Here is a 58,925-nt window from a genome sequence, read left to right as displayed (position 1 = left end):
TTTTTTTTTTTTTTTTTTGGTGGGGGAGGCATTCGATGGTAGCAACCAAATTTTTTCGTAGAGAATATTCAAGACATTACCCTCGAGTTTATGTGGTCCACGTCTACCTTGCACTACATAACAAGTTGAACTAAGGAAACAAGAGTGGACGAGCTGCGGGAATTCAGTGTGGTCAAAAGCTCCATAGCTCCCTCCATTAATGGTGTCATCCTTGCTTGTGGTGCACCTCTTACCACTGCTCTCTGGATTTTAAAGCCACTTGGAGATGAGGACAACCTATAACACCAACGGATGCGACTCATGATTGATAGAAAACATATGCGTAACACATTGCATGGAGAACAGATAAGCATGCAATACAAATTCTACGAATACATAATGGCCATGGTTGAAGCGGAACAATCTCTATGTTGCAACACGAACACTTTAAGTTTCTTTAGTTATTCACTTAATAGGGCACTGATAACTATTTATAGAGGTGAGGGTACGGACAAACCTTGCAAAGAAATTAAAAGTTTACTTTCCATTAAGGAACCAAAACCTTAGGTCTGCATACAGTAATGTAAATTTCATACCACTAAGGTGTGCTAATAGAATTCAATAAATTCAAAGAGATCATTTATCAATATTGGATCCTTTCTACTTACTCCATCTGTAGTTAACACTACTAAATCGGTTTTAGAAATAAAGCCTTGGACTATGTTAGCCCACCTAATTGAAAATCTTACAATCTCCCACTTAGGTAGCATATGTCACAAGTTTTAGATTTTAAAATTTTATTTAAGTTAACACTACTAAATCGGTTTTAGAAATAAAGCCTTGGACTATGTTAGCCCACCTAATTGAAAATCTTACAATCTCCCACTTAGGTAGCATATGTCACAAGTTTTAGATTTTAAAATTTTATTTAAAACGACTCTCTAATTTAGACAAACTAAATGTAGCCACAAACAAGAAAAAGGTGTTGAATGAATTGCACTTTAAACCAAATGCCTAGGTCCAAATGAATATTATAAACATCAAACCGTGCAAATCATCACATTTAAAGTGATATGAGACCAAACACATCAAAATGCTCATAACCTAACTGACTAGGGCTGAGTAGTATGAAAATGTGGTTTGGAAATTGCATGCGATAGTGATCATCATGTTTATTTCTAAATTGGTCAAGGACTAAAAACCGGTTGAGCCCTATGAGAAAAATACCGAATGTCTCATTAATCACTAGCGTCTTCTAAACGCTTAAGCTTCATCCAAGGAAGCTCATTGGGATTGGGTCTGAATGTCCCAACACACTAGCACCATACATCAAACTAAACGAGGTTTTACTAATGACTGGATGTGTGTGTAATGACTGGAAACCAGATACCGAATGAGGCAAATACACCACATATAGCCTCAATTTTTTTATAGGAAGCACATATACAAATGGCCATAAATAAATGAATATATATTCTCGAGAACAATAAAAATGCATCACAAACATAAAACAAAATTGAAAATCATATGCAAATAGACATATGAGTAAGACTCCCACTAATAAAATACATCAAAAGAATTAACATGTCTCATATTAGTGATATACTCTAAAACGTTATCCTCACACTATCAAGGGAAACCGATCAAAGTGAAGGATAACACCTGGATTCTCACCACTTTACCACCACATGAACTGCCCATTGGTTGTAAGTAGGTCTACAAAGTCAAGTTTCATTCCAATGGCACTGTCAAGCACTATAAGGCTAGCCTTGTGACAAACCGATTTACTCAAATTAAAGGATTGGATTACAACAAAACTTTTGCCCTAGTGGCAAAACTCACCACAGTTCAATGTTTATTGGCGATTGCTTCCATCAAATGTTGGCATCTCCATCAATTAGATGTGAATAATGCCTTTTTACATGAGGATCTCCATGAAGAAGTCTATATGACTCTTCCCCTTGGCTATTGTAAATAATGTGATAACCGGGTTTGCCATCTCCATAAGTCCCTCTATGATTTAAAACATGTCAGTCGCAATTGGCTTGCTATACTTTCCACTGCCTTGGGCCACACTGGGTACATTCAATCCCACGTTGATCACTCGCTGTTCTCCAAACACGCATCATCTGGCTCTGCCTTTGTGCTTGTCTATGTAGATGATTTATTGTTTACTAGTAATGATAACTCTGATTAAAACAACATTTGCATAACACATTCCACATCAAAGATCTTGCCCTCTTTAGTACTTTCTTGGCATGGAGGTACTCGCTCTACCAGAGGAATCTTTTTTATTTTAACACAAATACATATTGGATATATTGGCTAACATGGGTATGATGGTGAACCTCCAAAACTGTGAAGCCCAAAACGTTATCCTCACACTATCAAGTGAAACCGATCAAATGAAGACTCATTTGTGGTGACAAGAGCACATCGTTCATCATATGATTTCCTTGACTGCAAACCATCCAAAATAGTTAATAGCGATTTCACAACCTCAGTAACTAGCCCACTAAGTGGAAACGTGCCTCCACCAAAGTTGTGGTTGTATCCTTCTATATGTTTTTACAAGGAAGAGGAGCGAAGAGTTGTGCTAGGGTACGTTGTCTTGTGTTTCGTTGCTTGTGTTTAGACTAATTCTGAATGACTATTACAAGCATCGATTTAGTTATCAGTATCAATATCATTATCGGTATTGATATACGATACTAATCTCTGGATCCATTAATTTTGCTCTTACTTTTCGCAAAAAAATTAATTTTGTTAATGATTTTACCCTTTTTCGTATACTAAGAATTGATTCGGATTGATCAGGTACCGATATTGATCTCATCCAATACTAATATTATACAATAGATATGGCTGATCCAATACCGATACTTAGAACCATCTAACGCACACGGGAAGTGTTTCCCACGCTGACATGATAGAAAACCTCCTCACACTTCTCCTATCCTTTTTTTACTCTATTTTACTCCCTATGCTGTGTGGGTCATCATATCATGTGGAATGTCAAAATCAAAAGGTATCCCAATGGTATTTTGTGGAAAATAGTAAAACTCTATAAAGAGTTATAAACCCTAAGATGATGTGGTGAATCAGTTCTGTAAAGAAAAACTTTCTCAAAAAAAAAAAAAAAGGACGCCACTAATCGTGGATTTTAGTTTAGACATAAGAATCACTACCAACATGAGGTCATGTTGCGCTTTATGGTCAAAAGTGAAAGCTTTTGTTGCTTTTCCTTTTCGATGGGAATTGAATGCCAAGCTTAGGATTAAATCTTCACCTTTTAACCGTGCTTTAACTATTATTTACAAATTATCTTACCAGGAAAGCAGGTAGAGATAAAAGAAGCATGACTTGTAGTTTGAGTTGGGAAAGTTTAATCTCAAAGGTTCTAGTCTCATCACTAAAACAAGAAAGTACTTTTTTTAACCACCTTTAATCATCTAATAGAATTGTTATCAAGAAAAAAGATTGTCACGATGTCAACATGTAGATTTTTATACACGTTTTTCTCACATTCCACTCATGAACCCCACTCTTTTTCTCATAAAATCTCCTTTACCTCTATAATTTAATTTTCCACACCTATGGCAAACCAAATGGCCACAAGATGAAGAATCTATTTATACACTTTAGATTCTTAGAATATTTCTTAGGGATCATTAACTTCTACCTCTTAGTGCAAAAGGTCCAAAATACCCTTTCTACGTTAAATCAAAAGGTTAGATCCTATGGTTAAGAGGTTCTCTCTTCATGTAGATGGGGGAAAACTCCATTCTATAAACTTTCTTTTGGCATTCATATAGTTAATGGAGGTGTCATTTTCATACAACTCTTGACCAAAGGGACTACCTAAACCTAATTTTCACCTAGTCAATGTTTATTAAAAGACTCAAAGGTATTCATCCAAAAAAAAAAAACTCAAAGGAAGAGAGAGAGTATATTAATGAGGGGTTAATGAGTGTCATGATCGAATTAGTGAACTACAATATCATTATCTCAAATCCCTTATTTATGAGCCCATCACTTGACCCATTAGTATAAATGATAGAGGATTCCAAACCGATACTGTTGGCCCAATTTCAATACATAATAAACATTTATATGAATAAAATTTTTATAATAAATTGTGAAATTTTATAAAAATTACAATAATCTCTAATTATTGTATATTATTAAGGAAAAGTAGTCCTTTGAACGATTTCTGTTAGGTTTGTTATTTTCTCAAACAACATATTATTTCTTAAACCACCTGAGCCGATCACTTTCTGAAAGCAGTTCAAAGCTTCTTTCACCATTGCGCTCTCTCTCATCGATCAAAGCCAAACCATGGTGTAACCTGAAATTTCGAATCAAAGATTTTACCGGAAAACCTCTTTTCTTGAATATTTTCTTCTTCAACATGATTTTTATAATATGCCCTCCTCCATTGGACACTTTTCTATCTATTTCTTCTCTTTCTTGCCTCTGTTTTTTATTTCTCTGTTTCTCTGCTATGTGATTGATCTTCCAAGCCTTCATGTCAGACACTTAAGAGGAAGGAATTGAATAGTTCTTGGGTTTCAACTTTCCCACGAATCGTCTTCCTCATTTTCCTGAATTACCACAGAAATTGAGGTAGATATAGTAGATGGTTCTTGGGTTTCAACTTTCAAGTGATGTGGTGATTCAGGAAAATGAAGAATATGATTCGTTTCTCTGTGGAAGGAAAACAGAGATGGAAGATGAGGTTGCTGTTATACTTGATTTCTGAAGATTCCCATTTCAATGCTAGTTGGTTATCATGTATTGGATTGTATGAACCAAATTGTAGATTATGATGGCCATGGTGGATCTTATCAGGTAATTTGTTTAACCCTTTGTTTCTCCATCTTTATTGAATCATACATTTTTATCCATTGGATTTGTTGATTGTGAAAGAATGTAATAATTGACAATTGCAATCGAAAATAAATTTGACTGCTTTCAGAAGTTGACTAGGATGGGGAAGAGTTCACAGCAGGGAATGGGTTATTGGTATTGGATCGGTGGTATCGGCCGGATTGTATCCGTACTGGCTGAGGCCGCCGATACCAGCAGATCTGGATCGGTATCCAATTCCAAGAACTAAATCCCTGGTTCACGAAGGTGGTGTTCATGGCCAGGATGAGTCCTCTTGAGGCTACTACTGATCGGTGAGCACAGACAAGAATATTTAAGTTTCTGGGTAATGAGCTGCTGTTTCTAATCTTCTCTCTGCCCTATTTATTCCTCATTTTGCCAAATTTAAAATGTTTTACCCTCATTAACTATTGGTGTGGGGCCGATTCTTCCGCTGAAAGGGAAGAAACCAGAGTGTGAATCAGGTTCTCCAACGATCTGATACGCACAGATGTAATCCACACGCACAGATGTAATCCACTCGAGGTTGTGTGGATCAGTCTTGAATCAGTCCTGATTCTCATACGAGGATCTGATCCGCTCAAAAAAAAAAAAAAAGAACAGTGTGATCCAAGTATGATCCTTTTTTATTTTTTGGATGTTAGCGTTACGCGTACAATCAACTTTTGGTAAACTAAAGAGTATGCATCAATCACAGGTCTAGATACAAGAGAACAAAAGGGTCATGTTTCCCAAAGGGAGAAGGAGAGGGACATGAGCTGGGCGCTATGGTGACGTGCCCAGCCATTTCCCCCTCTTTGTCCCCCCCCCCTCCTTCTTCACAGGCTGCCTTTTCTTGAGTTGGGATGCACCATGACTATCGTTGGATTGCCTAATTGACCTATGGACCCTTGATAGCAAAAAAATAAATAAAAATAAATAAAATAAAACAGTGGGACTTTAGTCATTATAGATTGTAGGCCCTAACTCATGTAGTCCTAACTTGAGATTCCAATGGGATCATGGTTCAAAGTATCAGTATCAACATTGTATATGTTGATACATATTGGTATCACATTGATATCATCAATATATATCGATACGATACCAATACATATTGACAATATGGGTGAAAATTAGTAAGCCAATGTGTATAGCTATCATATCGGTATTTACAATGAGCAATATAGGCACTAATAGTGATACCTAAAACTAAGGGTGTTAATTGATCTACCTTAATCACTCTCTACCAATTTAAGCTCATACATTGTTTTCGCAAGTTTTTAGTAATTTGTATATTAGAGCATGGAAACATTGCTATTATGTGGGTCAATTACCATTTCATAATTAGATTCAAAGTAAACAAGCTAAAAGGGATTAAATGGACCAATAATGCTATAAATGGTTGGTCACAATATTCATTCTTGGGTGACCATCAAGCTACTGCCTTGCACCAAGAACATCCGATTACTTAAACCCATCATATTTAATAATACTATGATCATGCTTTAATTTAATCGATCGATTCAAATCAAACCTAATCAACTTTTTTGATACCCCTACTTAAACCGGTAGGTTATTCATTATTCGTCTTCTACTTCCTGATTTTACAAGCAAAACCTTTCTATCCCAAATTATTACCTCCACTGTCTAGAGTGGCTTTCACTGATTAGGAGGAGTTATAATTAAAAATAATGATTACCGTTCCTGATTACTGGTAAAATTAGTAATTATATTACCACTTAACTTTAACTGTTCATCAACTTTGTTTTGTACTTTATGGACATCATTATTCATTACCAAACACCATTAAGGCTAAGTTAGAATTGCATATTTGTTGTTGCCCTTGTTTAACACTTCCATAAAATGCTTAAAGGCAACTATAGTGGCAGTCACTACACACATATCTTGTCATGTATTGGCACTTGTCTTGATTCAAATGGACAAGATTGAATGGATCTCACTAAAATAGATTGTCAGCACTGAAATCAGAAACATAACAAATCTTCTAACACGTGGGTGTGATCTTTGTACATGAGCATGTTTAGAAAAGTAGTATCTCTTGAGAAGTATTTGGGCTCTTTTTATTTGTCATGCAATGACCTAATTGATCTTCAAAATTTTGTGCTAAGTTAGTCCTAATTAATCAGGGAATACACCACAAATAAACAAATAAATAAATAATAATAATAAATAATCTTAATTAGGGATTTTAATTCCAAAAATCCATAATTAGCCCTCAAATTTTAAAACTCAGTGATCAAGTCCCAAAACCCCTAAAATCTTTTGTTCTGGAACGATGGGAATCGAATAAGTTTAGCTTTAAAATTTGATAGATGGTTTTTCTTTAAACAAAACCCGATAGATAAGTAATCACATTGTTTCATTATTTGCTTTGGGGGTGGTTTCTTTTCTCCCACAATAAAGAAATATTCCTTCATTATGAACATTAATGGAATTAAGGTGGATTCCATAACGAGGAAAGAGATATTTTGAAGGCTCAACCAATAAGGAATAATAATAACCCTAGAATTTTGGATGACCCCTTTTCCAAGGAAAAAGAACTTTTTCTAATAATTTAACATTTTAGAAAAAAAAGAATGAAAAATTTCATAAAACTCTACACTAGATGACTTAAAAGCTAAATGCTTTAAAATGGGATAATCAATCTAATATCTATATCATAAAAAAAATCTAATATCTAATAGGGTGAGCCCTTGGTGCTGGCTCTTATTCTTGATTCTCTCTAAACAAGTTAATATTCCCTATTATTTATTAGTATTCTTTTTAACATTGATTATATATATATATATATATATTATTTGTAGAATGTGGAGACCCATGTCCCTAGAAGCTGGATCATAATTGTACTCATGAAAGTCCCTAGAATATATATATATATATATATATATATATATATTCCCTTGTATCACATGCCTCTCTTAGGACACAAGTTGGTGAACTCCTTCCCCTCATTGTTTCAATAATGTATGTCATATGCATATGCCCATTATAGGAATTCTCTTACAATCTTCTATTTTTAAAAGAAGTTAAAAAAGAAAAGAAAGAGATGAAATGTCTCCTACGGTTACTAACTAGAAACCAAACAGATTATGGTCGTCTTTCCTTGATACTTATCACCAAAAACAAACAAATGATTTAAAGGTCCCCTAATAGATGCTAGATTTCATGTCTCTCCAGAATGATTAAATGATGTGGCTTTATCACAACATCTGGTATCTAGATCTTTTGTCCTTGTCATTAAAAACAATTAAACTAACAAGTATGGTGTAACTAGGGGTATAGTTGGTCGGCCTTTGTTAGTTCTAGTTGGCATAATCGATCTCATCAAATTATGGTCCAGCACCATTATCAATCTTTTGTATAACTGTATCTATGGACATGTTTCTATTTGATCATTTGGTTACTGATCCATAATCAAGCTCATGTTATACAGAAGTCAAATAAAAAAAAATGAATTTTCAAAAAAACTAGTGTTATTATAGGGATGACACATCCGTGAGCACCTCTCCCTCCCTATTTCTCTCATTGAAACAAAAAAGTCAATTCTTATGAAGAAAATAGATAGAGAAAGCATGTGGTGCTAGCATACCCTTTGCTTATACGCAAGAAACATTAATCTTTTATTATATTACTTAAATTTATTTTTAAGACAATTCCACTAATTATTTTGGATAAAATATTGAATAAAATAGGTTTTTTAAGCAAGTGGACCACGAATGTTTTGCGATAGTTCTAAATTCTAATTGTCACTAAGAAGTCGCTTCATATAGTATGGCCTAGATAGAGAAATGCTTAGCCACTCCAAGGAAATTTTATTTTGTGTTATGCGCATAGGAGATTTAATGATGATTATGACTTTTCTTAAGATGCTAACCTCTTGAATCATGCTATGAAATTGGTGCACCGCATCTCCTTGTGCTAAACATGCATTAGATCAGTACTTCTCATTTGTGAGTTAGTAGCTGGCACCAATAGGAACATGGGATGAGATATCATAAAAGAGGGCATGGGTTGTATCAATGGAGAAGAGAGAGATACAGACACAATGAGCTAGTTTGCGGTGTGCTAACATTTTCTCATAGGGAGGTGGATAGGTACACCATCCATGAGCAATAGTTAGCTGACAACATCAATGAAGACATGGACGAAACATCATACAAAAGAGGTAGGTAGTCATTTCTTTTCAAAAGGGCAAGAGAGAGATAGATATAGTGGACCCTAACTTACAATGTGCCTAAACTTTTCTCATACATCTTAAATGGCTCATAGCGGTTAATCAAAATAATAATAATAATAATAATCTCATACATCTTAAATGGCTCATAATGGTTAATAAAAAAAAAAAATAATAATAATAATAATAATAAATGGTAACAATTTGGTTCCTTACTGGACTTTCAATTAGGAAAACTAACTCATGAGAAGGAAAAAGATCCTCTCCAAGGATTGGGCGGTGAAAAGTCATCCACAACTGGGATAATTTGGGGGCTGTGAAATTGATTAGGAACTCACCCATTTCTTCGGGTACATGCCCAAGTCCTCCCACGCCCCCAGCCATGGCATGGTTCCTTGGGCTCTCAACTCCATGGAAAGGAGCAAGATCCGTCTTAGAACCGCGCCATCCCTATAAATAATCGATCCCAAAATTAGCTTGTATAACCTGTATCAGGTTTTAGCGAGTTGATTCCAGAATGGTTTCTGGTTCTGGAAATTGACACTTTTACCCTGGTCAATGCCATATCTTTGACTAATCATTTCAGGAGTTTCACAAAAACGAAGTCTACGTATCTAACGGTTGAGTTTATTTTGCCCCCCTCACCAGTCCTACATCTGCGTCACTCACGGGCGAACCGAGCGATGAAGGGGTGGGGGCAGGTAGAGAGTAGGTTGGTGTTCCCAACTAAATCTTGGCTCTTCAATCTATACCGTTCTTAATTTTAAGGGTATTTTTGTAATTTCGAGATACTTTTCCCAAAAGCAAAGAAAGATCACAACCAACCACTTTCCTCAATTTCTGAAAAGTATCGATACGACCCGCTGCTTCACTCAATTTGACCCATCACATCACCCGGCTCCAAACGTCCCAAGATGAGATGGACCCATCAAAATTTAAAAGAATTTTATTTTTAGTGAAAAAAGGATTGTTCCGCTGCATTTGTACAGATACTTTATACTTTTCTCGTAGAAAAAATATTTACATCCACCATCATTCTCTCTCTTATTCTGACTATAGATTTCATGTGGATTCTGTCATAATGAGGGCAAAATAGTCTATTTCTTTTAAAAAAAACATATGAGGAATAAAATGTATGATACAACTAGCATCATTCAAATATTCAGATCCTCCCCTATGTGGGAGAGAGTCTAGCACACACTTCACAACTTGGATCTCTTGGATATGTGTTCATATGTTAGGGTACGTGTTCTGGTGCTACCACACACCTGCATTGGAGAGGATGTAATGTGAGTCCATTAGGCAATCCATGTTAGTATTGATATCGTCCCAGACTAATCCTTACCCCAAGATTTTAATCCATGATCATACATCCTCTAACAAAATGAGTCATGGGCTTACACTACCATTCTCTTGTAGGTTCTACGTGAGTGATATCCTTTGTAGTGCGATATCCCATGTTCCTAACCCTTTGATCTGCATTACATGACATATCACGCAATAGAGGATTCCCATGCCGACACTATTCAATGCTCCCAACAGTGGTGTGGCACAGATTCCTCCACCACTCGAGCATTGTAGAAATCCCTCTCCCAGGAAAAGAGAAAAAATTTGTCCTTTTTCAGGGATTTTGTTTTTCAGGCGATTTCATGCTTTTTTATTTTTTTCCGTCTTTTGACTAACTCGTACTTACTACTTACATTACACGGACGCAACCTTGAAGTTAAATCCGATTCGCTTCAGCGTTGAGAGAATTTCTCCCCTCCGTCTCCGCCCCCTGTTTACTGCGCCGGTTTTTCGTCGACGGGGACCTCCGGATCCTCACCGGAATTCCCGTCCGAAAACCGTTCTTCTCTGACCTGCTAAAACTTCTCAAACTTTTCGAAGAATCTCTCATCCTCATCTTCACTCCATTAAGCAATCTTGACTTCAAAGTCTAATCAGTTTTATTTCAGTCCATTTTCAACTGCTGTAGCTATTCTCAACGCAGTGAATCGAACAAGGAAAACGCTTCTGGTAGACTTCGGAATTGGCTTTTTTTAAGGGCTCTTGGGCGTGGGATTTTGGTTTCAGTCTTTAGCAGCTTGGCAGATCTGAAAAGCTGTGTAGCTCTAGGGCTTACAGCTAGTTCCCGTTGGCCGTCCTCTGGTCTTTTTTTTTTTTTACCCCATTTCTTTTAGGTGAGACGAGAGGGATTTCTTTAGCTAAATATTGATGGTAGTTCACAGACGATACTGTCATCTATGATGACTGCAACTCTTCTACGATCGATGCGGGTGGTGATTCCAGAAGTCTCTCACATGGAATGGCAGATCCTGTCAGCTATGGGAATGCCGAACGTGACGTCGAGCAGGTTAGTTTTGTTACAAAAATTTCTGAATTTTGGGATAAAAATCGGATTTCTTTTTAAAGTTAAGTAATTGTTTTCATTTTCAATATCTCTTTTGTTGATCCCAGTTTCTTACATGCATGATGTGAAATACTAAAATTTTGTCAAACTTAAATGAACCAATTTGTGATTACAAGAGGGAAGACATAAATCAGAGACATTGACTCCTTGTTGGCCTTCCGATATGTCCTTGACTTGAAGGAGAAAATGATTTACAACTTACAATAACTGTAGCTCGAGGCATTAAAATTTGTTAGTAACCGGGTTTCTGGCTCCGTGGTGCCTGTACAAAGGAAAAAGGACCTGCGATAATGAATTATCCTCTTTATTCGGTGTGAGTCGTGACAATAAAGCTAGATGTGAGCGCCAGGCCCAAAATCAGATTGTGTTACTGAGGAAATTGTGGAAATTTATAGTCCTTTATTTTTTTGGGGCGGGGCGGGGAGAGTTCCGAGCTAAAATGTTTGCAAGAACGTCACCTACATTGGCAAGCCCATTAAGTTGTTAACAACTAAAGAATAGTTCGTCTCGGTTGCATGGTCGATGCAAACAATGCTGTTCTTCAAATGATTAGGGAATATCCTTGGGATCTTCTTTGCTTCTCTTGGCCCAACTAGTTATCATGTCTGGAAGTTAATTCTCTACATCATGACGATTCTTGTTGAAGATGCGTTCTATTGTCTTGTTGACATTTGATCTGAGACATTGTCGTCTTCTGTGGCTTTTTCTGATTTGTGTTCCCGTGGCTTAACTTACTGATAATAGAGCTCGTATTGTGTTTCTGGTTCATTATGTGTATAATGTGCTTATGAAGAGAGCTTAATCATGGAATGTGTGTTTCACTCTCACTCTCTCTCTGAAGAACTTTGAATGAGCTCAGGTTTTGTGATGATCAAAACCTGAGTTTCTTGACCTAGCAGAAGTGTGTGAATAGGAGGCATTCTTAAAAATATGGGAGAAGGTTAAGAAAATATTTAGATGAAGCCGTAATGTAGAGGACAGGCTGTCTATGGAATTTCAAATGTGGTGTCAAATATTGCATCTATGTAACTAATTTTTCTGGCATGAAATATTCATTACGCAATAATCAGATCCCTGATCCCCTCTGGTTACAAAATATGCGATGTGGAAGCCCGAAGGTTTTGTGACTGCTAAAAAATTCAGTGAATGAAACAGGATGTTACATATACAGGAAACCTATCCTGGATAATTCCAGTCTTCGATATTATGCGGTTATAATTGAAATGTTAAATATTTTACTGGTTTGGTGCTGAATTCCTAATGGTTCTCTCCACCCCAGCAACTTTTTCCTGTTCCAGAATCTTGAAGGATGAATAGAGGGGTGGAGCATACCTATCAGTCATTCTCCTCCTTATCCTCTCCAATGGGCATCTGCCATGGATTGGGAGCTGAGCCCCAAATTGTGAGGCTTATTACTTGCATAAAAACCATAAATCTGTTAAAGCATAAAAACATCATGTTTCACATTTAAACCCTTGTAGCTTAAAAACATTTATATTAATCCCCACCACATTACTCAAGTTTTCTTTTATCTCCTTATATGTTATGTTTCTTCCATTTGTAACGTACTAACGTCATATAAAATGTCAACTTTTTATATCTTCAGTATATGTTCTCTAGACTGGTGCAGGTAGGTTTACAAATCTAGGTGGGCAATCCAACCACTGGATAGATAGAGCTCCATTTTGATTGATTATATGTCAAATTTTGTGGCCAACTTTGGATGCATGGCCCATAATCTGCTGGATTTTCTCCCAATATTTTCAGCCATTAATTCTATGTTGTCAATTCTGACCATGGGATACATAGAGTACTGTGTGGATCAGCCATCTGTCAATTCTTGAAGCCAAATTCAAATCATATAGTTCTATTGAGCTTAAACTTACCAGATTATGTGGACAACTTGTCCGCAACGAAAGAACAACTAAGCTCCCTAATGGCAAATAATAGTAAATGAAAGCGTCAATCAAGAGATCCCTCTCTAGACCGCCGGTGCCAGTCTAGACAAACTATGCCCCTTTAATATTGTATAAATGATTAAAACATCTAACACAGAAGGATAATAATGATAGTAATAATAATAAAAAAAATAAGTAATTAAATAAACTATATGTTGTAGTAATAAGATGTCATGAGACCAGTTTAAGATATGACACTTGCTTGAAGAGAGAGGTAAGGCATCATAAAAGGGGATCCATTGCTCCAACCCCTTCATCTTAGCTTGTGTCTCCATACCCATACTCATTTTTGGGCACATATCACAATGTCCCAAGTTTGATGTTAGGTGCATACAACTCCTTGAGAGGTTCCATACCTGATCCCGATGCCTGAACTGATGCAGGAGCAGGACAACCCCATTTAGGAATCCAGAGGGAGATGAACGGAGTCCAAATTGCAAATTTGCATTTTATTTCAGTAGTTTATTTATTTACTTATTTGGATTATCTTGTAATCTTTTACTTAGGAGCAGGACAAATCCATTTTCATTCCATCTATAGTTTTAGAATTTGATTTATTTTTTGTTTCAGTTTTAGAGTTTAGTTAGGAGTCTTTTATTATTTTCCTTAAATACATGGTCTTAACCGAAAGTTTCATATTTGAGAATGGAATATTGAGTTTTGGTTTGAGTAGCCATGTGGCTTGCGCGATCCTCTCTCTCTCTCTCCTTCCTTACTTGTGATCTCTCTTTCTCTTTCTCATCCTTTCTTCTCTACTTCCTTTCTTGTTTTCATTTCCTGCATCTGGCAATAGAACAGCCACAGAAATTAGGTTCGACTCCCTCTCCTGTTCTTTCTCTCTGGATTTTGGGTGTGAAATATGTCTCTTTGAGGGACTCTATACCTGCAATATTAGGCCTTAAGATCCCTTGAATGGTGAGAACCAAGCCTGCAACTTGCTTGTTCTGTTTGGCGCCACAGATGGTTGCAGGGTTGTCAAACAATCCCCTCTGGTTGTTGGTTCGACTTGATATTGAAGTAGGTACAAGGGATTCTTTCTACCATACCTCAATTGAGAGTTACAAGGCCATCTAAGGCCATACCCGAAAGCTCCAGTTGAGTCTTTCCTTCTTGTTGGGGCTGGTTCGAGGGCTGGAGGTAGAAGACAACCTCTCGGTTATTCTTCCATCTTTCTTATTAACTCTATTTGCCTAAACTATCCCTCTGTCTCTCTTTTATTCCTGCTTATCACCTATTTTAATTTCATTCCAACTCTATCCTCTTCCTTTAATTCCTAATCCCCCATGTGTCCTGCTATCTCTTATTACTATCAGCCATTTAAGGATCTGTTTAATTACATCCCTGCCACTCCCCCTTGATAACTTTAGATTATTACAGGGTTGCCATCGTTTCCTTGTAACCTGGGTATTTGGTATCTGGGTGGGCCTATACCGGTCCCAATAGGGTATTTTGACCCAGGTTTTGCACCACAGACCCTTATAGTATAGTTTATATGAGCAGAAGGTGAGGAAGTCAGGTCATTCATGAGCGATGTGAAGGCATAATGATTTATGCATGAAAAGGGACACCACATATAAGGGATGCATCGCAGACCTGTTATACTTATGGAAGTAATGACTGGTATTGGCAAGAGGTTGAATGATCATTCTTCAGCATGGCCTTGGCAATTTTGAAAGAGGGGCGAAGTGGGTAAGGTTGCATGACCATATGGTTAAGAAACGGTTGTTGAGCTTCAAAGATTTTTTTTTTTTTTGGGTTTCAGTTTTTTGTGTAACACTTAACTGTTGATGTTGTGCATTTCTAGATAAAATTTATTGCTGATTAAACATATATCTAGGATGCACAATAAAAAAAATTGTGTTGGTATTTGTTCCACTTTAACTTAGAGTACATAGATTTGGTATCTATCATCTATGTAGTCTTATGTTGCATTGCCTTTTTCTTGCCAAAGTGCCATATGCCTTGAATTATGGTTTGAAGTATGCCTTGAACTATGGTTTGAATGAATTATTATACCTCTTGCAGGCATTAATTGCTCTGAAGAAAGGTGCTCAACTGCTTAAGTATGGTCGAAAAGGGAAGCCTAAGTTTTGCCCATTCAGACTTTCTAATGTATGTCATTATTGATCTGTTATTTGGGAATTTTCCCCGTGTAATTGTATTATCTTGAACCGTCTTTAAGTTTCGTTTAAACATATTCGTTTATTTATTTATTTTTTTGAAATTTTCACTTTTATCATTTTTATGACATTATTTAATGAACTAGATTCCAAAGTGTTTATGTATATAGTGAGTCCTATTATGTGGACCTTTTACTATTTATTGATTATTGTTCTCACACCTGAAATTCACAGGATGAGTCATCCTTGATCTGGCTTTCTAGTGGTGGAGAAAGAACATTGAAGTTGGCTTCTGTCTCAAAAATAATTCCTGGACAAAGAACTGTGAGATTTTCTCTTTTTCTGATTTGAATTCTTTAGCGTGACATTTATTTTATAATGTGCTGTTAGGTACACTAGTGTATCTTATTCTAATGCTAGCACTTACATCTTGGCAATTAAATTTGTACCTTTTCTGTTGTGATGTATCAGTCTGTCTTCCAGAGGTATTTGCGCCCTGACAAGGATTACTTGTCCTTTTCTCTTATCTACAACAATGGAAAACGATCACTTGATCTGGTTAGTATGAGTACTAAAATTATGCTTAAAACTATTTGATTGGTGTCTCCTTAGCTTCTTTTTACCTGTTTTTGTTCTGTTATTTTTCAGATTTGCAAGGATAAAGCTGAGGTAGACTTGTGGATTACTGGCCTTAAGGCATTGATTTCTTCTGGTCAATGTGGACGTTCAAAAATTGATGGATGGAGTGATGAAGGACTTTACTTTGACGTAATTATACTTGTCTTCTGCTGCCCCCCTCTCTCTCTCTCCTCAAAGTAGATGTTATTGAAGTGAAATATCTCTTGCAAACGTAAAATATTGTTTGGTTTTCACATTCTGATTATCATGCCATAGCTTTTAAGATTTTTGCATGCCAGTTTTTGACCAACTGATTTTAAGAAGCCTCAGTGATGCTTGACTTGTTCTCTTATGCTGTAAATAGAACAGTGTTTTTCATTTGTCCATGTGGTTTTCTTCACTCTTTTCCATTTCTAGTAGCAATGGAGTAGAATTTTTTACTAAAAGCCAAAGTACTACTACGACATGTGTCTAGAGCCCATGACAAAAGAAGCAAAAGAAGGCCAAAAGAAGATTATAACAGGAAAGAGGTCCTACAAGACAGCGCTTGCCTTTTGTTAGTGACACCTAGCGTCTGCAGGAACTTTGGCCCAATCTTCATATTTACTGGAATTTGATGTGCAAGACCATCTTTAGTAGAGAAATAACCGGCCCACAACTAGCTGTTTTAACAGCCTTTTAAACAACCCCATGACTAGCCCTGTTGAGTTCTGTAAGTCAGCCTGTTTAGGGGTTTAAGCCCATATGTGCTACAATCAGGCCCATCTATTAGGTCACAACTTAAGCCCATGCTGTAGCCATCGACCAGCAGCAACTAATGGATATATTTGACAGATTTGTGTGCTTCATATGGACAGATGGCATGGGAGAGATAGAGGCTTTCTGTATCTTTAGCTTCTATTTTCATTAGTTTCAATTCCCTTGTAATGTTACCTAGTCAATAGCTAGGCTAAGTAGGAGTTTCTATTTGCATGTGCTTTCTATTTTCATTGTCTAGTTTATTATTAAACTTGCTTGGCAGCTAAGCTACTCCCCCAACATAGGGACTTTCTATTCTTGTAATGGCGTTGGCTCATTATAAATAAAGATGAAGGGCTACAAGGCCCACCGTTTTGGCTATTGAAAAAATAGTGCGTTCTCAATGGAGATGCATGGCTACTGTGTTGAAGCAGGAGCAATCCTAGGTTGGTGGTGGTGAAGCTTTCCACAGGCCTTGGTGGTGAAGCCAGGTCATATCCTCCCTTTTTCCTCTTTTTCTTCTTTTCTTCTATTCTGTCAGTCCATTCCAACAGGGTAAACCGTGGCTATTCTTTTTAGGTTTTCTCACTTTTATTTGCAGTTTCATGAACTGTGCTGTTACATCTATATTGACATAACAGTTTCTGTGGGTTTTCTGGATTTTCAATCACCCACGGTTTCTGCCAGTCCACTTTCTTTTGCTTTTTTGACTTCCCTCTTGTCAGTTCACGATTTAGAGTGATAGTTGATATTCCATCTATCTAGTTCTACTGTTATAGCCAATCGAGTGTCACTGCCAGTTTCTGTTTGCAGGTCTGTTCTCACTGATTCTGTCAAGTTACTAATTCTTCCAGCAGGGAGTTAGCATGCTGGATTGGTCCATTCTCTTGTTATGATGTCTTCCCAGTTTCTACTTTGTGTGTCATTGATTTGATGACCATCTGACGTGTGGATGTGGAGTTATGACAGTTCACCTTCTACTTTCTAATTTCTGTTACACTTCATTACAACAGATCCAACCCTTGGATCAGTTTGTCCTTTGGAGGGTTTTACAGTCACAATGAGGACTATTAGATCCAAATATCAGTCACATCCGACAGTTGATTTTTTTTTTTTTTTTAACTCTTTCTAATTCTGCCATATTGTGTACTGTTAGGATTGATGTGTTTCTGTCCGGTGGGCATAGTGCTCTAGTAACCTTGTCGTATCTACCCTAGAACACATCAGATGCTCACCTTGCTGTTACAGATTAGCATTGATTATATGTGATTGTAGCATAAAGAAAAAGGGAAGATACAAAAGGAGGCTGTTATACAAAAAGGATCCTGGCAGATTCCCCAATAATTGTACTTTGCATTCCTATGAACCAAGCCTCGGCCAAGTTATCTGCCAGAGAACTGGGTAATCTTGATTTCTTTCAAAATGAGTTACACATATTGGATCCCAATTGTCAAACCAAAGAAGAGTGAAATAAATCTCCAGGCTCCTGTTTCTGATGAAACCCAGCCCATCACAGTGGTTAAATCTCCCTCAACACCAATTGTAGATGTGGAGATCATTGGGCTTCTTGAGGCAATGATGGAATTTCTTCAATTCAGCCAAGGCTGAAATTCCCTTGCCATTGCCATTGATTTTCACTTTTAGATAGGAACTGGGAGGACTCAGAAATTTTGTCGAGTGAGAAGTCAAACTGAAGCTCGAAAAGGTGTATATTGTCTGAACCCTATGATGTCATAATCTTGTGAACAGTCCTATTAGAAAACCTAATAGAAAAGGTGGTTGGACTCTCAGGAACTTTTGGGCAAGATGAATACTGCCATGGACCGAGGTTTTGCCTGAATACGACACCCTGCTTGGTTAATTATTCTTGACAGAATTCGATACATTATCTCAGACAGAGAGGGATGCAAATGAGAAATGCATAGACATGTAAAGGTGGTATTTTTTAGGTAGGTAGTGTTTCTTCCTGGTGTTATTTAATATTTTCTTTAAATACTAATAGCAATTTCTGTTGCTTATTCTTAGGAAGGAGTTGGGAGTAAAATGGGAAGAACAGAAAACTTTTGTTATTAGTAAGAGGGTATAAATTTGAGCAGTGTAAAGGATTCATAAATATTTTTTATGATAAAAATGTAGGGATCACCTTAGACTTTTCAGAGACTCTGGATGTGGGTCTTTTATTGGTCAATATGGGTGAGTTAGTGTACTTTGTTATGGCATTAGATTTAGATATTTCATAAATAGGGGAAAAATCAGAGTCTGAAGTGCTTTTGTATTGCAGGTCCTAATGCCCAACTAGGTAAAGGAGGGTTGGTTGGCAGATGGCTTCATAAAAAGCAATTGAAAAACCTTGTACGCATTAGAGGAGTCATAGTTGTAGATTAAAAATGATGAGAAATGATATGGAGGGGTTGGGATTAACAACAAATACGACTTTAAATAGGCTAAATGGCAAAGCAAGGTTCATGTAACAACCCCTATTTAGTTGGATGAGACTCGGTTTTGTCGACTTGATTTAAGGTATTCAGATAAGGTTATGGAATTTTCACCTTAGGGCTTTTGTATTTGCAATTCTCTAAATGGGTGTGCCCATTGGATGGGGATTTGTGATTTTTTCTTAGATGTAAAGGGCTTTTAGTGAAAGGAATTTATGGTTCTGTTAGGATATGACATTTAAAAGGATCACAAATGCTAGAATGCTGCATTCTTTCTTTTTTTGTGAGTTTTTTTGGGGTTGGGGTTGGGGTTGGGGTTGGGGTTGGGGTGGGGGAGGGGAGCTGCATTCTTCAGAGTTTTCAAATGTAAAATGACAAAGACGGGCTTCCATGCTTTCAGAATGTGAGCAGTCTTTGCATGAATCCCTGGAGGCACTGATGCAATACCAGTGCAGAAGGAACTTCACACTGATGCAAGTTACTTTTTGGTGTAGAGTCTTTTTGATAAGAACTTCTGGCTTGCAGATAAGGAAGACTGCACCCACTTCCTGAAAGAGTATTGTTAATGGGACCATGGTGGATATTCAAAATGCAAAACAAATCCCATGTGCTACGCCGTGCTAGGGTTTATAATAATATCTTCTGATCCCAAGACTTGTAGATCTCTCTCTCTCTCTCTCTCTCTCTCTCAAATAGACACACAGACACTTGCAGATGAATAGACTAGCATGTGGACTGCATGTCACTCTTAGGAAGAAAACGTCTCCATGAGACTGTTCCTGAGGAGAATAATTGTAAATCTTCCCATTTCTCATGGTCCCTGAGTCATTGGTGGAAGCAGAACAAAATTTTAGAGATTTACGGTAACAATCTGTTTTTTAGCGAAGCCTAGATCCAAGGAAAGGAGTTCCACTGTCTTGAAATTCAAGAAACAGGCTGGTCAGAACCCAATGTCACCTAGACCAATCAATTAAAGTTCTGTGATCAGTATAAAAGACTGTCAATCTATAGAGTTTTCACTACCAAAATCAATACAAAATCATACTTTTTAAATTTCTGCTGCTGTTCCTGTATTAAGACGTGTGCGCAAGGTTCACAAACATGTGCAAGCACAGATGACACATACAGACCTGGGAGGTACTGTATCTTGGTTTCTTATAAAAAAAGGGCGTAGCTGGTGCATGAGGCTCACATGTGTGAGGACGCAGCCTTACCCCAAGAATGTTGAGAGGCTGTTTTGATCGCTTGAACACCAGGTCACAAAATTCGTACCTTACCATTGGACCAAGCGCACCCCTATCTTGGTTTCTTATGTTTGCCTCAAATACTAAAAAGTAGATTGAGAGCTTCGATATTCTGAGTTATGGAATATATTGCGTGGAAGTCACATCAAAAGAGCCAGATCTTTAGCTCTACTCTTTTGGAGGATGTGGTCTATCAATAGGTTGGCTGATGAGATCATAGTTGTCAAGGCGTCGCCTAGGCGACAGTCGCCTTATTGCACTGCATACCGCCTTGTGTTTTGGCACTTATTTATGCCAAATATCATTTAAGTAAATGCTTACTTAAGATATTATTCATAAATAAGCAAATACCCTCTATTTGAATCCAATAAAAATAGTTTAAAAATCAAATTCCAAAAGGATAAAAAGTCAACCCCCCAGTCCAAGAAGAAAAATTGGATTTTGGTTATAGGGGCGATTTTCAACTTTTAAATGCTGGAGTTTTTCTCAATTATGAAAATTTTATAAATTCTATCATGTTAAAACATTGCTAAAAACCAAAAGTCCGGTAAAATAATTTTTTGTTTTGATATCCATAAAATTATTTTCATTCAGGCGATTTTAACAGCATTCGCGCACTTAAAAATAAGTTTGACTGGAGCATAACTTTGTCATTACAACTTAGATTTAAGTAATCTTAGACTTGTTGGATTGCTGGTTTTATATTATAACTGATACAAAAAGTCTCATGTAAAAATAATATCATTTGACCAGTCAAACTTGTTATAGAACCAGAGCATTTTTATAAATTTTGATTTTTTATAACTTAATGTGACTTAATGTTAATTTTTTATGATTTAATATGGCTAAATGTTGATTTTTAATGACTTGATGTTGCTTAATCTTGATTTTTTATGATACAAGGTATATATAGCTTACTAAATAATGTTAGAAAATAGGAAAAATAAAAAATAACAATTGGTCGCCTTGTTCGCGTCAAGGCGTGCGCCTTCTCGCCTAAGCGCTTAGGCAACCCTCCACTGCCTTGGTTCGCCTTGGCGCTGTGACAACTATGGATGAGATACCCAAAGGCCATGCTGATTATACATCATATTTGCCCATTATGTAGTCCTCGTTTCATTTTCTTGTCTGCCACCATTTGTGTTGCAGTGGAAGGCTGGTGCCTTTTCCACTTTTTCTGTATTTTTATTACTAGCAGTCTCTGTATAGGTCAGATTTGTGGTGATAAATCGTTTTTTGTGGCCTTGTTTTGCTATCAAGTTTCTTTTTATTTAATAATTTATTGAAATTGTGTGGCATATGCATGATGGATTTTATTTGAATAAGAATATGAAGAAGAAAGAGAAATTGTCTTTCATTAGGAGGTTGAAGTCCTTTTTTTTTACCTATGGAAAAAATTCTGGTCAGAATAAGGGCAAATCATCTTTCATCAGAAAGGTTGAATCCCCCTATAATTGCCTATAAAAAAAGCTTGTATGTTCTATGCACTAATGCTTTGTATATTGTCTATTTCTAGTATCTATCTTTTTACATGTCATGCTGATGCGTGGCTTCGTGTTTCAGGATGGCAGGGATTTGACATCTAATAGTCCAAGTGACAGTTCTGTTAGTTTCACACGAGATATTAGCTCCCCGGAAGCTTCTGTCAGTTGCCAGGCAAATTCTTCGGCCAAGAGTTATCCCACGCCAGAAAGTTCTGCGCATTCTGAAAGGTCACATGTATCATTGGACCGCACAAATATGCAAGTAAAAGGATCTGGTTCAGATGCTTTCCGGGTTAGTGTTTCAAGCGCCCCTAGTACTTCTAGTCATGGTTCTGCACAGGATGACTGCGATGCTTTAGGCGATGTGTACATATGGGGTGAGGTTATATGTGATAACTTTGTAAAGGTTGGTGCAGATAAAAATGTTTTTCCTTTGAGCACAAGAAATGATGTGCTTCTCCCCAAGCCTTTAGAGTCTAATGTAGTTTTAGATGTTCATCATATCGCCTGTGGGGTTAGGCATGCCTCACTCGTTACTAGACAAGGAGAGGTTTTTACATGGGGTGAAGAATCTGGTGGCCGGCTAGGCCATGGAGTTGGGAAAGATGTTATTCAACCTCGTTTGGTGGAATCTTTAACAGTCTGCAGTGTCGATTTTGTTGCCTGTGGAGAATTCCATACTTGTGCTGTTACCATGGCTGGTGAACTTTATACTTGGGGAGATGGTACCCATAATGCTGGGCTTCTTGGTCATGGTACCGATTTGAGTCACTGGATACCAAAGAGAGTTGCAGGTCCTCTGGACGGACTCCAGGTTGCTTCAGTTACCTGTGGTCCTTGGCATACAGCCTTGATAACATCAATGGGTCAGCTGTTCACATTTGGTGATGGAACCTTTGGTGTCTTGGGCCATGGCAACAGAGAAAGTGTTTCATATCCAAGAGAAGTAGAATCTCTGATGGGATTGAAGACAATTGCAGTCGCTTGTGGTGTTTGGCATACTGCTGCCGTGGTGGAAGTTATTGTGACGCAATCTAGTGCTAGCTTTTCATCGGGTAAATTGTTTACATGGGGCGATGGGGACAAAAATCGTCTTGGTCATGGGGACAAGGAGCCACGTTTGAAACCCACCTGTGTGCCTTCTCTTATTGATTACAATTTTCACAAACTTGCTTGTGGCCATAGCCTAACGGTTGGATTGACTACATCAGGGCATGTTTTTACCATGGGAAGTACAGTTTATGGCCAGCTTGGGAATCCCTATGCTGATGCGAAACTGCCTTGCCCGGTAGAAGATAAGCTTGCAGGTGAATCTGTTGAAGAGGTTGCTTGTGGTGCATACCATGTTGCAGTGCTAACATCAAGGAATGAGGTCTACACATGGGGAAAGGGTGCTAATGGGAGATTGGGCCATGGGGACATTGAAGACCGGAAAACACCGACATTGGTAGAAGCTTTAAAGGATAGACATGTTAAATATATTGCATGTGGTTCAACTTTCACCGCAGCAATATGTCTTCACAAATGGGTGTGTGGGGCTGAGCAGTCTCAATGCTCGGCATGCAGACAGGCATTCGGTTTTACCCGAAAGAGGCACAATTGCTATAACTGTGGGCTTGTACACTGCCATGCTTGTAGCTCTAGAAAAGCTTTTAGAGCAGCTCTGGCGCCTAATCCTGGCAAGCTTTATCGTGTGTGTGATTCCTGTTATGCTAAACTGAACAAAATGTCAGAAGCTAGTAATAATTATAACAGGAGAAATGTGGTACCCCGACTTTCGGGTGAAAACAAAGACAGGTTAGACAAGGTTGATTTAAGATTATCCAACTCCACTGGTAATCTGGATTTGATTAAGCAGCTTGATAGCAAAGCAGCCAAACAGGGAAAAAAGGCGGACACATTCTCTCTTGGTCGATCTTCCCAAGCGGCTTCTATGTTAAACCTAAAAGATTTAGCTTTATTAAGTGCAGTTGACATACGCTGCACAGTGCCCAAACCAGTTCTTACATCTGTAGGTCAGTCTGGAATGAGCTCGAGGGCGGTGTCACCATTCTCAAGAAAATCCAGCCCACCACGTTCTGTGACACCTGTTCCTACAACTGCAGGCCTTTCTTTCTCTAAAAGCATCACAGATAGTCTGAAGAAAACAAATGAACTCCTGAACCAAGAAGTACAGAAGCTGCGGACCCAGGTACATTCTCCAGTTCTTTTCTTTTAATTGAATATTACTAATAGATCCTCTGCTTGTTTACCTTTAGTTAGTTGTCATCGGCATACTGAACTTATCATTTGTTTCATTGACCTGGTTTAGGTCGATAGCCTGAAACAACGTTGTGAACTTCAAGAATTTGAGCTGAAGAAATCAGCAAAGAAAGCTCAAGACGCCCTTGCGGTGGCCGCAGAAGAATCTGCTAAGTCTAAAGCAGCAAAAGAAGTTATAAAATCCTTGACTGCTCAGGTAATTTTCCTATTTGGACATGCTCTTTCTTTTTGTTGACTTGAACAGGATTCTTTGGCGACCAGTTTCTAGACATTGTTTTGTACTGGGTGCATGTATTTTCTGGGTTTGTTTAATATTGGACCTTTTAGTTTACTTTCTACATGCCATGTTGAGGTTGATAGTTTAGCAGTTACATTGGCTGATCTGAAGGGTGGGATTTATGATGACATGAGTAGATGACACATCACTAATCTCTTCATTTATTCCTTAAGATCCATGAAGTAGATGGTTACAGTCTAGTTATGAACATTTGTTTTCTTCAATTTCAAGAATATTTAGGTTACTTTCCTTGACCATGGGATTGGATTGCCTTGAACAACTTGATTGCCCAGTTCCGTTTTGTTTGTGATACTTCTAATGTAGTCTTCTCTCACTGTTGACTGAAAAAGTAATTGTTGATAGTGTAAATTCGCAATGTTTGCCATGTTTTTGTTGATAACCTCTTAAAATGATGTCCAGCTCAAGGATATGGCCGAGCGACTGCCTCCTGGTGCCTTTGAGACTGAAAACCTGAGGCCAGTTTATGTACCTAATGGCTTGGAGACAAATGGGATTTATCACCCTGAAACATTTGGAGGATTTCAATCTAGATCTGACGCAACCACTGGTGCTGAATTGGCTAGTACTCCCAATGGAATTGACTCTGCCACTGTTAATGGCAATCCAGGGCAGACCTACTTAGCTAGAAATTTTCCTGGAGCAAATGAAGCTAATGCCTACGTACAAAACCAGGGTATTCTTGCCTCCAACACAATCAATATCCATGCAGACATGGGACTTCGAAATGGTAATGCCGAGACATATGCCAATATCAGTAGGCCTGAGGCTCCTGGTGGCAAGGAATCCGAGTCTTTCCAGAATGGTGAGAGTGGTATGAAATCATCGAGTCCTGCCCCAGGCAACGATCATCAAGTTGAGGCTGAATGGATTGAACAATATGAACCTGGTGTATATATAACTCTTGTGGCCCTTCGGGATGGAACTCGTGATCTCAAGCGAGTTCGCTTTAGGTACTCTCTCTCTCTCTCGCGCCTATTCCTTGCTTTTATGACTTTTTTGTCACCCTTATTTTAAACTGAAAATGCATCTGCAGCCGGAGAAGATTTGGAGAACACCAAGCTGAGACTTGGTGGTCAGAGAACCGTGATAAGGTGTATGAGAAGTATAATGTTAGGGGCTCAGACAGGTCGTCAGGAGTTTCCAGTCAGTCATCTCGTAGACCTGAGGAACCCATGTCACCATCTTCTCAACCTTAGCAGCAAGAAAAGAACTTTGCCTTTAAGACATTTTGGATCCAAAAATGTGATTGTTTTGAAGGCTATGGTGGTAGTCCCTGTTCAACTGGAAGGGATGCCTCTTTTTTCATTTCCTCTTAAATTATATTTCTTTGTTCATTTTTATTTTCTGGGTATCAGCCCCTTACCCTACCTGTTGTATTCTAATGTATATAAAAAGTATCATCAATTTGTGAGATAATATGGGCAGTAGAAAGAAAAGTTTTTCATTTATATCTCAATTGCTAATGTCCTCAAAGACAACCAAAATCTAATGTTTACTGTTCTTGGAAACCCTGGAGTTTCAAGTCCTAACCTGTGTCAGTTCTTTCAAGGACTCCTAAATGTCATTGCTTGGGATTTTCTGGTTTCTATTGCCTGGACCTTCCAAGCATTGCTTTCACTATATATTTAGGGAAAAAGAATTCTGTTCAGTAGCGTGGCCTACCCAGTACTCACATGTCTCTCTCTCTCCTCACCATGTGGAAAGACATTTCTCACTCTTGTTTCTTGACGGTTTGTAACCCTCTCCGATCCCCTCTTGCAGTTCCCTTCCGATTCTTGCTTGCACCCCTGAAATGCAGATGTTGGGGAGGTTGGGTTTGCATCGATGGGATTGATGCTGGAGGCGAAGGCTGATTACAAGATTGGCGGTGGACGACATTGGAGGCCTTGAAGGTTGAGATCTCGATTCTGAGGGGACTGATTCAGCCTTGGTGCAGGTGGCGAACCTGGAGTAAAGTCCAGGCTTGGTGAATTGAACGAGAATGGAGGAAACCCGCCCTTGCTTCCAGCAAAATCCGTCACTAGTTGATTTGGAACTCGGATATTCTTTCTCCATTTACTTTGTAAAGCGAAGTATTACGACAGTGGGTTTCTGTTAGACCCTTTATTAACGTGGAGTGCAAGGTGCAGAACTGCTCTCGAGCTGCCATTGATGTGAAAGTGAAACCCACATCATTGGTGTCGCTTTTGATTTCTTCTCCACTCTGGACTTTTCATCCATCTCTTGCATGTGTTCGGGAGCGTGGCCCTTACATCAGTGTGGGAATCAATGGGCCCTTACATCAGTGTGGGAATCAATGGGAAGGACAGGCATTTCTACCTATCATAGGGGGTGGGGTGGTCATTTTGCCCTCCCCCTGTTTTTGGGCACAACCAGCACCCTGACAGTCATTTTCTCCTAATTAATAAGACACATAGTTAACCATGAAGGCTCTATTTGGTTGTAATGGGAATTTAAAGGAAAGGAAAAGAAAGGGAAGGGAAGGAAAATTTTTATATTTTAGAAAGAAATGTTTATAAATATTACCCTATATTGTATAAACTACTTAATTTTTTTAAACATATTTACTAATGATATATTTTACATGTAATTTTTATTTTACATATTATAGCAAAGAGTTTTGGATGCAAAGTAAAGTGAAACTTTATAAGCAAATATGGAATGATTTGAAATTAATATTAAAGTCATATGGGTAATGATTATATATATTTCTTTTTTAAGTATAAAAATTTCTCTTCCCTTCCTTTTAATTCCCCTTACAACCAAACATAGGTGAAATGTGAAGATTCTAATGTCCCAAAGATCCACAATAGTGTGGAATCTAAAGCATCAAATGTCGCCCATGCACGTTAAATGAGCATGACCATAAAAGATAAAGCAAAAAGATTTTTTTCATCAATGGTCAAGGGTTCACCGACAAATCCATCTATCCAAATGCAATGACGTCTTTCCACAGGAGAGAGAGAGAGAGAGAGAGAGAGAGAGAGAGAGAGAGAGAGAGACCACACTCCTTGAGTCTTGAGCAAAGTTCTTTTTCCTAAAGTATAATGTGAGACGAAAATCATAATCTAGTGTCGTAGAGATTTTTTCTCATAAATAAATTTCATGTACCAAATGCAAAGGAAAATTATACTCTAGTGTTGTAAGGAAGTTTTTCATAAATAAACTCCCTTCACCCATTGCAGAGGAAAATTATATTCTGGCACTGTGTGGAAGTTTTTTTCTTAAATAAATTTCCTTCACCCACTTCATTGTGGATATTAATGGGTTGTGATAAGGATCATAAACGAGGATAGGAACATTTTTTAACTTTCATCCTATAAGAGGAGTATTAACATCAGGTTGTGGGTTTTCCTTCACCTACGTTGGAGGGGAGTAGGTGGAGGAAAACTTTATCTAGAAATAAATGTGATTTTTTTTTATTCTCTCATTTGAGAAATAAACCACAAAGAAGGAAGATAGTAACAGGAAAGATTTTTACATATCAGAAAAAAAAAAAAAAGAAGGGGGATTTTTCACCCAAAAAAGAAAAAATGAGTGATTTACGCCTTTAATGACTTCTAAGCGCGGGAAGCAGATGATCCGGTCCGGCCTTGAAAACCCAAACCGGTAAAGAATGACCGTGACTTGGCTTTCATATCCTGAGCCAAACCGGAGTCCGCACGATCTATTGTATTATTACTATCCACTAGACCAAGGAGAGAGAGAGAGAGATAGGTATAAATACTAACCATAAACGAACTTTTACGTCTCACCTGCCATATAAATTCCAGCGGAGAGAGGAGAGAAACGGAGAGAAGAGGTTGTCTGCTTTGCTGTAACGCGAAGGAGGTTGCGGTTGATTCATTGGACATCTGTACGAGTCTCCGTTTTTTCTGAACTCATTACTGAGGGGGTTAGGGTTCGTCTTCTCTGTTTCTCTCTTTTCGCTGCTCTTCGATTCCGGAGCTCGGCAGGGCAACCAAAGAACAGCTTTTTTGTTTTTTTAACAGCTCTTACTCCCTTTTTATTCTTTGCTCTTAAGCTTTCAATACTTGTCTCAGTAGGTATGGCTGTGATTTGGGATTCGATTCTGTTTGGGTTTGTTACATTCTTAGTAGATTTTGTTCGATTGATTTAACGTGGGAATACTTGCTTCAATGTTTCAATATTTTGTGCGAGTTAGGATTTTCGGTTATGATTCTGTTTTGGGATTATTATTCTTTGAGTTCGTTTTATGTGTTTTGTGAATCGTCGTTTTCTTAACCTGCTTAATACCTGGACCTGACTGTTTATTGCAATGAATTTCCTCTTGTTGCGTTTCCCTTACTTTCGATTTGTCATGGAACCTGTTTTCGTCTGGTAACGCTGAGACTCACTGCTAGAGTTTCGATTTTGTTCAGCGTTTAAGCTGTGATTTGTCTATTGAGCGATTCAGTTCGTTGGCTGCATTCTCTGAATTTGATTCATATGGAAGCTGCAGAAGAGAGTTCGGGTCTTCCAGAGCCTCCTGACCCTGACGTTGTTGAAGCAGATCCAACTTGTCGATATATTCGGGTAGAATTACTGAATCTTTTGTCATTGTTGTTGTCTTTTTCTTTTTTTTTTCTGGATTCCCATTTGTATATTAATAGTGTGTTCGCCATTCATTTATTCTATGTTCCAACAGTATAGAGATGTACTGGGGAAAGGTGCTTTCAAGACGGTGTATCCTTTCCTTCTTGCAAGGGAATTATGTGCCTTTACCTCCTCCCTTCCTACTTTTTTACATGCTTTCCTTAATATGTTATGATAATAGCTACAAGGCATTTGATGAGGTTGATGGAATTGAAGTAGCTTGGAACCAAGTACGGATTGAAGATGTGTTACAGAAACCAGAAGACATAGGAAGGCTTTACTCTGAAGTCCATCTACTGAAATCTTTGAAGCATAACAACATAATGAAGTTCTACAATTCATGGATTGATGATCACAACAGGACTGTCAACATAATCACTGAACTGTTCACCTCGGGTAGCTTGAGGCAGTAAGCTTATTTTCTAATCTTTTCCTTTTCCTTTTGTTTTAATGTGAGATTCGTATTGTGGGTCCTAATGTAGTCCTTTTGCTTAGATACCGGAGGAAACATAAGAAGGTTGACATAAAGGCCGTGAAGGGCTGGGCGAGGCAGATTTTGATGGGTTTGAACTATCTCCACTGTCACGATCCTCCAATAATACATAGGGACCTGAAGTGTGATAACATCTTTATCAATGGCAACCATGGGGAGGTAAAGATTGGGGACCTGGGTTTGGCAACTTTCCTGCAGAAGCCAAATGCACATAGTGTGCATGGTATATTTTTGTCTTTTTCCTCACTAGCCTGTTTATTCCCCCACTCCCTCTCCTGCTAACAATGGAATTATTTGTATTTTTAATCTTAGGCAAATAAATTTGTCTGAATAAACTGTTGTTTTTGGTGCATTGCCAATATTGGTCTCAGCTGTTTTACATTTGTTGATGGTTCTGGTAGGGCAAATAGATAATTCATTTCTCAACTCTATCATCACCTATAGAGTAATCGCTGTCTTGTAACAATACAAGGCAATAGAACCTCTAGATAGTGGCCTTATGATATTTATTTTCAAATGTATAATATATTTTTTGTAATGTTGGTATTTTCATAAAAATGATGTTTCAGGTTTTTAGAAATTGTAAATGTTACCCACTATTATGTCAACTGTTACTTTTGCTATGTAAACCTTTGTGAGATATGTGATTTATTTTATGTCCTATTTTTTAAGAAAATTGAATTAATCTGTGAAAGTTGGGTTCATAGGTACTCCTGAGTTTATGGCACCTGAGCTATACGAGGAAAATTACAATGAATTAGTTGATATTTACTCCTTTGGGATGTGCGTGCTAGAAATGGTAACATTTGAATATCCTTACAGTGAATGTAAAAACTCGGCTCAGATCTATAAGAAGGTTACATCTGTAAGTTTCTCAATAATAGATCTTATTTTACTTTGCTTATTTTGTTTTATAAAACCAGAATCTGGTGAACAGTTTTATGAATGTTCTTACAGGGAATAAAGCCTGCTGCCCTCTCTAAGGTGAAAGATCGAGAAGTGAAACAGTTCATAGAAAAGTGTTTGGTTCCGGCAGATCAAAGATTATCAGCAAAGGAACTTTTAAAGGACCATTTTCTCCAAGTAAGGGATGTCCCTTTGCCGCTTCCTGATATCGTTACACCCAAAGTAGGAGCCTCTGGAGATCGCCGTGTGCTCTCGGAAGAGCCTTCTAATACACTGCAAATGCCTCTTTCCATGGAGGTTGATGCTGATGATGGGTGTGAGCCTCCTGTTATCACATTTATTGACAATTCTTTTGCTGGTGGATCCAATGTTTTATGTTTGGAGATTCAGAGGGCAGATAGGGGCATTGCCGTTAGATTGAATGGGGAAAGGAATGATGAGAAGTCTGTAACACTAACATTTGAAATTGCTTATCAGGATGGTAACTATATTTCTGCTTTTGCTCGTGTTTACTCAGTTTTCTGTAATTTGATCTTTGGTAGATGCTAATTTTTTTTCTCTATTCCTTAAATGCAGGTTGTGTCAAGTATGTTTGTTTCCCGTTTTATCTCGATGGGGATACGGCTCTTTCAGTTGCTAGAGAAATGGTTGAGCAACGGGAACTAGCTGATCAGTATGTCAAGTTCATTGCTGAATCGATTGATTTGATGCTGATGAACTTGGTACCCAAATGGAGACCTTGTGTTCCCATTGATCATCTAGTTGGTCTGAATGGAAACCAAATGACTGAAGGCCATATCCCATTACCTAAACAGGGAGAAAGTTCTGCTCTGTCATTCCAGAATGCTTTTGACTCTGGGGGCATTTCAAGCCTTACAGCTCGCCTTGATTCTACTTCTGTCAAAAGACTAATTCAGCCTATGAGTGAAGCTCTCATGAAACTTGAGGCCACCTCACATTCTGATTTTCAACTTCAGAATACGGCCACAGCTGAAGATCAGAGTTCCGGGATGTCATTCATTTCAGCAGTCTGTACTGAAGGAAGTGATAAGAAATGCTTGGCCACATGGATGTCTGTGGAATCAAGATTTACAGATCATAATGAATATGATGTGAAAAGAGAAGCTGCAGAATCTTCGTATGGGGTTGAAAGGAGTGGATGCCTTGATGACAGAGATGTGGGTATCCAAAAAAGCATCAATGATGTGCATACGTCTAGTTATCCGAGCAATGCTTCATCCTTGGTTTCGGGTGAAAAAAATGCTGATGAGTTGAGATTGGAACTGGAGATGATTGAATTGCGGTTCCAGAAGGAAATTAATGAAATTTGCAAGAGAAAATATGAAGCCATCATGGAGGCAAAGAGAAGGTTTGTACAGTAAGACAGCCTCAGTTCACCAGTTACTTGAATATTTGTTTCCTTGTTCTTTCCTTCCAAATGTATAAAGTTGTTCATGGAAGAGAACTATGGTTGTCGATTCATATTTGTTCTAGTGTGATATAACTCTTGGTCTCTTTGGAAGATTATAGCGAGTAGGATAAGTAACCAACTTTGTAACCATAAGAAGCACAAACAAATAATAATTCTAGGGAGGTAATAGGTTTTTCTACATGAAACCTTTCAGCTCAGTCCTTTTTTTTTTCCTATTTTTTTTTTTGCATTACTTTCATTCACTGTAACATTGCCTTTTTCCCTGGGATACCAATTTTTAGGATTAATGCAAGACGATGACATACATTCGAAGGTAATGTGAACTTGGAGAGAGAGAGATTAAAACTGAAAATCCTTAGGAACTAGAAACCATTAAGCGATGTGGATTGGGATTTATGGGTATTTTCATCATTTAGTAGGAAAACTTAATATTAAATGAAAAGATATCAGCTCCCTAATTTTTTTTTTTCTAATGTTTTGATACATATGATAAAGATTTTATGAAAATGAATAAGAATTTAAAAAATGTGATAAATACAATGTCAAAATGACTAGTTGTGCAAGAAATCAGGAGGTAAGATAAGGAGCTCCTCATCAGTAGATGGAAGAGAAGCAATGTAATCCAGTCTCTCTTCTTTGTTCATTCCTCCCCCGTCCTTTTGATTTCCCTTATGGTTAGGCATTGGTCTGATATTATTTTGGTTAGGTGCCACTTTGATCTTTCGCCTTTGATACCAGTTATTGGGATTTGGGCGGAACTGATCCTCGAAAACTAGTCCAGAAAGGGTGCTCAAGTCCTTAGAACCCTTTTCATCAAATTATTCAAATATGATGTGGGTCGTTGCTTTGTGAGGTTTGCATGAAGTTCTCTCCTGTAGCCTTGTACGATCTTTCTACGAGTCACAAATAATAAATCGCGTCGTGTTTCTTTAACTCTCGAGGTAATTTTCTTCAAATTCTTCTGCAATATTATACACCCAAATTGGCATACACCAACACACTCTTACCTGGATCACTAGGCAGGATTGGAAGGCATATGGAGCACATTAAGTTATTAAAGTTCTCATTTATCAAGAATGATTGATCACATTGGTTCTTCTTGAGTACTAGCACACTGGAAGGTTCACTCCACCAGATTTTGTTAGCCCCTTGGGAGGGAACATAGTCATCAGACTCAGCACTCGTCACCATGTACAAAATGCGAGCTAAAGTAAAAGCTTAGATTTCCATTTTAATTCTTAATAACACCTGGACTTGTCAAAACACCAGACCTACTGTAGAGTTATTTAGTCAATTCATCCATCTTGTAATGATATTCTTCTTTGTATTCTATACAATGTATCATCGAACAAAATCATTTGTGAGATAAAAGAAAGTTCTTATATCTAATGCAAAAAAAAACTACTTTGACACAAAATGTGTACAGTTGTTACAATGACCAGACCTCAACTTCTCTTCCCATGAGAAATTGTAATCACAGTCAGGTGATGGTCTTGCGAGAGAATGAGTGGAATGGCTGGTGTTGCTGCATTTTGGATTTCCACTCCACAATCGCTGTGTGAAGAGTAAAGTCTTGTATGAGGTTCTTGTTGGGTAGAGGCAGATTAGTCAGTGGTGAATTATCATTATCTTTGAGCCACACTTCTATAGCTCTGCGATCATACGTGTATCCATCTGAGGCAATACAGGGTTCATTCATTACCTCCTGTGCAAAAACAGTCTTCAACGTAAGACTCCAACCAATAAATTCAGCTGAATAAAAACATGGAGAATAAACTATGAAGCATTCATAGTATCCCCTCAACTGAATTTGACTTGGAACAAAAAATATGAAGGTAAGTATCGACAGAAAGGATGGAATGTGCTTGTCATTCATAAAGAAACAAAAGAAAACTTCATGGAATTAACAGAAGATGGCAGAAACATACTTGGAGTATTGGGCAAATGAAGCATTGTGGAGGGAATGAAGGAGCACAAGGCATTGAATCTCTAGCTCTTTCAGCAATCCCTTTCAATTTCTCCAAAACTGGAAGGATTCGAGCTTTCAAATCAGGCCTGTCATGATGTTGTAATTCAGTGCAGCTCAATCCCAGTGCAGCTAATTCCTGAGTTTCTTCAACCGGCCAGTTCCCAGCCTCTGAATCCAAGATGCCCATGAAGCCACCGTTTTCTGGTACTTTTTCCAGAAATCTGGCAAGTGCTATGGCAGGTTTTGCAGTCAGCAACTGCATGATCACTATACCAAATGCATAAACATCAGACTTGGGTGAGATCATTCCCGTCCTTTGATACTCGGGGTCTATGTAGCAGAGTGATCCAACAGGGCTTGTTCCCTTGAAAACAGTAGCATTGTCCGCAGAAAGCAATGTGGAAAGGCCTACATCACCTATCTTGCTCACATAGTTGTGGTCAAGCAAGATGTTTGCTGGTTTCAGATTACGATGAATGATCGGTTTTGGTTTTGCATTGTGTAAGAAAAGCAAAGCAGACGCTATTTCCCAGGCTATCCGATATCGCTCAAACCATGGGATTGGGGGCGTATTATCCTTCCGAAGCAACCTGTCATCCAGACTGCCTTTCTCCATGTGCTCATAAACTAGGCAACCACGTTCAGGAAACGCACCAAGAAGAAGAAGCAAATGGGGATGGCGGATTTTGCTCAAGATCTCAAGCTGAAGCAAAAACAGTAGGTAGCTAACTAATTATGATAGAAGAGTGTTCCTCTAAATTTTAAAAAATGTAGCTTGCTGCAGAAATATGTTGAAGGCAACAACGATAATTTGAAAGAACATGGAAAATCATTACCTCCTGATGGAATTTCTGGGTCCAGTGGCTCTCCTTGAAGTGAAGTACTTTCACTGCTGTTGTGGTGTGATGCAACTTGCACTTGTAAACAGACCCAGATGCCCCTCTTCCAATCAGAAGATCATTAGAAAAGGAAGATGTTGCTGACACTATGTCTTCCCATGTGAACATGTTGCATAGCTCATCAGAATGCAGGATTGTAGCCTTGTCAAGCTTTCTTTTCTTTATAGCATCAGATTTGGCTTCAGCTTGAACTGATTCTCTCATGTTCTGAGCTTCTTTCTGCTTCACAGCTTCATATTCCTCCTCTTTCTCCGGTCTCACTAATTCTCTGGTGTTCTCCTCCTCGAAGGTTTTTTTATTGGGTTTAATTGTTTGTTCCATCCAGTGTTTACTTGGATTATTTTTCTGATACAAAAACATGAAGAAAATGAGAATATGTGGGCATTTCACATTTTTCAGAAGAAAGATGCTATATACTAATGGGACTTCAGTGTTATGACCTATTAACCTACCATGAATCCTTGTGAAATAAGGACTAAGGTTGTGTTCCTTCACATGGGTAGAGGTAGAATAATTCTTTGGGTCATGAAGAACCTAAATAAGTTCGGTTCTTGGTTTGCAGAGTTGAGTAAGACCCAAGCATAATGTGTCAAGACCCACTCAACCAAACACCTCCTTAAGTCAAAATCAATTAATTGGTTCTATTTCACTGTCTGATACAAAAGTTTCTCAATGGGTTGGTTTTTTTTTCATTGTCTAAAACAAAGTTTAAAGCCTAGATATCAATACTGTTTTGTTTTTGGTTTTGGAATATTCAGCCTGTCGTTAGACCAAGATGCGACGTTTGTGAACTCAACTCATGAACTCTGCCTAGTTTCCTACTCCTAATTTCATTAACTTTATGAAACCAAGGTTTAGAGTTTGAATGTACAAAATATCAGTCTAATATAATGGAAATGGTCAAAATTTTAATTTTATTCATCAACTGAAATGGCCATTGGAATGAAAATTACATGACCAAAATGACATTTACTGGTAAGGTTGAATGTCAAAACATCCCTGCTGTGAGTTGGTTCACAGTGGAAACCTCAAACTTACTTTCTGATCAGTAGCATCAATTGTCTCCCTCTGAGATTTTGCATAAAGTGTGTCGAGAAGCCTGCGGTCTACTCCCAGCCCTTCTAACTCTTGTATAATAGCATCCTGCATACACATAATGATCCAACTGAAACACTGTCACAAGAGCACATTACAACAGAGAGCGGGATACTAGGAAACCGGAAAGGAATTTTAGTTTTCATAAAATGACGTTGATGGTACTTAGAATCTTTATAAGTAGAAGCAATGGCTTTAAGGATAAACCTGTGTGGCCCTTTCTTGAAAATGGACATGCTTTTATAGTAAATCTAAGATACAACTTTTTAGATATAACTCCAAAGAGGTGATAAAAGAGTAAAATGGCATTATTTTTAGAAACTTCCCATTGCCTTTGAGGGCCCTTTTGCTAAGTGCATCAAGAGAGTGACTAGTAAAACATGCCTGATGTGGTTAATGGGCCAGGTGTATTAGGACTAAGAATTGGCACTTTATATATGCAACAGATCACAACGTTTTGTAGCCTTTGATGGTGTCATTCATGTCTATCACCTTCAGCTCAATGGTCAAGACCCAATTTTATAGCTACCCAAATGTCAAGAAAAAAGTTCACTCAGCAATTCTGGTGAGCCTTTCTTCTTAACAAGATCATCTCCTTGGTGAGTTGGTGAGTGGGGAAAACAATAGTGCCCATTTTCCCTATCATTTTCAAATTTAACAGCAAAAGAAATAAGAATTTACCTCACAGTCTGAAGAAGACGATTCTGGAGCTTCTAGCATGGTGATTTGCTTAAATATCTTTGACGCATTATCTGTTGTAACTTCTACGGTGAAGCCTTTACTGGAAAATTCTCTTGATCCCATATTTTTAAAGGTGGATGCTTTAGCAGGTATCATTGATTGAGTGGTACTCAGTACAGTGCCAAAGGTCCCCTTATCAAATACCTTTGATCTTTTCTTTTCTGACAGATTACTAAACATCCTTGATCCAGTATCAATTGCTATATCAAAGCTGTTTCCTTTATCAAATCTTCTTGATCCAGCAGTGTCCAATATAGTATCAGAGGTGTATCTTCTATGAAATGGCTTCGAACCATTTTCTTCTAAGGTGGATGCTTTGCCAAATTCCCTTGATCCATTATCTGTCGCAGCTTTCAAGGTGGGTCTTTCATCAGACATGCTTGTTCTGTTATTTTCTGAATCTTCGATGATGGACCCTTTATCTGATATCCTTGTAAGATCATTTCTTGCAGTTCCTAAGGGGAACCCCTTATCGGATAACCTTGATGCATTACCATTACAGGTGGACACTTTACTAGTTATCTTCGATCCAAAGATGAACCATTTATCAAATTGCCTCGATACAGCAGCATCTGCTACGGGGCTGAAGGTGAATTCTTCTTCAGATAGCCCTGATCGGTTATCTTTTAAAGTGGATGCTTTGCCAAATACACTTGATCCATTGTCTGTTGCAGTTTGTAACCATCCAAATAATTTCAGGTTTTCACAAAAAGAAATAATAAATAAATAATAATTTGAATTTTTTTAAGAGGGTGGCTCAAACATTAATAGGTGGAGGAAAGGACTACCTGGTTGCTCAATGCAAGGAGCTGGAGAACTGGAGCGCCTGCTGTTAGGATCAACTGCATCATTTTCTCTTTCACCTTTGGTACTTGGACTCAATTCTGGATTTGATGGGCGCATGGAAGTCAAATTTCCTTTCGATACAACATAGACAGCACAAAAGACTGCAGCGCCTTCCAAGATTCTTGAGGATATACTATTACTCTTAACTTTCCTGTAATTTTTTTTTCATTTGTTCATAAATGCATTCATGGTGAAAGAAATGATGAAAGGGAAAGGGCAAAAACATTGAGAGAGAAAAAAAAATGTTACAAAAAAGGGAAACTTCTTCTGAATTCGTGGTTTTCTTCAGAAAATAATGCCATTTAAACGGTTTCAATGGCTCTAATTGAAAAACCAAAAGAGGGGATTCAAGAACATAACAGTTTACACAGTTTATCATTTTGAGCAAACCCATATGAAAGTTATTAAGAACATGAATCATGCACTAATTTACTATGCCAGATATAAATGTAATTGGTTCACCTGAGCTCAAGCAGTGATTTTTAGTCAAACCCATTTTCAAAAATTTCGAATTCTAACCTGGTAAACATGGTACGAGGTGAAGCTCCAATGACAAGCTTGGTAATTTTGGAGTAAGAGATCTCTTTCATTATTGCATCTGCTATATCATCTCCTTCAATCACTGTAACATCTACTTCCACCTGCACGCACCAGCAAAGCTAAGTAACTTCTTTTTAAATATTATCTTTCCTCCTCAGAATTTAGTAGAACCAGAGAGAGAGAGAGACCTTTCTTCGGGTACAGAGTCTCTTGAAGGGAAATAGCATTGCAGCCGTTTGCCTATCTTTCTTGTGTTTAGCTACCATATCTTCTTGCAATTGTGCAGCAGGAAAGCATCGAACTAGAAAGACATTTTATATAAGAAGTCATTTAATCTGTCAACTTCTTGTAGAACTAGACAAGGAATTGAGGACTAGCTCAGGAAGCGATTTTGGTTTGGGGACAACAATTGTCATTTTTCTTCGCACAATGCCCTTCTAAAGTCTAAACACACTTAGTGGGCAACATAGCGGGGCATTTGTGAAAGCAAAATTGACAAATATTGTCACAAAATTTTTTGTGAAGCCTTCACATACGAGGAGTTGATCTGGACTCAGACCTCACAACCCACATTGGGCCAAGCCTGATCCCAGTTACGCCGCACCTACTGTCATTTGGAGTGCGTAGAAGGGTATTTTTAGGGGGAAAAAAAAAAAAAGAGAGTTTTTGAGTAATATAAAGCAAAGACTAAGCTAGGCCATGCGAGGCCCTTATAAGTCTTCGCATTTGGGCTTTTATGTGAAAACAGTTCTGGTCTAATTTTGAAACATTGAACCCTGTAATACAGTTTGTTTTTGTTTTGTGTTAATTTTTATTTTTTTTTAGCAAGTTTATGTTATATTGAGAATTGAGATCATGTTTGGGAAGAAGGGATCGATTGAACGCAGTGAAAAAGGGAGTATACCCATAATCTTATCATCTGGGTCATTTGATTTGTTGTTTGGTGCACGAACATGTAATAGCTTGAATAGAACCTTCACATCCGAAATGAAGCTCTCCAATGCCCATTTAACGACCATTACACTGTTTTTACTTCCAGTAATGGCCACAGCAACACTAAACATCGGTGGAGTTGGCTCTGCAAGTTCTTTCTCTGTTTCAAAAGTTCCCTTCCTGTCCATTGCTCTTCTAGTTCTCTGCTAAATGAAAAAATAGAAAAAAGATTAATCAATGAGCACAAAGCTACAAGCCAATATCCTCAAAACTTGATTTCATAAGAAATGGATCTTCATTCCAAGTTTAGGAGTGTCTTCTCCCATTGAATAATGACCCAGAAAATTAAAACAGGGGAACTTCCAATCGCAAAACTCCAAGAGAAGTGATACAGCTTTCAGATACAAAAAATAAAAAATTGAAGAAGACCATTAGCTTTCTTCTCTTGAAACTGAAAAACCCAGAAAAGGAAAAATTTGAAGATCAAATGATGCAAAGGAAAATCAAGAAGAAGAGTAAGGAGAAGACCATTTGCTTTCTTCTCTTGAAACTGAAAAACCCAGAATAGGAAAAAACTGAAGGTCAACTGACAGTAGAAAATCAAGAAGAAGAGTAAGGAGAAGACCATTTTCTTTCTTCTCTTGGAATTGAAAAACCCAGAATAGTATAAAACTGAAGCAGAAATGGCAGGAAGAAATCAAGAAGAAGAGTAAGGAAAAGACCATTTGCTTTCTTCTATTGGAACTGAAAAACCCAGAAAAAGAGGGGGGGGCCGGGGGGGGGGGGGAATTGAAGCCCAAGTGACAGTAGATAATCAAAACATCTAAATTTCTTACAGTAATCATAATAGAAAAGAGTGTTGAAGGATTGACAAACCATACCATCTATCTTTGAGAGTTCAAATTTTGGTTTATCTCATGACCGCATAACATCAAGAACCATCAACTCTCTCCCACCAGAAGCTACAGATCACAGAAAGGCATGAAATGTCACAACTTTCTGTCTTTTTAAGCTTATAAGCAGCTGGGTTGGTTTAGCAGAAGCAAAGGAAGCTGGAATTGAAGTAAAAAACAAAGATGAAACCAAGCGGTGAGGAATTCAATCATTGATGTTATCCTAATTTCTAACTTAAATCAGTCTTATATATCAATCACCTTCACAAACTCTTGCCCCCTTCAGGCCATGCTACTGTTGACTTGTTTTCCATATAATAATAGTTTGAAATATTGGTTGTTTCCCAAAATCCAATAATTAATTCCAATAGTGGGGGACTATTACTCTTAATCATTGTAATAATTTAATTAGATTAGTCTAAACTGTTTGGATGCCATTAATGGAACTTTGTTTTTCTCTCAAACTGGGAATATCTGTGCTTACACAGTGCCCACATTTCATTGGCTAATTGTCTCTATCTCAACCTATTTAGAATCTTTAATTTGAGATTTGAAGTCTAATCATCGCCAACTAACACGTCTTCCTCAAGATTTCTCCCGGATAATTCTCTGGTTTTTATATTTAATCCGATATTATAATATAATCAGGTAGAATCTTCGATGCCAAGTATATCTTCCATGGCAAGAGTACTACCCAGTACGTAGTCTATGTCTGGGGAGACTAGCAATAGAGAGGTCCCCCGTCCCCCACTTCACTTCCCTGCTCTACTAGTTGAACATAAATTTACTTCATATGTGAAATAAAAAAAAATTATGAAAAATATGTAATTAGTTATTTAAATTTTAAATGTAGATATCACAAAGATTTAAAGAAAAAAAAATCTAAAGGAATTGATATGATGAATCAAAAATAGAATCCAATATTCTAATACCAAAAAAAAAAAAAAAAAAAAAGAAAGAAGAGAGAATTTAAGATTGCGATAAAAGAAGAGATATCGTGGATTTTCTTATGATTTTATGCACATTCCAAACAAGAAAAAACAGTTTAGATTTAATTTTTAAAAATATATAAAGAAAAATTTCAACTTTAAATTAAAAAATAAATAGCATAAAATGCAGGAATATAATGCATTTATAGTCCAATTTTTTCGATCTGGCATGCCAATGAGGCAAATCCGAAGTGTCAAATGAGAAGAGGAGACCATGTATTACTCATCTATAAAATTTTGGGTCAAATTTCTAAATTTCTATTGTATGAATTATATTATATTTTCGGCAATCCATATTGCCCAAAGTTGTATGTTTTTCCTCCTTTTTTTGCTACTTTATTTCAACACATAGAATATTTATTGGACTTAAACGTATCATATTAATAGGCAGGGTGGAGCTTACTTGTTAGTAAAATTTGGGTTCTCTGAACTTTCTATTTTGCAAAAATGTCACCTATATCATGAGTTCAGCTTTTAAATTTTATAACAATACGTAAAAGGAAAATTGATGATGAGACAATCAAGACATCAGATAGATAGCGGGACATCTAGATTGATTATTGGCGAATTTCAAACTTGAATGTAAATCAATACCCTCAAATGTATGTTCATGTCCTTTTTTTTAGCCACCCATGTGAGTATAGACACCCTCCTGTAGTCCTCACGTAAATCTAGATTTTCGATTTTCCACTAATACAACTCTATTCCAATTGAAGCCTGACAAGTAAATTGGGGGAACTTTATGTTATATACTTATCCACAAAATGTGAATCCCATCCTTTATGCCATCTGGCAATTTTTTTTGATCTACTAGATAAACTTTACACCAACAAAATTGCTAAATGATATGAAAATCAAGATAAAATATAGAAATAAACTCATTTCATGTTTTTAAGGGAGAGAGATTATAAATCGTGGGATTCGTTGTAGGACTGTTAGAATGTAGGAATGAGATAAACTTTCCAATTACTTTGTTAAAATTAAAAAAATTTCCAAATAGTTTTCCCAGATAGATAATAATTTATTAAAATTATTACAAAGGAATTTTAAAATGAGAAACCAATGAAAATTTAACATTTGGGGAAGGGTTCTCTAACCTACAGCATTTCCCCTACATCCTCTCAGAACATAATTTTTATTATATTTTTAAGATAGAAAAAATAATAAAGAACTCTTATGTGAGGCGGTGTTGGGAATGCTCAAGCCTCAAGGGCACTTTCTCCTTAACAGTTAGAATATTTTAAGTTTTAAAAAATTGATAAGCAAGTTTACATGGATATGAGAGAGAGAGAGATGCCATTATATATTTATCCCCTTTTTGTCTGATTTCGAAAAAAGAAACAATATTAAACACAATCATTGCGGTGATTTGGTATTTTTTTACTTCTCCTTTTTCTTAGTAATCAACTAGGCAAATATATTTGTATCTTAATATATCTAAGTATTGCTCTCCAAAAACTATACCAGTGGGGAAAACTGATATAAAAAAATATTAAAAAAAAAAAGGTCAAAGTCATTACCAATGAAATGTGAGATAAATTATCTAGCATGTTAGTGAGCGGTGAAGTATTGCGAACATCAAACAACTGAGAGCATATGAGCATGTACCTCAAGGGACTCCAGTCACTTGATGCTCATAGCATCGGTGTAGCTGTTACAGAAGATTTTCATGACATTTTAAAGACATCTTAATATTTGACCCAAGTGAAAAACTTTGTAAATTATGACGAGTTATGAGTTATGGTTATATTTAGGCTTAGTCTAGCAAAGTTATCACGCAACCATTTATATATAAACTCAATTGATCTCAGCTCACTTAAGTCTTTTTTTAGCTATTGAGTGAGGTTAGCTACAGGAATCTCATTTTGCCATTCAAATCTATTTAAACTCATGTTCATTGTGATCATCCAAACCTTCTTGGTGTATACTTAATGGTATTTTTAAAATTGCATCACCTTTTTTTATTTCTTATGTTAAATTTTTTAGTTTTTTCGATTCGCTCAGCTCAACATCTTCATCTTAGTTATACTTCTTTTGCATCCAACAGTCAACTCTCTACAATTATATTAATCTTCTAACTATTCTTTCAAGTTTTAGTGGAATTTAGATACCACACAACATGCCAAAAAAACACCTCTCTATTTGACTAACTAATCTCTTATTCTATGAGATATATATATATATATATATTTTTGCAATTTCTCCTCATTACGAATTTGGTATGAGTCGTAAACTCGAACGTCCCAAGTTCGACTCCCACTAGGCACACCTTAGGCCTCACACACGGGGGTGTTTAGTGCTCTTCACTGCTTTCAGTGAAAGTTGAATGATTCTCATTCAACCCCGATATGACCCAATCCATGCGATTGTGAGGTCAGTATGGGCCCGTAGGACTAGTTAGGCCAAAGACCTTGATGCCTATCATTAGCAAATTAAAAACCTCAATCTGAGGGAATTTCCTTATCATTTACCCTAATTACTTCATTTGCACCTTTATTTTTACTAGAATTGCATCTTCCCACTTAAATCAAACTTTTGGCCCACAGCTTATTCATCCATTATTCTAAGTTGGAACTTTCGTTTTGGTTACCAAAACATGATTGTCACAAGATAGCATATAGTATGGAACTTCATCCTTTATATGTGTAATTAATTCTCATTGTCAATGGAAAAAAAAATGGATTTAAAAGTAATCCAACAATTGTTTTCCCCAACACAATTGTATTTTTAGTATTAGTAATATAATCGGGAGACATTTATCTGGTTTGATTTAATCTTTTATCAATGAATGAATTCTGATTTAGATATTGAGTACAAAAGATGATATGAATTGCAAGTAAGTTGGAACTAGATTTCTAGAAACTCAGGATCACCATAGCAGAGTAGATTATTTCGTTTATCATTTATATATGCATTGATGTCAAACTTTCTTGCTTTGTCTTTTTAGAAAGTTCTCTTGTACGAGTGATATGGATATTCTTTGTTGTAGTTTCAGCAGATCGTAATCCACGGAGAACTCTTCCATGGGCTTTCATCAATTCAATCGGCCATGACAGCCATCAAGGAGGAATCCCTAAGACTCCAATTACCATTTAGAATCCACATGTTCGTGGATGGATTCCATAGAGGAACGATTAGATGAGCTTAGGGTTCTCGAAGTTCTGCTTCATGTTTGTGTGTTTGGGAATGAGGTAAATAGGTTAGTCGGGCTTGGTCGATGTTGGGGGTGTCAGGTTTGGGTCGAGTGGGGTTAAGTGGATAAAGATAAGTGAACTTCTTCTCCTCCGTTGGATTTGTTTCCTCCACGTGTTGCATAGATAGTCCCCTATGAGCACACTATGGGCGATGGCCTCTATGGAGAGGATCCGAACTTTAGCAATATGTCAATATTATTAAATCTCATTGATACCTAACCTGTTAACATTCATTTCTTATTGTATATAACTATATCTTAGACATTACAAACTGATTTAACTAACAAAGAAACCTTTTAAAAAACTCTAGTCCCCTTGTTTATTGTAACAGTATGAGAGATGCAATGGAAATCAAAGTACTAACTCATGAGCAAATAAATTAAATTATATAAATAAAAAATCAGTGTTTTTTTTCTCCTTCTCTGCATTTTTTTTATATAGTTATTTTAAACAAAGATTATGGTCACATACATCAACTTTATTTTTTACTTTTTATTCAACGATCACGGGCCTTTATTTTTTTTCATAAAAACTAGACAGAAAGAGATGATTAGGAAGAGCTTCTTTTAAAAAAAAATTAAAAATAAAAAGGAAATGGCAACAATGAGTTTTTCTTCACAAATTAATGAAATTTTTTAGAGAAAAATCAACATTTAAAATCTACAATAACTAATAGATTATGTATATCCTATTATGGGTCTATTACAATACATGTTGGCCTAACCAAATAGTTGATGCCTATGCAACACGTATTAATTTTTCTTTGAAGATAGATTTATATTTGGGTGGATGAAGTTTAGACAATTAGCGTGCTTCATTCAATAACCCTAAGTAGTGCTAATAATTAATAAATGAGAAAATGGTTTATGTGGGGGAGTGTGGCTGTGCCCACACATGGGGGAGTGAAATGACTACCCCTCCTCCCATGAAATGCAAAATGACATCTTGTTGATGTTTTTTCATGTGCTTCCATTGGTCCCTATACATGTGCAGGATCTGCGTTCTTCCACAGAAAACACTTCTTTATAAATTATTAATATTTTTGAATAACTTTATTGAGTAGTAGATAGTAGGGGCTATGAGTTTGCACTCAAGAGACCAAGTAGGATTCTAGAAGAAATTATTGACTATCTATGATTCTATGTTGTAAACCCAATCAGAATCTTCACCCAAAAAAAAAAAAAAAAGAATCTTGGTGCCTTGGTGGTTCTAAAATGCACCCCATCTAGTTCATAAAGCTAATGGTCTTCCAAAGACCGGGAAGCTGAGTGATGATCTCAGGGTCTGTAAAAAAATGAGACCAGACCGGTTGAGCCGATTAAGATCTATAGGGCTAAACTGAAACAACTGACCGAACCTTTATTGGTTTTGGTAAAAAAAAAAAAAACTTAAGGCATAAATTACATCCTTTCACATGCACCCACAATTATCAGGTCTCAATGAAGCAACCTTACCCTTGCTTTGAGACCCAAACAAGAACTCCTTATCGATGAATAACTACACAGTTGCCATATAAAGGCATCCCAACCGAAATGAAGATGTAAGGAGGTTTCCAATTCTCTGCTTTCCTACTTGGAAGTTTAAGTGGTTGACATGAGCACCGAGAATTAAGGTCCTTGGAAGTTGGATGATCCTCCACTCAGCCCTCAAATACAATTCAAATGCCACATTTGATTGAAGATCCAAAACCAAGATATGATGCAGAAACATCCATTCCTTCTACTAACAAGGAATTGAAGTTTTAAGTTTCCTTCTTTCTATGGTAAACAAGATGTTATAACTTGGAACCTCGTACGAGATGGTGTCCATCCATTCGAATCGATTTCGAATATTGATAAAAGGGAAAATTAAAATAGTAAAAATTGTAATAACATATATAAGGAGATAAGGAGAAAGGAGGAATTGATAAAAGGGGAAATTACCTAGATCCACTAGATAAGAAAAAAAACTTACAAGATAAATAGGTTTAAAAGGACATGATGTTGCCAAACATTTTTATTAAGTGTACTGACAAATAAAGTAATTGTGACTCAGTTGGTGTTATTAAATACAACAACAATAACATCCAAAACCGTATCCGAACTTAATGGGGTTGGTTACATAGAGATTCCAAGTAAAGACGAGCGTGACGGTCCATGCAAAAAGATTGACGCATTATGGTTAATCATAATAAGTGTCTATAGGCTACCTTTCCTATCCGCTTCTCTACAAGGTCTACTTTTTCCTTCAAGGTGGGCCCCCCTCTGTCAATTGGGCTGATCCGTTCAGATTCCACAGATCCAACCGATTGGGTCTGGTCCTATCTAACCGGTATGAAAGTGGATTTTCATCACCTCTTCGGTGCCTGATCGTAGACCACCGTTGCCTTGACTCTATTAGGGGCGCAGCACCCGACACGGGAAAGGGAGTAAAGAGAGCAAAGGTGAGGTAAGGAGTTTCAGCGCAAGATTCGCATCCAGTTGTCCGGGTTTTTATTATAATGTTCACAAGCGCGGCGGCTATCGTTTATGCCGAGAATGCTCTATATACTCGGCTGATGGAAACCACTAAAAGTAAAGGTCAAACAATCACCATGTCTAAGCCTAAGTATTCCTCAATGACCGATAGCGTACAAGTGAACTATTCCCACCTAGCAAGAAGACGGATGCGCGTGCTAACGCGCAACGGATGAGCGCGCTACAACAACCCACTTAATGACTCTCATCTTGTCTTTCAGTTCGCTGGCGGGCGGATGGAGAATTTCCTACTTCGAGCGTGCCGCACTCACGAGGGACTGCCAGTGATATACTGGAGGAAGTCAACCGATTGAGAGAGGCTAGCTTTCAGTGGTTACATACTTTAATCCCTAACCTATTTAAGATCGCGGGGTTCATATCCAAGGAATGGGGGAAGGTATAGGGGGTTTGAGGAGGCATTTTCCCACTTCCTAAAGTAGTTTTTACTAAAAACATGGCCCAAGTCTTCATTTTTAGGATTTTGATGGTTCATGTTCACATTGTGCCATCCACTTACCACCAATGCGTCAAATACTCGTGGATTTAGTCCATGGTCCATTGGATGGTCGGTGCAAGGCCAGAAATTGGAACGGCCAAATCTCAATTTGTGGAAAGCCTTCGATGGCTTCCTTATGAAAACATAAATGTGTATATGGGTATAGACTCATTCTTTTCCATAGCATCCGCATAAGCAGAAGTATCAGCATCCGCAGCAACAGAAGCCATAGTGAGTCGGATCCGGCTCGTCTGTAGCACACTTTTGTGCTACATGATATGTAGCACAACTTAGGTGATCGACACATGGAAATTTTGAATTCAACGGTGACGATATCCGAGGGAAGAGGGAAACGTCTATACATGTGCTGCACGATTTCTTCTCTCTGCTTTATGCTCCGCCGGCGATTTCTCAGGTCTGGATTACTTCAGAATCCCATCTTGTGCTCGTGACATCTTCTTTCTTCGAGCCCGTTCCTGCGACTGCCTTTGCTTTGCAGTATCAACTCCCTCCTTCCCCTTGTTCTGTTCTTTGAGCTGTCTCAGAAGCATCCGATCCCTCCTCATCCTCCTCATCCTCCTCATCCTCCTCTCTAGCTCATCAACATCCATCTCTTCATCACTATAATCCTCTTCAATAGTGGCATCTGGTTCACCTTCAGGGGCTAGATCTCCCTCTCTTGATGGAGCAGACATGAAATCAGGATTTGCACAGAATCCCATTTCTTCAAAGATTCCCATCATCATTGATCTACAGTCAAACAACAAATCCAAGCTTTTTACGGAAAACTCAGTTAAACCCACTTCAAGTTCTGCTACTTCACGTCTCTCCCTCTTTGATTGCAGGGCCTAACTAAAAGATGAAACATGTAATTGCTCTCAAGAAGGATCACGAAGAAGAATCAAATGGATTCCATCCATTAGATCAACAAGTAGCCGTCAGATGTTGCTCTATAGCAACATTAACCAGTGACGACGCAACCCAGAATCTTCGGTGAATTTTACGATAAATCCGTGTAAAAAGAAAGACACTATGAAAAATTTTGACTGACCTCCAGCGACTTGGGTATCAGAAGAATGAATTCCGAAACTAAATACCATCTCAAATAGGAGGAACAGACTAACGCCATACCAGGCATCGTCGGAGGGGAAGCGGTAATCCAGACCGGAGATATCTCCGGTGGAGCAGAAAGCAGATGGAAGAAATAGGTGTAACGCATGTGTAGATGTCTCCCTCCTACCTCAGATATCGTCACCGTTGAATTCAAAATTGCCACATGTCGATCATCTGGGTTGTGCTACAAATCGTGTAGCACAAAGGTGTGCTACAGACGAGCCCAATCCTAGTGAGTCCGCCCTAGGGCGCTAGAGCTCGTGGGAGTCAGCGGCACATCTCCGTCAGAAGCGGCTGAACAGCTGCGAGCCGTTAGTTTCCTGGAGAACGGCCCCCTGTCCTTTATAGTCGTAAAGAGCTTCTCAGAAAAGGAAGGAGGCATTCGAAAGGCCCTACGATCAGCTTACTCTCCATAAATAGTTCTTCTCGGCAAGCAAACGAAATAATCTCCAGCAGACCCTATTTTCTCAGGGTTCAAAGAAATTATCTCTCCAAGGTTGGTGTCAGGCTTCAACGAAAGCATCTTTCCACTGGGTTATGCTCGACAGTTGTGACTGAGAAACCCTAGAGAGGAAAACCCCTTCTATCTTCTTAATCCACTCCTTCAACACTTGAATCATGGCGGGGGGAAAGATGAGGAAGGAAAAACCTTCCCGAGCTGCAACAAATTATCATCTCCAAGGAGGCATTCCTTTCCACAAATCAAAAGGACAGCATATCCTCAAGAACCCTTTACTCGTCGACACTATAGTTCAGAAAGCAGGAATCAAGAGCACAGATATTATCCTTGAGATTGGTCCTGGTACTGGTAACCTCACAAAGAAGCTACTCGATGCTGGTAAGTCGGTGATCGCTGTTGAATTGGATCCTCGTATGGTTCTCGAGTTGCAGCGTCGATTTCAAGGACCTTATTCCAATCGATTGAAGGTAATCCAAGGAGATGTGCTCAAGTGTGATCTACCCTACTTTGATATCTGTGTGGCAAACATTCCTTATCAAATTTCTTCTCCTCTCACTTTCAAATTGTTGTCACATCGACCAGCCTTCAGGTGTGCTGTGATTATGTTTCAAAGGGAATTCGCCATGAGACTTGTTGCTCAACCTGGAGATAATCTCTACTGTCGCCTTTCGGTGAACACGCAACTCCTGGCTCGTGTTTCCCATCTCCTTAAAGTGGGGAAAAACAACTTTCGTCCCCCACCTAAAGTAGATTCTTCTGTTGTTAGAATTGAGCCAAGGAAACCACTTCCCCCAGTGAATTTCAAGGAGTGGGATGGATTAATCAGGCTTTGTTTCAACCGAAAGAACAAAACCCTAGGTTCAATTTTCAGGCAGAAGAGTGTTCTCTCTTTGCTGGAAAAGAACTACAAGACCTTACAGGCACTGCAGCTTTCACAGAAAGGGTCTTCAGAGGATACAGATATAGCTAAGGATATGTCTGTTTTGGTAGACGCTAATGAGGACATGAATATGGAGATGGAGGATGGGAAAGAGGATGAGGACATGGAGATGGAGGATGGTGATGCAGGAATGGAGGGGTCTGATTTCAAAGATAAGGTTTTGGGTATATTGAAACAAGGAGGTTTTGAGGAGAAGAGGTCCTCCAAGCTTACACAAGTGGATTTCCTGTACCTGCTTTCCTTGTTTAACAAGGCAGGCATTCACTTCTCATGAGTTGAGGCCAATGGAGTTTTTCTTTCTCTCAATTTTGTAGTTAACCAATTTTGTTTCGTCTGCTTGCCTTGGATAGCCGGGTATCTATATATCTCTTCTTTACAAGAGAGAGCTGAGTGTCTATTGTATCCCTTCTTTACCATACAAGAGGAGGGAAGACTTCTATTCTTGTGGAATGCAGTTTTGCTATTTGCGAGTCTCTTCATCTAATAATTCGAGTTTTTGGGTTAGATGAGTTTTTGGGTTAGATGTTTACATGTTTACAGTTCTGTCTATTTTTATCCGAATGTAAGACCACCCTTCATGTGAGGGTGAGTGCTAATTTCTGCCAAAAAAAATTGAGTACTAATTTCATATCGAATTTGGTCTTTGGAGATGGAGATTTACAATCCCAGTGCTTGTTTCTGATTATTTCTGATCAATTGAGCGCTAGGTTTTCGGGACCACAAATGGGCAAGAGAAGTGAGCACAATGCCAGTATGAGAACCATCCTCTGCCACGGTGTGGCGATCAACGAAATCTCACTAAGTCAATAGTTTTAAATATTGGTATTCAAAATCTCACAAGTTTTAAAAAAATCAAAAAGGGAGAGGGAGAGGGAGAGGGGCGAACTCTGCCACAGTGAGCATCCAATGGTCAGAACGACATCGAGGTTTGTGTCAACTTTGTCTTGTTTTCATAGGTCGTGGCAGACAATCATCCCTCGGGAGAGGGGGAGTGTGGTGAATGGATAGGTTCATGTACGAAAATGTTCTCCTACATCCTTGGTCCATGGATTTAGAATCTATTAAATGAAGAGAATTGATTCTAAATCTATGGATCAGAGTAGTTCTTGTACGTAAACCTAATCCGTTCTCGGAGAGGGATAGGGATAAGCGGGCTGCACTAATAAGGGTGCAAGATGGAACATCAAACAAGAAGGATAGGAGTCATTTCAAATGGGGAAGAGAGAGGGCATATTAGTGCAAGACGTATCAGACTCTGCCCAACCTTTTCCCAATAGAAAAAAATGGTGCAATGACTGGGATATATTTTTTTTGAAAGGGTTTAAGAAAAAGGTCAGGTTGGGAGTACTTACTTGGGTGTCACCGAACATACCATTCTCCGGCATTTATGGGATTCGGGATTAGGAGCTAGGACGATGACAAATGTTCCAGAAGCCACTTTCTATCTCATCTTTTTCCAAATAATTTGTAGATTAGGCTATCAAACCTAGGGGTGTCAATTCCTGAACCGAACCGGTAAAACCGGCCGGACCGAACCGATAACAACCCGGACCGAACCGAACCGAAGCCTTATTGGTTCGGTTCGGTTTCAAGTATTGTAACCCCAAAACCAAACCGAACCGCACCGAAAACCGGATGAACCCGAAACCAAACCGAAACCGGTCAAAACCCGGACCGAAACCGAAACCAAACCGGTAAGAAACCGAAACACTCCAAAATTCATTAAAAAAATTAAAATTTGAATAGTTTTGTATATATTTGTATGGAAAATCGAATTCAAACTAGACCAAAAATCAAAACCAACCCGGTTACAAATCGATTTAAGAAATCGAAGTTCAACAATTCATCATTTGGTTGTTTCCTAATGGCTTCATACCGGTTTAAAAAACCGATCCAAACCAAAATGAACCTAATAAATCCAAACCGGTACCAACCCGAACCCAAACCGCACCGAAACCGACACCGGACCGAAACCGATAAATCCTTATTGGGTCGGTTTCGGTCACTTCCAAACTCACACCGAAACCGGTGGAACCGGACCGAAACCGCACCGACCCGGACCGTTGACACCCCTACGGGTAGCCTTCTTTCTCATTATTTAAGTAAGATTTTAAAATTTTAAGAAGTGGTTGAAGAATATATATATCATACTATTATATAAAAGCATGTACTCATGCTTCGTGGCTAATCTTTTTTTGGACTATTTTACCATTCTTACAAATTTAAATACCTTAATTTCCTCATTATCACTTTTATTCATCTTTCTCACTTTTTCTATTTCTTTGGTACCCTTCACGATCTCTCAATCTTAATGCTTCCATCTATTAAAAAAAAAAACTCTTACGTCGTCATCTCTCTCTCTCTAATATTTAGAAACACATATTTGTTTCTTTATTAAGTTAAAAAAAATTCTTTATTAAATTCTCACGCCATCATCTCTCTCTGTCTCTCTTTTTCTCTCTCCTTATTCCTCTACTCTCTTTCATTCTAATATTAGTTTCTTCATTCAGTAATTATTATTTTTTTATATTAGATTCTCACTCTCCACTCTCCCAAATACTCACGCACCTTGCTATTCAAAAAAAGAAAAAAAATCCAATTAGTATTGTTTTTATATTAGATTCTCACTCTCCACTCTCCACTCTCCCAAACTCTCACGCACCTTGCTATTCAAAAAAAGAAAAAAAAAATCCATCCCACGCTTATGGTTAAAAATATACCAATTTTTCTATTTTGGAAATCTTTTTCTTATTTTATTTATTAGTTTTTTGGTATATCAACACAATCTTCCTTCTTTCTTCCTTTCATTAGGTAGCAAAATCTCAAGAGTTTCTTTTCTTGTTATTATTGGTCTTTGTGTATTGGGTTTTTAGTTACATATCACTTGGCAAGAACCCAGAGAAATTGAAGATTTTCTTTTGGGTTTTTGTTTGATTGTATAATGAATGGTATTGATGATATTAGAAAGACAGAAACAAACTGATAGTTGAGTTTTCATGCTTAGACTTTTCGAATCTTGTAATATTCGTGCCTTTTCTTGTTTTCCTGTTCATTTTCTCTATGGGTTCTTGATGTTTTGGTTTTCAGTTGTAGCTCTCTTTGAGTTCTTTCTAATGAATTATGATGGTAAAGAGTCATCCTAGAGAGAATGATTGTAGGCTTAATTTGTTGCAACGCTCTAATGAAGTTTGATAGTCTTCTTTTTTTTAGTATTCTTTTGTTTGAAATAGATATTTAATTCAGATGCCTACAAATTCTCTTATACTAGATTTTTTTTTTTCTTCTCATGAACGGAGAATTCCATGAACAGCTCGATGTTTTTGTTTTATTAGAGGACTTGAGGTGCTTCTGACGGAAAATTTGAGTGTTCTTTGTGGTTGTCTTTGTTTCTAGCAGGTATCATAAGGTACCTGGAGTCAAAAAGCCCGTAAGCATGGCAAATAATGCTACGGAATGTGTAGAAAGGTAAACCAGTGAATTTCTGAATCTTCTAGACTAGGCAATAAACATAGAGTTATGCGACATTGTTAATATGGATCCCGGGTATGGTTCTTGCACTCTGTCTCTTTCTTTTGGTTGGTTGTTGTGCAACGTTTTACTTTCCTAATTTCTGGTTTCTCTTTGTCTTTGCCTACAACTCTCTTTTTTCAACTGACGACTTTCTTTCTGAAATGCTTGTCCTTCGGAGCCAAAGTACTATCAATAACTAGCCTTTGTCTCTACAGTTTTTGGCCAATGAGTTCACAACTATTTCTGCATCCCCTAAAGTATGGGAGAAGAATAGGATTCAAGCTCTTTCCACAATCTAATTCACTTATGTGATTTATTGCATGTCAATATTCATACCTGTGTTGGTCTTCTTCTTTCTCTTTGCTTATGTTTTTATGTTAATGTTTCAGTTATAAACCCCGTTGTTAATCTTCTGTTAGAATTATTTCTGAAGATCCCATGTTGGTTTGATATATTGAGCAATAATCATTCCATCGCCTGTGAAGAGAGTTTAACTTGATATTTGATAAAGACTATCAGGTCAGTCGAATTATTCTCTCTCTCTCTCTCTCTCTCTCTCTCTCTCTCCTACTGAAATTTTAATTGAGGATTTTTTGGACATCCTAAGAAATGGGTGTGAAGCTTTGCAATAATGTGAGGAAATTTATGGTAGCTTTAATAGTGATTGCAATTTTTATTTGATCACACAATGAGACCTTCTCTCTTGGTCACAATTTCTATTGAAGGTTTGTCTAATCGGTTCATCTCAATTATTTTGTTGTGTGTTGCAAGGGAATGAATTCGTCACTTTTGGGTTTGTTTATCGTCTTACAAACCACCTTGAATTTTATTGCGGAGAAGAGGCCAAGAAATTATTTCAATCAGCTTTCCAATTATTCAACTCATAAGCAATCAAGTTCATCAGAATTTTCACATATTGTTTGTTAAATTTTTAGCAACTCATCTAAGCAAATTGCCATTTATTCATTTGAGTGTAGAGTTTTTTCATTGTTAACAAGTTCACTAATTCCCTTTATCCTACTATGAGTTGAACTAGGCATTTTTTTTTTTCCAACTTAGAAGTGAAGCTACTGTTTTGTTCATTTTGAGATGCAAATGGATAGGATGGTGGGTCTGTGATATGAAGGGTATTGATAGTGAAGAAGTAGACAATGAAGTGTCAAAGGTATGTGATCCACCAGTTGAGTAGGATGGCACTGACTGTGTTACTTGTGACTTGAGCCTGCAGTTCTCTTCAAGTTTCTAATTATTTGATTCGAGTCACTAGCTCATGTGTTGTATTGATGCTTCTACAAAACTCAAGAAGCACCCTCCCCCCAGTCCTTAGAAATTATAGTGCCTCTGGGTCTATCATAATCTGGATTCTGAGAATGCCCAGAAGTAGAAGCACCAAGGTCCCATCTAAACATGTGCATCTTTGGAAGCAGCTTCTCACCCATGAGCTGACTGTGAGAGGCTTATCCAAATATAAGAGATAATTATCTTTCCTAGGTAGCGTTGAGTGTTGTATAGAACCTTTATTTATCGACTTTCACTTTTGCAATTTTTTTTTTACCCCTCTAAAACCTGAAATGTTGTTTTCTCATAGAATTGAAAATAAATACATGAATAGAGTTTTGCCCCATGACTTCCCTTTCTTGTTTTTCTTCTTTATTGGGAACATTCTTTATTCTTGACAAATTTGGAGTTTAAATTATTTATCGTATTGATAGGTGTCTGACTACACTAGAGGATCTCAAACTAGATTGCGAGTTGCGACCACTAATTCCAATGCTCATTCTTTTTTTAGGATTTGTTGTCTTTGGATGAGTTCCCGGTCTTTCTTTGTTAAACTATGTTTTCTATGTACACCTCCTTCCCTCTCTTTGATAATTTGGTATTTCAGCATGGACGATTTTGGGCCCTCATGTCATTAGCATGATGTTGTAGTTAATTACCATCTTAAATATTTAATTTCACCTTCATATATCGAGTGACTCTGTGGAAATTAGTTGAATTCAGTCACAACAAAATCAATCTTTTGGTTTCCTTTGTTGCACTTTTTTCAATTCTTTTTCTTTTCATTAACCACTCTTAACACTTGACTAAGGGTTTTTAACACCCTTGATTTTCTGTTTTTATTTCCTTTGAGCAGGAGTTAGGAATTTTCAAGCTTTTTCTTTCCTTTAAATTATAACTATCTCTCCTTCAATACCTAATGATATTTGATCCCATTCGATGCCTTTATTTCCTTTTATTTTGAGGAGGTTTGGTGGAGGCTTCAAACTATTGGTTTTCTTAATTGCTGTAGATGATAGTCTTATTCATTTTAAGAAGATGTATGTGTAAGTACATAATGTGAATCTTGTACAGTATTAGTATCGCTATATCAGCTGCCAAACAACATTTATAGTGTTTTCAATTAATGATAGACATTGAATTATATGGATAAATAGTTCTTTCTTTTCTTGGATTTTTCTATGTTTTTCTTCATTTTATTTCAATTATTTTGGGGAATCATTTTGGATCCTATGATCCATGATTTGGATACCAATTTGATTCAACAACACATCATTGGGATTCTACAATTTGATTTGGTGTTTACATTTATGCTTGTGGTTCCATTTAAACCATGATTTTGTCTTAGAATAAAAGCTCCCATTGAGTGGTATGCCACGTCACTGTTTTCACACATTGATGCAAATATGTTCTTCTTTCTAAACATTTGTGTGCTCAATTCAATTTCCTCAGTCAATGCTGGAAAATGGAGTCTTTAAAGTTGATCATAATTCTTTTTATTGGATCTTTAAGGCTTCATCTATTCCAGGTTAAACAAAAAGAAAAGTTTTAGGTAAAATTTGTACAACTCAACTCAACACTAAATCTTATACCGACTAAATGGTCAGCTACACAAATCATGCTTCGATTTTCATCTCTATTTCCTACTTAAAATTTTGTTATTTGAAAATTTTCCTTCTATATTATTTTATCTGAAAGCAAATGGAGCCTAAGGGAAAAGACAAACCAATTAATTGGTTTAGAGAAATTAAATGAAAACACATGCAATACAAGGATTAAATTTTGAACTACCTGTGACGTTGAAACTTTAAATCACTACAATCTAGCTTTGGAGTGTTCTGAGTTTGTCAGTTCAATCCTATTCTCTAACAAACTATGCATTGGGTGTCTCTACACATTATTTTGTTGTTGAGATTTCATGCCTGACTACAACAATATTTTCAGTTTCATGCTTAAGTATAATAATATTTTCAACAAATTTCAATGCCATCAAATGCATTGTACTTTTAATGACCTCCATTTTAAATGTTGCTTTCACTATAACATGCGATTGTTGAATCTCTCTCCCCTCTTCCTTGTTCCATTCTCTTCCTCTCTTTCACATGTGCAATTTTTCCTCACAAACACATTAAAAAAATATATATTTATCCACGTGCATTTGCGGGTGAGTCTTTTTACTAGTATATATATATAATATAATATAATATAAATCAATCTCCCATTCTGTACGGTTTTTATTACACATCACGTATGCACACTAAGACATGTTCTATTTGTTAAATTAATAAAGTTTTAAATTAGGGAAGAAAGAGTGTGTGTGTGAGAGAGAGAGATTGAGAGAGATAATTGTGGAGAGAATTTTTTTTTTAAATAATTATGAAGATATGTTATATAGGAGAGATTATTATTTTTATTTTTTTGAATATAGAGAGATATTAAATGGATCATAATTTAAATAATAAATGGAGGCGTTACTGCACGAGAACGGGAAGACCCAAGCGCTCCGTCTTCTCTGGTAATTCGCGGAAGGTCTTGGTTTGATGCCATTGAACACTTAAAGGGTCTGTGATGAATGATTTGTTCGTAGGGTTTGTATTTATATTATATTATATTATATTATATCAGATGATTGATGGAGACAGAGAAAGTCTCTCGTAAGATCATAAAATAGAGATTATTAATCTCAAACGCCATTGATGATATCCTTTTGGTGGTTGGTTGGATGGAACAGTGGGATCTCTTGCTCATCATCACCATGTTCTATGCACATGGTTACAGTACATTGTAGCCTCCTTTCTCTCCCATCCATTCGTCGAGGAAAAGAGCGACACAGGAGAACGCGACGGTCGACCTGGCCTCAGAGGAGATGAGGAGAGGCGGACCCATCTTGGTGGAACTCTTCTCATCTTAGTGCTGCGCTACCTCCCCCGAAGCAGAGCTGTTTATGTCGAGGCTCGGAAGGGGTGATTTCGAGCTGGAGGTGCCCTTGATTGTGCTGGCTTACCACGGCGATTACTGGGATTTCAAGGGTTGGAAGGACCCTTGCGGTTCCAATCAATGGACGGTGAGCAGCGACGGTGAAGACGGAGCGCTTGGGTCTTTTCGGTGAGCAGCAACAGTGAAATAAGAGGCGGATATGAGAGGGCTGGCTTCCTCTTCTTCTAATCGATTATGTAGAGGGACATTTAGGGTATTATGAAAAATAGGTTAGGCACTTAACAGTAGAAACTAAAACTCACTAACGAGTGATAGAATCTTCTGATTTAGAGGGAAGGGAGTGAAATATTTAAAAAAACGTGGGAGAACTTGATATTTTTCCAAAGTTCAGGGGAGGGGAGTGATAATTCTCTGTCTAGCACAGTTGGTGAACTGTGGTGTGCAAAAAACCCATACTCATCAGAAGGTCTCAAGTTCGAGAAAAAAAAAAAATAGAATTATTGTATTTGCAGCCAGATTTTTATATTTTCAGCTATTAAGATTTTATGGATTTCCATGAATAGAAACCGAGCCCTTAGAATTTGATATCCCTCTCTTGTTGTTCTGTTTTTTTTTTCTAAATTCCTCTCGTGTTTAGACGAGAAAGCATTGATGCATTACCTTTTTTTATTTTTTGGTAGATGCATTGATGCATTACCAGCTGTTAGGATTTGATTAAATTTCCATGAGTAGAAAATTGGTTGGATTTGATGGATTTCTAAGAATAGAACCAGGCCGGAACCTAATCTAAGGAAAAAATTTCGCTGCTTTCTGGGTTGCAACCAAGTAGCTAAGATCCTCAACAATTGATTAGCCAATCCTCAATGGTTGCATTTATTTCTCTTCATCCCAGCAGCAATGAAATTTTTTCCTTAATTTCATCTTATTTTAGAACAAGTTTTCTCGTTGCTGTTTGGATGTAATATCTTACATAGTGAGTTTCACTCTTCTTCGTCCAAGGACGTAGAACAATACATTGATGTGTAAATTTCGTTAAATCTCTGTGTGTTGTGTGGATCTATCTTTATTTATTTTTGTATTGGTTGATATTTGTTCTAACAACTTTGAGCCATTCTAATCACATAAGAGTTTTGGAATGCGACGCTTGGGGCTCCATAATTTCAACAACTTGGTCTGAGTTTGCATCACTAGGTTTCATTAGTTGAAAATTATTATTTTATAATGGTTTGTATGATAAGCATAATCATCTCATTGATCAAGTTTTGGACCCAAAAGAGCAGGGGAAGAGCATCTAAAAACTATTATCACATTTTATAGACAAAATCATTGAAAATTTCTTTCTCAATCTATATCTGATTTGAGGATTTCGAGAACCACCTCAACTAGACAACAAAACTCAATACAATCTAATTAAGCTAACCTGGCTTGGCCATCTCTCTCTCTCTCATTGGATGTTCTACTTCCAACACCTGGATTGCTTTGATATAAGATTTTTCTTTCAAAAAAATTTTAGAATATGAGAATTTTTGTGTTTCATAACATTTTACTTATTCCTCA

The 58,925-nt window shown here is 37.5% G+C and overlaps 4 protein-coding genes across 5 annotated transcripts; 3 read left to right on the top strand and 1 right to left on the bottom strand.

Annotated features, from left to right (window-relative positions):
* The first annotated feature begins 10,734 nt into the window (after positions 1-10,734).
* Positions 10,735-26,061, top strand: LOC122089663 (PH, RCC1 and FYVE domains-containing protein 1-like). Its single transcript, XM_042659372.1, has 9 exons — positions 10,735-11,399; positions 15,440-15,526; positions 15,769-15,858; positions 16,006-16,092; positions 16,183-16,302; positions 22,133-24,244; positions 24,365-24,511; positions 25,013-25,563; positions 25,647-26,061. Exons 1-9 carry the CDS (start codon positions 11,352-11,354, stop codon positions 25,807-25,809), a joined length of 3,405 nt encoding a protein of 1,134 aa, XP_042515306.1. The 5' UTR covers positions 10,735-11,351; the 3' UTR covers positions 25,810-26,061.
* Positions 26,062-28,514: 2,453 nt separating this feature from the next.
* Positions 28,515-32,130, top strand: LOC122089672 (probable serine/threonine-protein kinase WNK6). The gene is made up of 7 exons (XM_042659379.1): positions 28,515-29,149; positions 29,262-29,299; positions 29,391-29,618; positions 29,705-29,925; positions 30,410-30,567; positions 30,660-31,089; positions 31,185-32,130. The coding sequence occupies exons 1-7, from the start codon at positions 29,063-29,065 to the stop codon at positions 31,988-31,990; spliced, it is 1,968 nt and encodes a 655-aa protein (XP_042515313.1). The 5' UTR covers positions 28,515-29,062; the 3' UTR covers positions 31,991-32,130.
* A 1,195-nt stretch (positions 32,131-33,325) lies between these two features.
* Positions 33,326-40,201, bottom strand: LOC122059452 (U-box domain-containing protein 35-like). Of its 2 annotated transcripts, none has more exons than XM_042622243.1 (10): positions 39,945-40,201; positions 39,035-39,269; positions 38,319-38,431; positions 38,110-38,231; positions 37,533-37,741; positions 36,685-37,409; positions 35,947-36,051; positions 34,846-35,253; positions 33,969-34,712; positions 33,326-33,745 (listed from the first exon to the last, which is right to left on the bottom strand). In XM_042622243.1, the coding sequence occupies exons 1-10, from the start codon at positions 39,945-39,947 to the stop codon at positions 33,521-33,523; spliced, it is 2,889 nt and encodes a 962-aa protein (XP_042478177.1). In that variant the 5' UTR covers positions 39,948-40,201; the 3' UTR covers positions 33,326-33,520. The 2 variants fall into 2 exon arrangements, with proteins under 2 accessions (XP_042478177.1, XP_042478187.1); XM_042622253.1 differs by having other exon boundaries at positions 39,035-39,266.
* Positions 40,202-47,359: 7,158 nt separating this feature from the next.
* On the top strand, positions 47,360-50,130 carry LOC122093072 (ribosomal RNA small subunit methyltransferase-like). Its single transcript, XM_042663329.1, has one exon. It carries the CDS (start codon positions 48,862-48,864, stop codon positions 49,915-49,917), a length of 1,056 nt encoding a protein of 351 aa, XP_042519263.1. The 5' UTR covers positions 47,360-48,861; the 3' UTR covers positions 49,918-50,130.
* Positions 50,131-58,925: the final 8,795 nt, after the last annotated feature.

This window comes from Macadamia integrifolia, chromosome 2 (genome assembly GCF_013358625.1).
Source record: "Macadamia integrifolia cultivar HAES 741 chromosome 2, SCU_Mint_v3, whole genome shotgun sequence".
In the NCBI taxonomy this organism is placed as follows: Eukaryota; Viridiplantae; Streptophyta; class Magnoliopsida; order Proteales; family Proteaceae; genus Macadamia; species Macadamia integrifolia.
Note: the sequence above shows the minus strand (reverse complement) of the source record. Positions and strands in the feature narration are given on the sequence as shown.

What these genes read in the sequence shown, in the direction of transcription:
- LOC122093072 (XM_042663329.1), top strand. Translation starts at nt 48,862, where the DNA reads ATGGCGGGGGGAAAGATGAGGAAGGAAAAACCTTCCCGAGCTGCAACA.
- LOC122089663 (XM_042659372.1), top strand. Translation starts at nt 11,352, where the DNA reads ATGGCAGATCCTGTCAGCTATGGGAATGCCGAACGTGACGTCGAGCAG. An exon ending in TAATTCCTGGACAAAGAACT is followed by an intron (nt 15,859 to 16,005) that starts GTGAGATTTTCT and finishes GTGATGTATCAG; the next exon opens with TCTGTCTTCCAGAGGTATTT. An exon ending in TACAGAAGCTGCGGACCCAG is followed by an intron (nt 24,245 to 24,364) that starts GTACATTCTCCA and finishes GACCTGGTTTAG; the next exon opens with GTCGATAGCCTGAAACAACG.
- LOC122059452 (XM_042622243.1), bottom strand. An exon ending in CCCAGATGATAAGATTATGG is followed by an intron (nt 38,432 to 39,034) that starts GTATACTCCCTT and finishes ATGTCTTTCTAG; the next exon opens with TTCGATGCTTTCCTGCTGCA. An exon ending in TCATTTGCCCAATACTCCAA is followed by an intron (nt 33,746 to 33,968) that starts GTATGTTTCTGC and finishes GTTTTTGCACAG; the next exon opens with GAGGTAATGAATGAACCCTG.
- LOC122089672 (XM_042659379.1), top strand. Translation starts at nt 29,063, where the DNA reads ATGGAAGCTGCAGAAGAGAGTTCGGGTCTTCCAGAGCCTCCTGACCCT. An exon ending in AAAGGTGCTTTCAAGACGGT is followed by an intron (nt 29,300 to 29,390) that starts GTATCCTTTCCT and finishes TTATGATAATAG; the next exon opens with CTACAAGGCATTTGATGAGG. An exon ending in TGAAATTGCTTATCAGGATG is followed by an intron (nt 31,090 to 31,184) that starts GTAACTATATTT and finishes CCTTAAATGCAG; the next exon opens with GTTGTGTCAAGTATGTTTGT.